The 70,130-nt window shown below is 43.9% G+C and overlaps 7 protein-coding genes across 9 annotated transcripts; 6 read left to right on the plus strand and 1 right to left on the minus strand.

Moving 5' to 3' along the window:
- The first annotated feature begins 1,774 nt into the window (after positions 1-1,774).
- Positions 1,775-15,491, plus strand: LOC128297393 (uncharacterized). The gene is made up of 6 exons (XM_053033023.1): positions 1,775-1,903; positions 1,976-2,553; positions 12,633-12,748; positions 12,826-13,840; positions 14,944-15,072; positions 15,155-15,491. Exons 2-6 carry the CDS (start codon positions 2,126-2,128, stop codon positions 15,489-15,491), a joined length of 2,025 nt encoding a protein of 674 aa, XP_052888983.1. The 5' UTR covers positions 1,775-1,903; positions 1,976-2,125.
- LOC128297392 (uncharacterized) lies at positions 8,586-10,718 on the plus strand. Its single transcript, XM_053033022.1, has one exon. The coding sequence runs from the start codon at positions 8,586-8,588 to the stop codon at positions 10,716-10,718; it is 2,133 nt and encodes a 710-aa protein (XP_052888982.1).
- Positions 15,492-18,459: 2,968 nt separating the features above from the next.
- Positions 18,460-20,328, plus strand: LOC128298473 (uncharacterized). Its single transcript, XM_053034224.1, has 3 exons — positions 18,460-18,840; positions 18,930-19,503; positions 19,793-20,328. The coding sequence occupies exons 1-3, from the start codon at positions 18,460-18,462 to the stop codon at positions 20,326-20,328; spliced, it is 1,491 nt and encodes a 496-aa protein (XP_052890184.1).
- A 12,730-nt stretch (positions 20,329-33,058) lies between these two features.
- LOC128296951 (sphingomyelin phosphodiesterase) lies at positions 33,059-36,759 on the plus strand. 2 transcript variants are annotated; one of them, XM_053032490.1, is made up of 5 exons: positions 33,059-33,149; positions 33,230-34,863; positions 34,922-35,106; positions 35,174-35,356; positions 36,127-36,759. In XM_053032490.1, exons 1-5 carry the CDS (start codon positions 33,086-33,088, stop codon positions 36,176-36,178), a joined length of 2,118 nt encoding a protein of 705 aa, XP_052888450.1. In that variant the 5' UTR covers positions 33,059-33,085; the 3' UTR covers positions 36,179-36,759. The 2 variants fall into 2 exon arrangements, with proteins under 2 accessions (XP_052888450.1, XP_052888449.1); XM_053032489.1 differs by lacking the exon at positions 36,127-36,759 and adding an exon at positions 35,686-36,034.
- Positions 36,760-37,062: 303 nt separating this feature from the next.
- On the plus strand, positions 37,063-39,208 carry LOC128296952 (maltase A3-like). The gene is made up of 4 exons (XM_053032491.1): positions 37,063-37,643; positions 37,704-38,270; positions 38,350-38,945; positions 39,014-39,208. The coding sequence occupies exons 1-4, from the start codon at positions 37,119-37,121 to the stop codon at positions 39,129-39,131; spliced, it is 1,806 nt and encodes a 601-aa protein (XP_052888451.1). The 5' UTR covers positions 37,063-37,118; the 3' UTR covers positions 39,132-39,208.
- A 517-nt stretch (positions 39,209-39,725) lies between these two features.
- On the plus strand, positions 39,726-46,815 carry LOC128296953 (lamin Dm0). Its single transcript, XM_053032492.1, has 6 exons — positions 39,726-40,454; positions 44,255-44,702; positions 44,785-45,240; positions 45,319-45,540; positions 45,614-45,715; positions 46,104-46,815. Exons 1-6 carry the CDS (start codon positions 40,021-40,023, stop codon positions 46,140-46,142), a joined length of 1,701 nt encoding a protein of 566 aa, XP_052888452.1. The 5' UTR covers positions 39,726-40,020; the 3' UTR covers positions 46,143-46,815.
- Positions 46,816-48,140: 1,325 nt separating this feature from the next.
- LOC128296954 (chitin deacetylase 1) lies at positions 48,141-55,922 on the minus strand. Of its 2 annotated transcripts, none has more exons than XM_053032494.1 (5): positions 55,659-55,922; positions 52,688-52,823; positions 51,253-51,365; positions 49,587-49,736; positions 48,141-49,498 (listed from the first exon to the last, which is right to left on the minus strand). In XM_053032494.1, the coding sequence occupies exons 1-5, from the start codon at positions 55,720-55,722 to the stop codon at positions 48,345-48,347; spliced, it is 1,617 nt and encodes a 538-aa protein (XP_052888454.1). In that variant the 5' UTR covers positions 55,723-55,922; the 3' UTR covers positions 48,141-48,344. The 2 variants fall into 2 exon arrangements, with proteins under 2 accessions (XP_052888454.1, XP_052888453.1); XM_053032493.1 differs by lacking the exon at positions 51,253-51,365 and adding an exon at positions 51,990-52,120.
- Positions 55,923-70,130: the final 14,208 nt, after the last annotated feature.

The raw sequence follows: 70,130 nt of genomic DNA on the forward strand, positions 1-70,130 counted from the left end.
AACATAAAGAATAAAATTGGACTTTTCCAATTTGTTGTTGGTTTTTACTGTACTGGTGTCCAATACTGTACAAAAACTAATTCTTACGGTTGTTGGATTATTATATTACCATGAACAAGAACAGTACATAATTATTTATATTGCTAACTTTCCAATTTATTTTTTCTTATTTATTCGTCTCGTTTTCACTCGGTTTCTGCGTACTAAAAAACGCAACTTAAACGTGTAAGATTGGCCTAAAAAATGTTACTGGTATTAACAACATTCTTAAATTATCGTATGGTATCATTTAGAAGGAGCAGGACTTTTTAGTTTGAGAAGTGCTGATTAGGAAAAAGAAGCTTTTTTTTGCGTATTCATACGCTGGTGTGTAATCGGCTCAGAATTTTGTTTGCGCCTTACATTAGGCAATCCGTATTACATAAGCATAGTGTTAGTGTTAGACTCATGACAGAAATGTAGTTTTAGTAGAGTGTAATGATGCATAAAACCAGTAAGAAACGAACAATTCATAGAAAATAAACGCCATCAGCAATAATCGAATCCTGAGCAAACTTAACAAAACTGAAGCTCTGAAATATTTGTGCTTATATCTCCAAATTTAGATAAATTTTAACTTTTTTCCACAAAAACTATGGAGTCCCGAATGATGGCTGAATCACTTTTTCGTTGTCCTTAATCTCTATTCTTTTATTTAATTCCACTCGCAATGACTGTATTTCAAGCATCAGCTCAAACAAAACCCAAAACAAAAAGATAACTTTCTGCTACAAATATGCCCCTGACAAGCGCATTCTGATTTGATTCCGATAATAGAACATGCCGTTTTTTTGTTTGTGGCCTCGACTGCACTTTACGAAGCATTCGTCACTCGGTGTAGTACTTGGGGCGAAAAATAATGCACATGCGAAATTACTTTGCCTGCGTTACCGGCCCCCATGAGTCACGCACCCGGTCTAAGCGTGCGTTCCGCGTATCACTAACGGGTTGCGAACGGGTATAATGTGGCGAAAATATAATGGCAGCTAACGTATGTATCTGCGGCACCCACAGTGTGATCTTAATAAACAAAACAGAAAAAAAACCTCCTCTCAACAGAGCCGCCTGCGTTGGCCTCGAATTCTAAGCAAAAATGTATTAACCAATTGTAGAAAGCAATGCACCCGAAAAGGGACCACTAATCGTCTAATCGTTGTTCGCGCTCATTCATAAATAATTTAGTCGCTAATTCATGCTCACCAGCACAAAACGGCACGTCCGCAAACGACACGAACCACGTATGTGTTACTTATTTTCCCATAAAGAAAAAAAATTTAAATACAACTCCCGTCCGTCGATTCAGTGTCACGATCGGGACAGAGGTGCTGGAGAAGTTATTCGAAGGGGAGAGTACAGTACTGCTTCCTAGGCAACTTACACCCATTAAGCAGTTCAAAATATGAGCCACTACTTGTCCGTGAGAGTGTGTCCCACTGTCTGTGGGACATTTTTCTCGGTAAATGTTAGCGGTCGTAGAATCCGCCTCCGTACGCACTTCACGGTTCGACGTGACCAGTGAGAAGGTCGGCATAGATCGGGGCGCTGTAAACTAATCTGGAAGAAAACCCCAAACACGGAAATTGTCGCGCTTCCAGAGGCGCACGGTGTAGAGTTCTTGTTTGGGCGCGGGGCCATACACATAAACCAAAACGTCGCGGTTCTAGCGCTCGCACCCGTCTACATGGCCTACTTGTTGTCGTGTCAAAAGATGTTAGCAAATGGCGTTAGGCGGAGATGCGAACTAGATCTTCCCAGGGTCGTATTTCAAAGCGTGTTTTGGTGGGGCGGGAAATCGCCACCCCGTGGGGGGGAGGTTCCGTTCGGGGACGTTGTTCTAGCATCGAACGCATCGACACGTTACCGGGTTCGTGATTTCGCTGCCAGACCACTGTCTATGCATCGAGATTCATATTTCACCGCTTGCTTCCATTTTCAGCACAACGGCCGGACGGCACACCTCCCAACCTGCCAGCCCGTTTTTTCGGCCATCTAGTCCGGCTAGTCTAGCATTCAGGCCGGCCCGCAACCAGGAAATAGTCGCAGCTAGGCGACGAAAAGGCCTAGGCGAGCGGACCAGCACACAAATATGTCAACCGGTGTCGTCTCGTTGGCCGTCGCCATCGCCGTCAGCATCGCGGTGCACGTGCTTCTGCTGACAGGTGCACTGGTGGGACCGGCGGACGGTGCGGTACGGGGTGCCGATCGGCACAGCTACGCTTCCGCCAGCAAGTCCACCATCGATCGGCAGGGGTTCGTACCGCCGGCATATAACGCTGCCGGCCACCGACGAGGTGCGAAGAATTATGCCTGTCTGCAGGATTTGACGCAGGCCATGGTTCCACCCGGTCCGGAACAGGCCACGGTACGATCGGGTGGCGACGAAACGGTGGTGCTGATGGAGGACCGTACCGTGGTAGTTGGCGAGGATGAGGCTGACGCTGATATTGACGATGACATTGATACTGGGAGCGGTAGAAACGTGTCCACTATCGGGTCTAGGTTCAACTTCCGAAGGTTAGTACTGAAGAGTGTTTTATGTGACATATTTATTGTAATGCTTTAAACTTAAATAATTGTTTCTATCATTAGAAATATTTATTTGTGATACTAATAGCGCAATAACTTCGTTATCACTTGTGATTAAAAATCTTTTGTTAAATACAAAAATGTTATATAATTAAATAGAAGCTTTATTAGCTTTTATGACGATCACTGCCAACAGTTGAAGTTATATTTTTACCATTAAACCCTATTTTACTTTTTTATATTTTTGATAGTCTTTTGATAAGTTAAATTTTAATTTAACTATTTAAGTTACTAATATTGGACACAAACAAATATTTCCATTTAGTGTTGTGATTAAATAAATGCTTTGAGAAGAGTTTCGAGTCGTTTGAACCTTTTGAGTGGAGCAACTCAAATCAGGAATCGACTCACAAAAGATTCATGAATCTTCAGGCGATTTGGTGAAACAAGCTCTTTGGGGGAAGTTTTGGAACAGAGATTCAGATTCCGTCATTCAGTTCAAAGATTCATTCAGATTCATGAATCAAAAATCAATCATTTCTCAACACTATACCGCATATTTGTATGTGTTGTGGTATGTTTATTCAAATATCCTTTTACGCAAAGTTTTTTTGTGAACATTTAATTAAATATCGTGTTTGTTTCTGTAAATTATCTTTAATCCTTCCATTTTAACGACCTCGCAACGAGGGTCATGTTTTTCACTTTCATTGAAATTGTTCATATGGACCAATTACATGGTGGGAGGAGGCGGAGTTCGCGGTCATCATTTGGGACCCGTATACCCACACAACCAGCCGAGGGCTTTATTTCACTGTAACGTGCTGTTTTTGTGAGTGTTCAGCCCCCCAAGTCAAAGGGCACGAACAAGAAATTCGTGTTTGACATGCTAATCGCCCATTAAGCCCCGAAGGCTCCCGTAGGTCCCGTTGGATGGGGTGGAAATGTGGTGCGATGGGGTTTGGATTTAGTTGCTTCGCATCAAGTTGAGAAGAAAAAAACCGGCAACAAAACCTCCACCAAATGTACGGTTGGCGCGACGCCGTTAAAGATGGTGGTATCCAATTATAATGCTTCCGGTATTGGGGAGCGTTTCTGTGTTTTTTTGCACACTGCCTCCACAGCCGAGCAGAACGAGCGCCAGTAGTAACACGAGTAAGTGTTATGGTACACACGAAGGGTTTGGTCTGTTTTTTTTTTATTTTTGGGGGCGATGGGTAACACAAGCCTTCCACAAATAGGGAATTGGGGTTGCTTTTAGTTCTGTACTGTTATTGCGATTATACAACATGGGAGACTCCATGATAGGGTCTCCGACTCACTAATGATAGGGTCTATTGCGGAAGCGAATGACATTTAAACCTGGTGCTTTTATCGCATTCAGACGTGGAGCAGGAAAAGATAGATTTATGTTTGACTGATACACAAAATGGGAAGAATTGCCAAACTAAAGTCAAACAAAAGGCATCGCATTCAAAAATGCAAAAGTGAAACCTTCCTTTGCTTAAACTCACCATTTGGTCGACGCGGTTTTTTTTTCAATCTTTGCGATTGATCGTGACCTATTGACGTGATTTCAGGCCGTATGATGTTTGCGATCAAAGAGATTCCGCCCGAAAAAAAGATTCCGCGTTATTACATTTAAATCGCCTTGTAAAACCGCAATAAACAATTCGATCGCAGCGCCAGCAATGCCAATTGATCGTGGTTTTGTGTCTCTTTGCTTGTAACGTTCAATGCAACTGAATGAAGCATCAATAGGGAAATGGAACGGAGGGCAGCAATTGCAACAATAATTTGCTTTCATGCAAACCTTCTACCGGTTTGCGTATGAAATTTAAAATTTAATTCTATTTAGAATATTATTGGTTTTTTTTCCTTGGACAAACTGATCCTTCCATCAGTTTTTATTATTATTGCTATTATTTATTTCGTACGCTTGTCTGCAAACAAACTTCACAAATAATTCTAATGATTAGTAAAAATTTATCTAAAGATAAAAAAAGAATAAAGTAGGAGTTACAGTTAAAACGGTAAAGACAAAAGATGGAAGTCAAACAAATGACACGAACATTCGAACAGTACCTTCGAATTTGTTGGATACGATCGATGTAAATTCATGCCGATGGAGACAACATTGCTGAGCGATACTCCAGTCGTGGCCTGTCCTTCGAACAAGGGGTGATAAAAGTCTCAGGCAATTCTTTTCATTACCTAGATTATTACTTCGGAATAAATGTATAGATGGAAACGATTAATCGTTCAATTTTGATAGAGTTATAAAATAGTTAATAAGTTTAATTTCTCAATCATGAACTCATGAGTCTAAAGAGATTGTTCATAAATAATCCTTATTAGTGTCCAGTAGTTATATGATGTTCTGATGGTTCAGTAGATATATTACTTAAATAAAAAAAAGATCGATCCTTTAGAAATAGAGCATTGCAGCAAAGGCCTTACAAATTTAGAAGTTCTACAAAATGTTTTGTTAATCGAAATCTTAGAGATATGAGATTGGTTTACTCAAAAATAACAGTTATATAAAATTAAGGTTGTATATCTATATTCTATTGTATCTTAACTTATTAATATATTAATGTCATAAAAGTAAAATCGAAAGGGTTTAACATACTTTTATAGATTATTCAAAAAAAAAACTTATTTTCAACTTGTTATATGGTATAACATTTCAGTCTCAGGGATTAGCTAGATATACTGAGGCTGCCATTTTATAAACAGAACAACATTACTAAGAACACTTTTTAAATTTTTCTAATTATTTATTTTTCTAAATTACATGCATCAAAATTTTTCTTGAAAATTTTCTAATTCTGACAGTACATCGAATGTCTATTTCATCATTATAATTCATACTGATTGGTCATGGTGATGGGGACTTATAACTTCGTAGTAATAAGCATAGTTAACTCATTTATTGTTAAACTTCGCACCAGCTAACACGCATTTTTCAAAAAACAATTTTATACTCGACCAAAACAACATTTCACTGCATCGTGATTGTCCCACAAACAGCAACATTGCACGGACTTATTAAAACCAATGTGTCACCTGTGTCTGGTGGTCAACCAATCCGAGCTAGCTTCGTCCACGTCCAGGCGGTCTTTATGAAGTGTCCCGTTTTCCGTGGGCAAACAGACAGTCGCAACTGGCAGCAAGAGTGTCCTGTAACATAACGCTGGCTGGCGTCCACATGCGAACTACGGGTAGTAAGCGTTGAAAGGGAGCAAAATAAATTATCTCTCTACGATTCTCGGTCCCATGCCTTGGAGCGCCTGTATTGTGGACAGTGGGGGGAGCGAGCGTTTTGTTGCAAGGCGACCAGCGTCAAGTTCCGGACAGTAATGATGGACTCCCCTTCTCGAACCGGACCTTTTGCGTCGGTCCCTGTCTGAAATAAACAAACATTCCACTGCAAAGTGGCAAAGGCGCCTGGAAGCGTCGACAACAAGGTTCGCACGGAAACGACGATGATGCAAGCGAAGTAAGGATTGAAGTGGGACTTCCTCACTATCGCTGTCTTTGCACCAGCTCCAACCGCCAAACAGAGGAAGACGCACCAGCGAAAGTAATCTGATACCCTCCCCTCCCATGTGTTGCTTCTTCCCTCTCGAGGGTTGACGGGAGTGACCCGAATCCGGGCGTTGAAGCGTATCGCCCAAATCGACAAACTGACATACCGCTTACTTGAAAGTAGTTCATTTATCTCCTGCTTTGAAGCATCCTACGCCCGGTACTCCCTTACCGAAGGGGCCGCTACGGGACAGTAATGCAATGTCCACACATCAATGCCCACACAGTTACTTAGAAGCCGGCACCGACACCGACGAAACGAAGTTGACATTCTTTTCTCCCGCTGCTCGGAAGGGCGGTCATTTTTGCAGAAAGAATCACCATCCGAACGGAGGACGCTTCCATCGTTTCCATTAAACGATCATTGTTCAACGGGTGAAAGCAACTGCTGTGACGCATCGGCCATGCCAGCCGGGCGCCATCCAGTGGCAGGATGCGCTTCCTTACTGCACCAGCGAACGGTGGGATCGGGTGCGGTATGGCGCGGGGGGATGATAAAATACACATCCCACCCAACACGGGTGCAGAAAGATCCCCCTCGGCTCGTAGGTTGAGCCGAGATGAAATGATGCTTCACTTGACAGCAACGTCAACAGAGACACAAAGTAAATGCACACACAAGTTGCAGTCGGAACGCATCAGACAACTCTTTGGGGGGGTCGGTAACAACCGGTTCGGGGTGCGCGTAGAGGTAGCTGACGCATCTTTAGAATATGCCAAGTAATGTTCCCCGCACAGTCCGGAAGAGTTGGTTATGGAAAGGATTCGTTTATCCAACCAAATCGATCAACCGATACGAATTGGTTGAATTAAGATATCCCAGCCCAGAGATCCCAGGGTTTTCGTTGAACTCTTGGGGAGAGTATAGAAAAGAGTCTAGGAATTATAACAGAAATAGCTTTTAAGTTTTTCTTGTTACATAACTACTTACTATCTATTTGTTTTGTTTAAACTATTTTCAATGTTGGTGCCGTGACCAGGATTACGATTAGAAATAAATTTTGCATGGGTATTGTGATCGATTGTAATTAATCCCATCACCCTTTTAACTGTCTTTTAATTGAAAATAAAATTTTGAATTTTGATTACATTGTTAATTAACTCAACTGTCAAAACAATTCACAAACTGCACCTCCGATGGCTTTATCCAATATGTGCCGATTGCCATTATTCAAGCGTGTCACCGCCTTCGGTAGAATTGGACACTTTGACGTCTATTAGCGTGCAGGGGAGTACGAGACGAGAAATTATCCGACTTCATTTGCACGGTGGCATGACAGAAATTAATTGCAATTACAATTACACGCCAACTGCGTTATACGTTTTTGGGATACGGGATTGATTTACCTTTTCCGTGGTGCCTACCAACCGTCCGTCTGACCTTCTGCGTACCATCTAGGGGGCGGTAGAGATGAAAATGTGGCAGTGGCTCGTCGTACGCAGTCACCAAGAGGGCGACAGCAGGTCTGGCCGCGTACGCGATCCTGCTTTGGTGCAATAATTAATGATCGGAGGATATCGGTACATGATGAAAGGCGCGATTACGCGAAGATGCCATTTGCATCAACATTTATGATTTGTCAGCGAGTGCGCGAGATGAATTTGCTGGGGCGCGAGATACATAGCGGTGCACTCGCACATTCTTGTATACTTTCAAATTCCCAAACACAGTTTTGAGCGGGCAAAAAGGGTTCCCCCTTGCAAAAATCCAAACCACCCTTGTTTAGCTCTCATCAGTACCGTGCGCGCACGCATACGTTTGCGCAAACGGGTGAGGCATTCCAATTTTGCGTATTATCTGCACCATTTGTGGCGCACCGCACCGATTTGGTGTGATTGGTGAGATGACTGCCCAGGGTATTGGGGTGGGTAGCACGACCAACCTCGTATAACATCCCCCTGGGGACACAATGTTTGATCGATTTTGATGCCGGGGGTTACCATTGGGTTCTGATAATGATGACCAAACAGATTTAACATTCCGGCGGTAGATTAAATATATTCCCAACAGGTAAGCCCCCGTAACTCGTCTTTAAACCCCTGTGGAAGTATTGTAAGCATGAAGTAGGTACTTAAATTGCACTGCGCGTGATTAGAGACATTTTTTCTGCATGATGAAGCTTATTATTTGAAAGCCATACAGCGGGTTGGTGGCTATCCTAATTAACTGGGCACGAGCGCACTACCAGAACTGCACCATTTCCTTAATAGGCGGGGTTTTTTTTTCATCTTCCACGGACCTCACCGATTGCCCTAATGCGGCATAATTATCCGAGGATGTGGATCCACCTGCATTCACGCAATCGTTTGATGGTGACGTGTCGGGTTTGAAGACCGCATCAAACGCGAAATGCCGCATCGGAACTGCGTTTGGAAGCGCGCGCTCCATCGAGAAGGAATAGTTCACCGCGAGTTGCCGTGGATTAAGGATGTTGGTGAAGTTATGTGTTCCACTTTTGGGGATACTACTGCTGCTGCTGCTGCTACCAGTTCCCCCCAGCATCGTGTACGTCACCGGCATCGTGTACGTGAGGATGAAGAACGAGCGCGGTCCAATGGCGGCACGGGCCGGCGTGCAGTGTATTGAGCTGCTGAGCCATACCTTCTTTCATGTGCGCGAATCAACGCAGATTGAAAACATCGTCATATTCTACCTGCGGAACTTGAGCTCCCCGGCAAGGGAGATCCTGCTCGGATACCTTCAACAGCACCATACCGGGTACGACACCCACGAGGGCGATGAGGAAGTGAATGGTTCTACAGGCGACACCACGACTCAATTTCAACTGAAGCTCATGTCAGACACCGCCTCGCCCGAGGACATCCGAAGGACACAGTTCATGGATCACAAACAGTTCGACTACTACGTCATTGTGATCGATAGCTTCGATGGGCTGCGTCAAGCGCTGGCCCGGATCAGCGCAACGGCCGCATTCAATCCGCGCGGCAAGTTTGTCGTGCTGTACAACAACCCGAACGATCGTGACTCCGACCGGCGGATGGCGAACCAGGCGCTCATGCTGCTGTTCGTCGACCATCATTCGGTAAACGTGCTGTTTGCGTTTGCGATCGATGCGGTGAGCTACCACGTGTATACCGGTGACCCATATCACGGTGCCACGGACTGTGGACAGATGAAGGCCCTCAAGGTGGCGACGATCGCGAACGGTACCTTCGCGAACCGCGTACTCTCGACGGCGATGATCAACATCCCGAAGGTACCGGCGCAGCTGGAAACCTGCACGTTTCTGCTATGCACGCGTGTCGCACCACCCTTCATCGATCTGGACTGTCGGCGGGGTCTCGAGCTGCAGATAATGGATTTGTTGCGCGAATCGATGAAGTTCAAGGTGAGCGTCTCGTGCAGCGAAATGGACCGCGGTGAGCTAATGCCCGATGGCAACTGGAGCGACCTGCTCGGGTTGATGCGGGCGGACGAGTGTGACATCATTGCCGGTGGTTTCAATCCCGACTTCGATGTGCACGATGAGTTCGGGTCGACGACGCTCTACCTGCAGGACTATCACACCTGGTTCGTGCCGGTGGCTGGTCGGGACGCTCGCTGGAAGCTGCTGCTGTACATCTTCGAGGTGCGCACCTGGGAGCTGTTTGCGTGCGTGCTGTTCATCTCGGGGCTGGTGTGGCGCTCGGTTGCCCACTTCCTGCCGGAGTGCGCCGCCCATCGGGAGCTGTCCATGTGTTTCCTCAACACCTGGTGCGTGTTTCTGTGCATCTCGGCAAACAATCGACCGGCCTGCAATGCGCTGCGGCTGTTTTTCATGGGCCTAACGCTGTACGCGCTCAATGTGACCACCATATACACTAGCATCCTGATAACGGTGCTCACCAATCCACCGCTCGCCTACCAGGTGGACACCATCGAGGAGATCCTGGCCGACGGTGTCCCTATCGGGGGAAGAGTTGACAGTGAGGACTGGTTTATAAACGACTTCGACGACGATCAGCTTGTTTCCGAGCGATACAACGCCTCGTCCGAGTTTCAGCCATCGCTCGCTAATCTACAGGCCGTGGTGGATGGCAAGCGATCCCTGCTGATGAGCCGGCTGTACGTGCGCAACACCAAGTACTACGGCTTAGTACACGGGCTGTCCACGGATGTGTTTGTGACGCAGATCGAGATGATCATGGAGAAAGGATTCCCGCTGTTGCCCAAGTTCAATCGCATCCTCTCCAATCTCATCGACATGGGCATCATGCAGAAGCTGTGGAAAGACTTCCTCTACAACGTCACGATACTGGACCGCATCAGGCGTAATCGAGAACTCAGCGAGGAGGATATCATAGCCGCATCGCCGGAGGTTGTGCTGACCTTGGACCATCTACAGAGTGCTTTTGCGCTGTACGGCATAGGGTTGTGTTTGTGTGTGGTGGTGTTTCTGCTGGAGTTGCTTTCGACAACGCGCTGGGTTTGTCAGCTACGGGGCATCGTGGAAAAGAAGTGGGACGAGATATTAGTACGCGTACAGCTGAAAGAGCGAACTGCAAGTGAAGTGGTTATAAAGCCGCGAAAGATGATCAAATTTAGGAAGACGCTTAAGTAGCAAATTATTAACAGGCAGTCTTGTGAGGTGAACTTACCATCAAAATGAAGTTGAGCGGAACAACTAATTGAAAACTAATTTGACGATTGAAAAAAATAAAATTCCATAAAGGTTGTAGCAGTTCTATTTTAAATACTAGGCAATTTATTTAGCCATTATAAAATCCTATTACTGCCGTTCAATCCATCTTTACAATTTGTACAAAAAATAACTGTTAACATCACTATTACACGAGGTTTTTTAACACTAGATTGCCCGGTCATTTTGACTGATACGCTTTATTTTCATCAAATTTAATTTTTGAGGTTAAAAAATTCTGCCCTTGTTAAAGTATAACTTTTAAGTATCTTTTGTTTAGAAAAAATTTCAATAAAAGTTTAAACTTATTCCAAATTTTTGAAACTGTTTAAGTAAGCATCAAGGGAAACATTTAAACCGCTTGGTCGTTCTAGTGTTCATAACACTGATCAACACACTACCCAATAATAAAACTAATTTATCATTGCAAAGGAAATATTACTGAATACTACTTACTACTATTACATACAGTCTTTTCTCGTGTTACGCGAATTATGCGTGCCAGAGAAGTACGCGTAACTCAAACTCCCTTTAAAATATCATTTATATTTTGTATTCAGGCAATGATTTCTTCTTTTAACGTTAGTAAATACATTAATAATTGATATTTTTACTTTTATTAAGTCAATTAAAGTTATTTTTAGCCAAAATAAATATTTATAATGTTATAATGTTCTAACGTAACGTATTTTTGGGAAAATTTAAATTTTAACAAATAAAAAAATCAATTCCAGTTACAAAGTTCCACGAACCTTCAAATTTTTTTAGTGTCGTGTAGCTTGGGAAATGATTGTACTTACTTGTTGTTACACCCATTTAGCATTCTTGGTCCGCGATAAGAGTCCGATAACAATTGATGCCTTTTTGTCAGACGTATCGAAGCAATCATTTCATCTCAATGGTTTTCCTGTATCTTAATTTAAGTCGACTAGTGACATTTTAATAAAATTCCTGTAAATTTAATTTTTTTTTTGAAGACAATACTGTCGACGTCTATAGACAAAGGGCTTGTCGAGTTCGGCCCTATAATTTCGCCCTCACACGCACGTCCATAAATGCTTCTGTCTCTATGTTCTCTCGAATGGCAGTTAGAGAATTTAGTCGTCTTTGAAAGAAGTCTCTGCGTAACGTCCTCTGCGTAGTCCTTGACTCTGCGTAACGTATTTGAGTGCATGGAAAATATGTAAATAAGTAAAACTTTTTTTATTTTCATACATCTATTTTCGAAAATATTGAACTGTTATGTTAATGTAAAATATAAAATCTTTCAGTAATAACCTATGAAGACCAATAAAGATAATTTAAAAACTCAAAACAACGGCGAGACGACCAAGATCCCACAGTAACGTTCTTTTTCCCCAAAAAAAGGGGTAAACAAAAACAACTCGCAAGCAAGAGGTGTTGAAACTCCTTCACCACAAGACGAATTGGCGCCAAGCCGGAAACAGGAACCGACGTAAATTTGCTTGTAAATTTACTACCGTTCCTGCCGCTCAAGTGGATCGAAGCGATGGGAAGCAAAAAGTAGCAAGAAGTGTAAAGGGCAACCGCACCGCTAGCTCGTAATCGGAAAAATTCGGAACCGTCAGCTATATAGACAAATAAAGTTGTCTATACGGGGCGATTATGGTATGATAAATCGTCTACCACGCGGGTCGTTTTCGGTGGCACACTCAACCACGCCGCAAACAGGCGTCCGAAAAGTGCACCATAAAAATGACAAATCACTGTAATTAAATCTGTATAAATTAAATAAACTACTTCCTTGACATCCGTGCCGAGAGTTCACGCGCCTGACGTTCGTCGCTGACGGTTTGTTTCGCTTCTACTTTACAGATACTCGTTCCGATTGCTGGAGACGAGTCCACTTTCCATCACTGTAACGTCCGGTTGCTCCAGTAAGGAAGACGCGGCCGAGGCTCCTAGATGGTGGGTGCAGTATGAGGGACGCTGTAAGTAATGGCTTCAAATAAGGACTGATTAACGTTGAATGCTCATCTCGGTATGTTTAATACTTCGTTTCATGTAGATATTGCAGCCCTGGCTAACGGAACCCAATTCTTTCGATCGTGCGTCCAGCGTGGTGTGTATCAGGTGATCGTTGAGCTAGCGGAAAGCCCTGTTTTCGATGGCTGTACCTACCGTCTCGGCTACAACCGTAAAGGGGCCGAAGATTTTCGTAGCTGGCCGTTTCGTAATCTGAGCGCACCGTCCCGTATAAAGGTACAGCAGCAGCGTCGTCGATACGTGGTGATGATCAAGTGGGAAAAGAGCAAGCTGGACATCCATGTGATGAACTATTGTCTCGCGGTTAGCACCGGTAGGCGACAGCGAACCCTGTGCCAGGCCTTGGGTAATTCCATCCATCGACCAACGTGCGATACGATCATCGTGAACGATTTCCTACACCGATTGGGACCGCGTGATGAGCGCAAGCTGGATGCGGACGCAGACACCACGATCGTATGTACCGGCACCCGGACCAAACAGCTCATCCGGGGCATGAAACCTAACGTGACGTACTACGTGGACGTGTTTGCGATACACTCCCAGCACAATAATCTTTCGTTCCTGTTGGGTTCAGCGCAGGTTCTGCTCAACCGTACCCGGCCGACGCAACTCCTTGAGGGCAAGGTTGTGGTCGGGAAGCTGTCCACGTTGGGTGGGATTTCGTTGTTCAATTTTAAGGTTCCCAAGCGTTCGCCAAACAATTTCTTCAAGCTGCACCTGACGCCATGCGGCGGTACGGTGAGCTTAGAGGTGCTGAAGAAAAAGCGTCGCATCATAGAACCGGTACGGGATGTGTACTATCCGCGCACGATTAAGGTGGAAAACGTCCGGCCGGGCGAGCGCTATCTGATACGCGTGCACGATGCCGACGATTCATCGCGCCTCAATCGGATACAGGTGGTCGTCAGCTCGAGGGATGACTTTCTCGATCTGCCACGGATGCCACACAACACGACCATACAAGAGGTGAGAGCACTGCGCAAGTGTCACTCTAGCACAATCGCATGGTTCCGATCACCCGACAAAGATGTAAGGTGAGTCAGGTGGTAATGGTTTGTCATATGGGCTCATTCAATTATTACGTAACGCAAAAATTGTCAATTTTCGACCCCCACCCCCCCTATTGTAACAAAACGTTACACTGGATGCAATCCCCCTCCATTAATTACGTAACATTTTGGTGACCCCAACCGCTTGTTTAAAAACAATGAAATTTTCTTGAGTAATCTATGTAATTTCATCGTATTTCGACAAATGCAAAAAGAAACAAACATACTGCCTAATAAATTGACTACTCACGCCAGGTTGACATGCTTGATCGTTGCTGATAATTTGAAGCGGTTTTAAAACCTACTTCATCTATACTATTCCATCAATATAATTGGTATCATTGGTATGTACCAAGTTAACTAAACCAAGATTGGATAGGTTCTGGATAAAGATATCAATTTCCGGAAGACGTTTCGTATACAGGTCTTAAACACCACAGATCCCAAACGAAGGATTCATTCGCTAATCGTCCATTTAAAAAGCTTAAGAAGCTCGATTGAGAGTTTACATTACATAGTACTATGGCGAATCGATTAAGAAAAATAATTCTTACGTAAATTATTTATCAGTATTATTCGTTTCTTATTTATCTAGTAACCTTTCCTTTGTGTAATTGTCTTCTGTTAATTCTCATCATTATTAATTCACTTTTTTGGCTAACTTTTTTGATAAAACATAGATATAAAGGATCTAAAAAAATGGCGAAAGTATAAATACATTTGTTGGTAAAGTAGATTTAGTGAATAATTTTCAGTTGAACGAAGCCGGTGGGTTGGTCACGTCACGAGAATGACACCGGACGACCCTATCCAAAAAGCCGTTTCAAGTCGTTCTCATGGACAGAGAAGGCTTGGTAGGCTCGAATTAAGATAGAGGGATGCCGTTGATGGGTCCACCAGACAGACCGGGATTATGGATTGGCTAACGACTAGACTATTTGACTAAGAGACTATGACTATAGACTCTTCAAGCTCAATATGCTATGTAACGCTAGTACTTACCTCCTCTCCCCCTATCAGCGTTACGTAATAATTGAATGAGCCCTATACTGAGTTTAGCTAACGTATGGCATGTGTTTACTCCACAGCTACTGTGTATATGTCTTCAAGCTCTCAAAGACACAGTACTACTTCAATAACGTAAAGATCCCGACGTACTGTGAGTTGGAAAACCGAGACGTCTGCAATCATCCCCAGTTCCACCACAGGCATTGTTTGTGAGTATACACTGCTTAGTATGCCTCTTAATCTTTGCTTGCTATAAAATGTTCTTCTGCTTTCTCCGCCCACTTACAGAAGCTACACCAAGGAGCACAATCTACTCTCGATGGACATTCCTAACCTACTGCCGGAGCATTACTACACCGTGTTTGTGACGGCTAACTCCACACCGAGTCGCAGCCTAGCCTACAAGTCGGTACGCATAAAGACGGCTATGAACTGCTTCGAGAGCAATCAGATCCTCTCGGCGGGATACCTCGGTAACGGGAAGGGAGCCCTGAAGGCCGCCGGGTTTCCAAAGATTGGTGGGCAAAAGCGACGAAATACGGCGACCGCCGCCAAGAACAGTCTGTCGGAGAGAGGCACATTAAAGCGAACGCGCAAACAACAGGCAACATCCGGCCGGAATGTCTGAATCTGGAGGATAGGACATTGTGGACATTGCAGATGCGCGTTGGAAGTTTGTAAATATATCTTCAATAACAACTTTATCTAACTCAACTCTGTTCGTACCAAAAAAAACGAAGCGAGTAAAGGAGAGATGAGTGCAGCAACAATACCTTACCGCGTACCGCGTCATATTCGCAACCTAAAACCCTTTATAAGGGTTTACTTCTTTAGAGTAGAATGGTGGGAGACGGACGGATCATACAGCTGAGCTGTAGCACGTTTTACATTCACGTTCTAAGATAGCTTGCAAATTGCATACAGGGAAAGATGAAAGGCATAACATTTGAAGCTTGCCAGCAGCTTGCCAATTAAGGTTAAGAATTTTCTATCATAGTGAGACGTAAATTTATAATAAACTTAAAAGGTTTTGAAGCTGTATGTAAGGCATCCCAAAACAGCACACTCTCAAATACGTTGCTTGACTGTGCATGTCAATCCAATCTGTATTTAAATATTAGCGTTAGAGTTAGGTCGAGCAGGAAACATTTTAGCTTTAACCGTCAGCATTAGAGGTTAAGACACGTTGGTTCTGCCTGCTATTATTCCACGTTTATGCTTTTCAAGCCATATTGATCCGCAGCGTGACTGTGGCGGAAAAAATAAACAGTTTGCTACAAAGCAAATCACCATGCCAACCATGATATGTTCGGGAAGGAGCTGTTTCCTTTTATTTTTGTCTGCGACAGGTGTGTAACGGACAAACAAAGCTAATTGATTATCGATAAGAGCTGCGGGGTGTTTTGCCGGATTTGTTTGCGTTGTGATTTGCAATCGGCATGGAAATACGCATCGCGGATTTAATTCCCTTGTTAATAGAGCCACCAAGCGTCTCCATGTACTTTTCGAGTGCATTCGTCGCACGGTGGTCTAGCTGCTACCGATGCAAACGGTGTCGTTGACATGGGGAAAATGATTAATGTACACAACCTTTACGATGGGCCCATTCATGACTGGTGGTGTAACGGTGCGTTTTTTTTCCTCTCTTGAGCAGCTTTCCCACGAGTTTCCTCCTCCTGCGTGTGCGACGTGTGCGATGTGTTATCACATTTCGTTGTTTGATTACGGAGGAGGAACACGGTCGTTGTACAATAGGATGATGCTACATGCTTGGTTGTTGTGTGATTGATACCATCGACCCGAGCGTCTGATAGCAAAAGGCACAGTGATTAAAGGTGAAATATGCTGATGGACACAATAAAATTAATTAAATTATCCTTACAATAATTGGCCTACATTACATTAACGAAAGAAATATAGGTTTTTGACAAAAAAGTAATTATTCCTCGTTCAAATCTCGAATGTGTAAAGACTCTCATGGTTATTTTAAGATGTAAACAGGTAGAGATTGCAGCTTTTCGATCATATCAGGTAATTCTTGTACGCCTTGGCCTCCTCATTCGCCATCCTCTTCTTCAGTGTCTTTGCTATTTTTGATTCTTAGCACTGCTCCAGTCACTTTTATTTTTGCTAATGTATCTGATCATTTTTACTAATATTTGATCATGACTAGGATAAGATAAGAATAATGTCTTATCTGTCCAATTGAAACTTCTAAAGTTCATCTTGTTCACACGATTTTGGATATCTTGAATATTAAGAATTAGAGATGTTTCTTGTGATGTAGTTGTTGCACCCTATTTGTAAATTTGTTTTGGTTTTTCTCTCCTCAAGGAAATTCACATTTTTAATTCTGACCTGTAAGAAAATAACAAGAATTTTATTTCAAAACTCTTTCAGGTTGTAGTACAACATCCCAGAGAACATCTTCATTTTTTGTTCAATAATTCAATACTTTCATTTAGTCTTAGAGTTACATCCAAGAAAAGTACTTAACAGTCCTCTACTCAATCCTCCTTCACATGTTATAATGTTTCACATTTCGCTGTTTCAACAATTGCTTCATGTCTACGAGTTTAAATGTCCTTTTTCAATAACATGTGTATTGACTTTCTAATTTTTAAGCATCTTGAATTCGGGTCCATGTAAAATTTCTACTTCTCTAATCGTTTTTGTTTCATTAAGTTAGAAGACCTTTTGGGAAGTTTTGGGATAACGTGCTCTAAGAAGCTATTCTTTATTGTTTATTCTTTTGACACTGACATCAGTGCCCTCTCAATCCTGCTCATTATTTACCTATCTTTTTCGGATTATCTCTTCTAAGTTTACGGATCATTCGAAAGAATTTTGAGCTTAGAAACACCCATTGCTTATTTTCTTTGTTTAAATATAATATTTTAGTTTTATGACTAATTTCTACATTAAAAGTTTTCTGCAATAAAGGATCTGCATGAAACTTTTGCTTCCACGTCAAATGTTTGTGCGAATAAATATGAAAACACGCATTTTCCACGCACGACAGTCCTACTGTTCCTAGCCTGAAGGTATGTAATTCATTGTTCCTGTAATTTTTTTTTTCCACTCGTCAGATAGGAAAATTCATTATCAGTCAGTAGCACCACGATTACGAGGTTGTTACAGCGTTAGCATAACCGATATGATAAGCGAAAGCGAAACGCATTTTCCTTATAAACCGAACGATTCACAGCACGCCTATATTTTCCTTCCGTGACAGTGTCTCCAGTCGGGCGCGATTTGCTGGACCGACCGTTTCGGTCGCATTTCTTTTGAGATACATTTTCCCTTCATTTTGTTTTTTCTCTTGCTGAATGTGTGAAATCCAATTCCTTACTTTATTTGTTTGTCACAGCAAAAACACGTGTTCTGTGGAAAACTCGTGGGGCAGCCGTGCGTTGGAGAGCGTGTGCTTTGGTGCTTGATTTATGCGCCTGTCGTGTCGGTCGTTTCCATCGCGTAGAACCATTCAAAATTTTAATTCAATCTCCGCCGACTCGTGTGGAAGCCATTTTTGTTGTGGGGAAAAGTGTCACCGTCACCACAAGCAAGGAGTTGGAGAAAAATACACCCTCAACAGTATGGCCGGTGCGGAAGTGAGTGAAACCGTGCTTCGCTGGATTACGGCCCTGAACTGGAGTGCGGAAGTTGGTGCCGACCTGTTGATAGGTGGGATGGCGACGAATCGCGAACAGAGCGGAATGACGATGATAGGCTACTGGGAGCGATCGCTAAAGAATCTTTCGACGGAGCAACGAACCGTCTTTACCGTGTTTTCGATCATGGTGATGGTGATGGCCATATTCGGCAACATCGTCACCATCATCACGAACGTGAGGCGTGAACAGCGGCATCTGCTGCGCGTCTGCATGCTGTCGCTCGCCTTTTCCGACATTGCTTTCGTGACCGTCACCTCGGTCGTGTATCTTTCGCAGTTCAACACCGACTTCAACTCCCTCTGGGTAGGCAATGGGCAAGAACTTTCACCTTCCTGGTGAGGAGTAGAACAATTTAGGAAACAGGACTGACTGTTTTCCACTCTCTTCTTCAGACGCTCGGTGAGATGATGTGCACATTTTCCCCATTCGTGCAGACAATGGCGGTGCTGGTGAACAGCATCACGCTGGTAGCGAACGCACTCGATCGGTACATGGCCGTGCGCAGTCTGGTGAAGGGCGTCTGGGAACCGAACGGATGGTTCTGCATCACGTGTGGCGTTCTGATCTGGGGACTTGCGGCAGGAATTTCCAGCCCAATGCTCACCTTGTACGAGATGTTCGATATCGTGGTGCTGACGACGGACGCTCAGCAGTCGCACGAGATCATCAGTGGGTACTATATGGCGACAATCTGCGCTACGGATAAGAGCAAGAATAGCTACTACTTTGTGATCGTATTCGTGGTCATCTTTCTGCCACTGCTCGGAGCGTTCTGCTGGTTGAACGGGGTAATTGCGAGAGCGTTCTGGATACGCAGGAACCCAATCGGCGGGGCTCCGAAAGGATCTCCGAAAAAGTGTTCTTCCAGCACGTCCTGCGAGAGTAGTAACGACAAAAAGACTCTTACGACGAATGTAACCACATCACATCCGATTGTCGACCGTCGTACACCGGCATCGGTGTTTAGTAAGTTTCACACCACGATTTAGCTAAGATCTAATACAGGAGATGGACTATTATTGGACACTTCGTCTATATTGTATTATTCTACAAATGCCTAAGATAGCTCCTTAGTTATCAATGTAAACTCCTGCAGATGTTTGTTCATTGTTTGCTTGCATGTTTTTAAAGATTTTGGGGATTTCCAAGGGGTTTTAGGATCTCCAGGAACTCCTTCAAATTATGTCCAAAAACTTCTCCTCCTTGGAATCTTAACACGCAATGCGAACTTCAACAAACCTCCTATACTTAACAGCTTCCAACTGCACCTGTCCACACCACAACACAACGGCTATCGTTGGAGAGCAAACAACGCAGAGTGATAGCCCGGGGTCACCTTCAGCACAGCGCCCTACCCAAGGACACCAAACTGAAGCCATTTCGAACCGTCGCCGCCGGCAGATACACATGTTCAAAGCGATCGTCGTGCTGATGCTGGTGTTTTTCGTGTGTCGCCTTCCCATGTGGGTGTTCCTGCTGATCAAGATGATGGGCGATGCCGACACGAGTGCCTACTGGAATCTGCACTACTCCTTCGGCATCCTGGCGATGGTAAACGCGGTCCTGAATCCACTCATGTACACCTTCCTCACCGAAACGATCCGCTTCACACTGTTCGTGAAAGCACATTGCGTGCGTGCGTGTGTGCAACCGTGCAAGAATGTTGCGCAACGTGGGAGGAGTGGTGGAGGGGGGGATTACGAATTTAGGAAAAACCGTGACATGAAGGAACGGGATTGCAATGGTAGTGAGCATGAGGAACATCATGCAGGAATCTATATGGGGGACTAAATGTAGTAAAATTACACGCATAATACATCACATCTGACAAAAAAACGATTTTACCTTCGTTTAAAAATTATTAGAAAAGTAATAATAAATATTAAACTAAAGTCCATGAAACAAATATTTCTTACTAAACTCTAATATAAATCAAACGAAGTAGTTATTATTGTTACTTTTCAATCCAGCTTCCAAACAAAACATTCTCTAACGATCGCGACATGCTTGTTACACCCTCAAGCGATCACTCTCTCACGCATCAAAGAGCGCAAAGTTGATGGCTTATTCTCTTTTACTCACTTTCTCACCTGCACTGTGCGTGCAAGGTTCGCGCACGCATTACATGCTCTCATCTGGAGCATGAGTCGCTCCAACCGCGATCCCCAATGGATCAACGCTTGATCAAAACCAGTAGTGTCAAACTTTGTTAACAAGCATGGGTTGTGTATTATTTTTTTTTCACGATCGCGATCGTTTTTTTTTCACAAAGTTTTAAATAAAAAAATCATTAGCTTACATTAAGGTTAGATTACTCCAAAAGTAATCATTAAATCCATTTCATTCCATCCAGCTGAGTTCTTTCTACTTTGGCGTTAGGTCAAAATCTGAATTAATATGAATATGAATATTAATATGAATATGAATTAATTAATACAGCAATAGGAGTTTTCACGACATACGTAGCCATAGTTAGCGTACCACAAGTGTGTGTTTTTACAAGTTTGAAGAAGATAATAAATATAAACATTTGTTTGTAGAGTGAATAGAATTGTCATACTGGTAAAAAATGCTTCTTTTTTAATGAACAATAAAGAATGTACATCGAATATCGATAATGGCATTAAACCATTATTTTGTTTCCTTCTTGCGCCTATTTTCCTGAACAGATGTTGCAAAAAGCATTTAAAAATTATAGAATAGTATTAGAACAGTATTTTGCGTTGCTTAAAGAACAGCAACAGGACCATGCACACTTTGCGGGCTATAAAATACCATTTAGTACATTTACAAGTAATGCGTGGTGCAATATTACCAAGACTTCAAATTCTTTGTTTAAAAAGTAGTACAAAAATTGTAAATGGCTTTATTTTTACAATTTTTTTAACTCGCTTCTGTACGGTTTGGGCAGCAAGCACTTTCTAAACATTTTCCAAATAGTTATTGCCAATATTTATTGTCTTTTCACTCTTATAGAATCATATTCTCTTTTCCATATCCATGCGTCTGGCATTACCGGGTAACAAATACCTTTTATATGCGACAAACAACTATTTTATTCGAAAACTTTAATATTCTGTTGTTTTGCAAGTTAAAACTTCAAATTTGTAACGTGGTTGCCGACATTTTTCATGCGTTTTATTAAATCGTAAAGAATTCAGAATTTCATTAATTCATGAAGTATTATTAATTTATGGTTTTTTGTACGGAAACCCACTTTGTTGGCAGTTAGCTTTGAATGGTGTTTCATGTTATATGAACTAATATTAGTGTTTTTTGAGTATCTTTTTCGAATTTTTCATAAACATGTTGTCGTAAATTTGTGTACAGGCTTTGCTTTAACAGCCGATTTTGTGTACGCATATTTTTAAAAACGATCTCTCAGGCAAAGATCAAGTTTGACAACGCTGAATGGGAGTTTGCTCTCCCGCTCTTACCTACGCACCAGCAGTTCTCTCGCCTCATCTCGCAGGGACACCGGCGGTAGTGCCCCAGCCAACCAGCCATCCAGCGGCATCGGATTCATTTCGTTACTGGCCGCGCGTTCCGACAGACATAAACAAGCGCGTTTCGTTCCGGCTCCTCCCGCACCGTTCCGGCCTTACTTACCCTCGCTCCTGAAGCTGCCCCCCACAACAGCTGCCGAGTTGTTTGCCGTTCGCTGGTCACCTCCGTTATCCGTTGGCGCCATTTGCCCCATCGGCGGTGGGGAAGTGGGCGCCGGGCGTAAAAGAATCTGGGAGCTGGGGAGGTTCAGGAGTGGTATTCGAATTTCGGATCACGACTCGGATTCCGGGTGGGCAGAAGGAGCAGGGTTTGGGAAGGAAAGCACCAGGCCTGTGGCGTTCCCTCCCAACCACGTCCGTGCCAGGGTGCAAGTGTGTCGCAGAGTGTGTACGGTGCCGCGTACCAAGCAGCGATCGTTAATGCGAGTGTGTGCGGCGATTCATCGAAAAAAGACCGCCGAGATAGCTGAGGAAACCATAATCCAATCGAAGAAAAGTAAGTGTTGAGTGTTGCAAGCTAATGTGGTTGTGAATCTTCGTGTGTGTGGTTGTGTACGGGCTGCTGATATTTGCATATAGGGTAATCCAAGTTTCGGAAACAGTTTCGACGAGTACGTGGTGGTTCTGGTGCGGCCTGAACACCGAATTGTGTTAAGTGAGATTGGATTGTTAGCTACAGGCATTAAAATTGTGGAATCAAAAAGGAAATCGATTGGGCAAACGAATAACCTGCACAAGGTGTACTTCACGGTGCATCGTGTATCATTGAGGATCAAACTCGTACGAAACGGATCGGAAACCCAACGGTGTATAAATGGGGCTGGGGGAAGAGCTAACAAAAACAACAACAACAACAACCGTTTCGAGGTGATCCTCGACTCATCAGCACCCACTCGAGTGGAAATGGTTTATGGTTGGTGTTTCGGGAGAAAATCAACCACTCATCAACCACACCACCGACTCTTCGCACGGAATGGATCCGTAAAAGAAAACGCATCTTTTTGACCTACAAATTCGGAACCGATCGCAGATGGTTGGGAAACAGTTGTGGAAATGGTGAAAAGTTAAACTGGAAAGAACTGAGCGAAGTTACGTTGCAGGCAGGAAGAAACCAATCTAAAACCAGGTGACACAGTAAGCGTACAAGAGTGACAGTGAAAAACCCCAGGGAACTGCATTGTGTTGGTTTGTTTGGAAATTGTTTTGATGAAGCGAGTCGCAAAGCATAGTTTCGATTTGTTACTAAAACTAAATCTTATTGCGTGCATTGTGTGTGTTTGTGTGTGTATGTGTATTGTTGGTATTGCCTTCTTCGACATCCCGTCCCGACATCCCACACAGTCTTACCGGGGCAAGAGCGTGAAAATTGTGAAAGAGAAAATACTTCTTCCAGTCCAGGCATTTGGCTGGCGGAGGCCATTTCTTACCACTGCTTATGACCACCACCCTCCACACCTGGGTGTGAAGGGAAGGATGGCGGTCTCGTGGTGGGAGAAACGGGAAGGGGACGGAGTAGGTCCGTGGGTTAGCTTTCGTTTGTTTACTTTCACTTTAGTGACGATGCAGAGCAAACCGCACGGTTTGTCCGGTGCTGTGCGGGCTCTCGGCGGGTGCGCAAAACATATTTTCGTGCCAAACGATCATCACAACAGCGCCGTATCGTGCACGGGAGGGGGGCACGAATTGTGGCAGTGAGCGTAGGGGCAGTGGAAAGCATCAATATCAATAATCCAATCTCATTTCGATCGGTTTTTCGTTGCGCCCTGTTAATATATTTAAATTAAGCCCCCTTTTGCGCGAAACGAAACACTTTGCGAGCGAACCGGGCGTGCAACCGACCGATCAATGCACCCGTGCGCCCCGGTGCATCGGCATCCGATGCACCCCGCGAGATATATCCAAGCTCCCCGCCTCCCCGAGGCTGCGCTGTTCGTGTTGCTAGATTATCTGCATTTTGGAGAGAATGTTCCATCCATCTGGACACGAACTGGAGCACAGATGGAATTGCTCGTGCGTGAGAGGCAAGGTGCGGGCCTGGTTTTTCTTTATTGTTATTGTGCGGTAACGGATGGGCCGTGCATAATTCTCACCGTCCCGCCCCGTATCAAAACACATGCGTGGGGTCGCCGACGACACAATGCGTCTCGCTCGCGCGTCGAGATCGTTGCTTAACCTAAGCCAAGCTCATCGCACCATGCAGCCGCCGGCTTCATTCGACGCCCAAACACGCTGACATAATGGCGGAAAACGGCACAGCAAAGCAACGAAACAAATATTGTCAGCCGAACTTGAAATGGACCGGTGGTGGTTTTATTCACCTAAATGTATTGCAAACACCGATGGTTCGCTTATATAAAGGCACGATCGCGAAAAAAAAGACTCAAATTGGCTCAACTGTCCGGGGCGGTTGGGGCGCGTTGGACGGTGAGGAGAGCATTAATTTAGCAAACGAGGTTCGTCGCCTGTTGCTGCTGCATGTTACGTTAGATTTATAGACGAAGTTGAGATAGAAAAAAAATCGCCATTTCGATTTAACTCACGATGCTTTGGATGGAAGCATGTAATTATTTACACTGTATTTAAACAAACTTTAGTGTATAAATGGAATTTTGATATTGCCTCTTTTATGTTGTGAATTGTGAAATTCTAATTATACACATAAAAGTTTGTTAAAAGGTTCGTTTTGAGATTTTTTAATGGAAAAATGTACTTCACATGCTGAACGGTACCAATTCCACATTTTAAATAAAAAATAGAAAGTTGAAAAAACACAATTGTTGAGGTTTTGAGGTTAGAACTGAACAATGGATGAACTGGACTGGATGTTTAGGACCCATTGGTGTTTTGTCAACATCTAGCGAAATCTAAAAACTTAAAACCATTTTGAAAGAAGATACTCTAATAAAGTACTGATCTCAGCGTATTTTAAAACATTAAATTTATGCCAAACCGGCTAAGATTTGTTAAATTTATAATGAAGAATGATACGGGTTTGTTGGGTACTATTTTGTTTTAGAATTCTAGGAATGAAAATCTGGCTCGATTCGTCAGAAATTCCATTAGAAATCCATTGGAGGCAAGGGAACATGAAATTAAAGATCGGAAATAATCTTACTTGTTGTGTACCTGTTTCAGGGGTCCTAGTAAAACTAGTGTTGGGTGAATTTGAAACTCTATTTCTAAGATTCATGAATCCTGAAAGATGAATGATTTCGCTTAAGGCCTGAAGAGACTTGATCCGCCACTGCTCTGAGGATGCATGCTTCTTTTAGAAGTCGATTCTGGATTTAAATGACTCCTCACATAATATTCATACCAATGACTCTTTTCAAAAGATTTATTAAGCAAAACGCTTGTCCATATACTACTCACAGAGAGTAAAATAATACATTTCAACACATAATATTATCCTTAAGGGATATCGTAAAGCCATAGTAGAAAACATAATTTTAAATAATTGAAGCTGCATCGGTTCTGTTGGTGGAAGTACTAATCAACTATTTCTTACCAACATGAACACTGACAACTGTTTTACAAAATCTCTTGCGGAATTCCAGTCAAATAAGCGTTTTCAGCAAGTTCAAGATTCTGATAACTCTGTCATGGTCGCACTCCGTCACATGGTATTGATAAACGCTAGCCTTACGATGTGACCCGACACTTGCTTTGCTATTTTACCCAGTAATCAAATAGCTTCGAAGAATAGATAATGAAAATGTATATATAAGTGAAGGTTTCTCGACGTTATCTCACTAGAAATACAATTCAGGAGGCGAATCTTGTGTGCTTTCCGAGAACTTTATAACATTTCTCTCAGAATGTTGTTATTTCTACTTTATTTGATTATCGATAATTAAAGTGCTAACAATAATTCTGGTGAGCCCATTTTATATCAGATATTACGTTATAAGTCATACGTCCAGTAGAATATGGGGTTTTACAAAAGATAACATTGACTGAGCCAATCAATAAGTATACGACCGAATTAAAATTGATCAATTTTTGTTATTGAATATTTGGCTATTATTTTACAAAAAACCTAGACAAGGAAAATGAAAGATGAAATCACTGATTATTTTAAAGAGCTTTTGAATGCTTTTAGTAATGTAATCTAATTAGTTCATATTCTTTGGAGATGATAACCTCAATTATTAATACATATTTCGGCGCTTGTCAGCGTATTTAATCCATCCTTTGTTTAATTATTGACAGTATTAATTCTGTTATAAAACAATTTCCGCTCCCAACAATATGGTTCGAAGTCGGTTTTGTAACTTAGTTTGAAGTACGATTTGTCTGTAGCAATCAAGCTGTAAATTAATTGCCCCACTTATTTTCTGTTGTCCAAATGAACTTCCGCTCGTGTCCATGATTCGTCAAAAATCGGGCCTTTCATGTGGTGCCATTTAGAGTCAAACTTTTTTTTTGTGTTACTCTTAATTGACCTTCGAGCCGTACGATGCGTATAAAACGCGGTTTGATGATGTTTTTTTTATTTACCTTTTCACACAAAATTATGCCAACAAAACAAAGCAAAAGGCCACTATTGTGAGGCGTAAATTTGATCATATTAGCCAACAAAAAACTCCGTTATACTCGATCTCACAGCGCAGTTCTTGGTGAAAAAGGTTTCAAACTACTAATTCAAGGCGCAATATACGGCGGAAATAATACAAATTACACCCGCCACGAGATCAACACTTACCGGAAGTGCACAATTGACGATAAGATGCATCTCCTCACTTGCTTACGGAGAAAATATTACGCTGCTGTGAAGCCATCAACCCAACGCGGCGCGGCGACACGATCGCTTGGCGCGTTGTTATTGCGAACCGTATTGTGATGCTGTGCTTATCGCGGTGAAAACAAAAATAAAAGTGCGCAAAAATAGCATATCGCTCATCGTTCAAGGAATTTTTCGAGCAGCGGCACATCATGTGGCAAACAAAACTCAACCACCGAAGCACACGCTGAACCATCTCTGGTGGTAACCGATGAAGTTCCGGTCCGATTCCTTCCCCGATTGGGCGGCTTGTGTTGGAGGGAGCGCTTTTATAACACTGTTTGAGGCTGTGCTGTAAGGGTGAAAAGAAATTTTGAAGCGAAATGACTCATCCTTTCACTGGGGGAAGAATGTGTCTGCTACCACCCGCACGATCGGCGACATCATGCGAACCGTTTAGTTTAATTTATTTTCCAATTAACTATTGTCCCTTTTAACTCGAAGGCTCGTCTCGCGGAAGTTTTCCTCTTTTTATGCTGCTTTCTAGGTTGTTTATCCCCCTTTCACGTTCCCTGTTGTATCGGGTGGATAATTGGGGCCTCCGGTGAGCGGAAGAAGCTCACTAACCCGATTGTTCACGGTATGAATCCGGGCCGAATTATACTCACCTCAAGCAAACGAAATGCGCCAGGGGTTTCCTGCGATCGTTGCTTCTTTTAACTCACCATTCGCTTACGTTTTTTCCCCCTTGTTTTGTTTTATTCCAGATATGGCTACAACCAGATAAAACGGCACCCCGCAAGCACTGGGCAAGCGTGTGCGCGAGAGCAGAGATTACCGAGCGACCGTAAATTGGATTACACTTTATTTGTTTTACGTCCCGAGATTTTCATCTCCTCCGGAACGTCCAGTGCGTTAGGTAAGGTCAATGTCAGTGCTAGCGCGTACCCGTGAGGAAGGACCCGGGATGGCTGAGACGTGAATTAGGCGTGGAACACGCGTCTTTGGTGTTGTCGGCATCTTGGAACCGAGATTTAGGTCATGATTAGCCGGAAACTTTCCCTTTTAATCGGTTCAATGGGTTTTGCTGTTGCGCGGCCGTCGGGGCGTATCGTTAGGGACCGAAGGGCATGGCCTTTGGAACCAGTACCGGTACTAAAATACAGCCCGTCACTGCTAGGACGGAAGGTCAAGGAACTTTAGTGTGTCAACTGAGTGGTTTGTTCACGGTGCTGAAGAGAAATTAGGATCGCTTGACAGGAGAATGTGGCCAGAGTTTCTTTTAACTGAATTTGATCGTGGTGTGCTGCAGACATTTTCAACGGTAATTGCAGCTCGGGAAAATGATGAAGTATACAAAATCTGGCAAATCGAAAAAAATTGAGGACAACAAAAAAACGTTCATAAACAATCGGCTATTTCACTTTCACGCTCCGGTTGGGAACAAATGGGTTTCGAAAGGAAAAGTGACCTCTCAACGTCAACTCTCGGACGGGGGAAGAACGTTAACAATTGCCTAACTCCATGTGCCAATAGATGGGTAAAAAGCGAGCCCCACTAGTGAAAGTTGATCTGGACAACAATTCAAAACACCACTCGGCAATACCCGGCTCGGGGCAAGTCTGCTGACGGTTTCGTCGAATTTGGATTGCGTCAATCAAGTCGGGCGTCTAGGATCTCGTCCCCACAGCCCAGACAAGGCAAGGTCGTTAATTTTGGGAACCGCTAATCGGTTTACCTTTACACACCCAGCCGGATGCGTTACTTTCCAATCTGCCAGGATCAGTTGTCGTTTCGCATCTCATCATCGCGGGTGCTAACGATCGATCGGTTATCGATCGATAAGCAGGATAATTCAAAATTCTTCAACATGATTTCACTTTTCATACAATTCGGTTGTGGATTTTGGGTGAAAAGCGCAACATACAAAGAGGTGTGAAATCGTTTATTGCTGGTGAGAAAGATGAGTAATAGTATTTCAGGTGAAACAGAAGAATGTGACAGTTCAATGCATGATCGACTTGGAGATTAACATGTGCTAGGTGATCTGAGTCTGGTCTGGTCTTATTAGTAAAGTAGTACACGCAGAATAACTAATGTTTCGAACACTCTAGTATGTTTCTAGTACGCACTTAGCAACGATCATCTAAGGTTGATAATGATCGTGTAATAATGATTTTTGCATTATAGCATGATCGCCATTGTTGGTGCAACTTGAAATAGTATTCTTTTTATTGCATTAAAACCGCAACTTCATAATAAAAACACAAAAAAGCACTTATTGTAGCTATTTTTGTCTGCCAAATCGATTTCCTCAGATTTGGCAATTTTTTGGAGTTAAAAAATTCCTTCCTCGTCCGCTGTCTTATATTTATCGAGTCCCCTTTTTCCAGCCATTCACGTATATTCTCGGATCGAAGGGTTTCGCCGCTCGATATAGCGCCCATAGAGGGCTGCTCGAAGCTAGCTATCACAATCGAATCGCCCGTTGAATAATCTTCAGCATGTGTCATCTGACCAAAGTTTCTGACAAAACTGGTCTAGAGTAAAATACAGAAGGACTACAGCAAATAATGAAACAAACCGGACCTGTGCTGGATACGGGGGAGTTCCCAGGATCTCCAGGGTCTTCTGCAATTCGGAGTCAATCAAGCGTATTCACCACAATTTAGCAATTCGAACCTGGCCTGCTAGAAATATTATTCCTCCATAATATTCCGCAAACCCAAATGAGTTGATATTTAGTGATCCAGAGTTCCCACCTAGCTGTTATTTGTTATTGAATTTTCTTTTTTGTTTATTATGCGAGAATGTGGTGAATTCTTCTATGCCATGCGAGGCTCCACTCGATCGCCCCTATTTAGAGGCTCATCTCATAGTACTCTATGCTGGCTCTCAAATTCTAGAAGTTACAATGGCGTACTACACACGCAACTTTAAATCGTAGTTAATGGCTCAGCAGGCCAAAGAAACAGCTTCAAGGATGTTGAACTTATCCCTTGTTCACGGTTGCAGTAGTTGTCAATTTCCACATGATTATCTCTAATTTGAACGTTTGCCCACATGCTGGAGAAGCCATTCTTACACTCCTAGTGAAAAGAATAATGGTACCGATCGTAGCTCGTCCAACTCGTAATTCGTCTCACTACCAATTCACTACCACCTTGGACCAGTACTCGTGTACGCGATCGCTAATCGGTTCCGCACGCTTGTCAACGTACGTCGCGTAATCGTATGCGGCGAACCTTGTACGAAGTAATCCTCGCCCCATAAAAGAAAAGGCATGGGTTCCATTGTGCTGTTTAAAAATAACATAATTTTCCATGCGTCCCATCCTCCATCGATGAACTGAACTGTCGGGAATGCAGCACACACATCGTTTGTAATCACCCCGGCCAACCTAAACCAGCCCACACAGCAGAGTGCAGGGACTGCAGCCGAACTATGGCTAATCGGTGTACCGTTTTGGTTTCGTTCGCCTGGCAAAAAGGCAGCCGTTAAAACCATCTACCGATATGATAATAGGGGCCCCGGCTTGTGCAATCTTTCAATTCACGCGTGCCCGGCGGCGACTCGCGCACTCCCGAAACGCACGAACGTCTCATCGTGCGGTCTGTGCGTAGTAGCGATCCGTGACAGAAATATTATTGTTTTTGCTGCTCGTACTTAAGGTTGATTAAAATAATTGCAGCACTCTCTGCAGCAGGTCCAAGGAAAGCTACCCGAACGCGGATCGGTGTGCTTACGGAGGGCAGACGAGCAGGGTGAATATGAAGTAGTATGGTTTATGCGCCTCCATCACCCTTTTAACGCGACCCGTGCGTTTTTGCCCGTGCGAGCGGTGCGATAAAATTGTAAATTGAAAACAAAACAGCAGTGTTTCTCCGATGATTTATGCATGGCATTAAACTTGACATCTCATGTTTGAAGATCGTTCGCTGTTTGTGCTTAACAAAAAATACGAGGCAGTGTATCGAATTTTTGAGACGTCATTTTCACCACGCTCTCAGGCCGGCTCAAGTCCGACATGCGACTAGGTCAATAATGCCGGAGCAGTGTACACACATGGGGGGGGGGGGTTCAAGATGGACACCGTAGTGTGTCACCGCCATCCAGCATGGCGTGCCGTGGAAGTTTCGGGTGATGGCAGGCAAATTTCACCCTCTACGAAACACCTCTTTTGTGGAGGGGAAGCAAAAAAGTAAAACCACTCTTACCGCATCCATTATTCATGCATTTCTCTTTTTGCATGCGCGCTAAACCGGGCCGAAAGGCGCGAGAAATATGCCTACGAGAAAGTACACGCTCGGTTGAGTCGACCCCACAAAATGCGGGGTACAGCTTACGTGAGGCCAACACGTTGGGGTTTTGTGTGCTGATGATGATGATGATCCATCGCTTCGATGGTGTTTCTCCGGAACGTAACTCCTTCATTCTTTCTTCGTTTTTTTTAGTTTTCGACAACCATCCCGGTACCGGGATGGCCAGGGAATGGTGAACTAAAGATGCAAACATTAAAATCGCATCATTAAACTGGCTGGCGCAGTAGAGGCGAAAGCATTGGGGGGATGCCCCGTGAGCCCCGAGTGTGACCCACATTTCGGCAATCGAAACTGATCGGACGGACAGACAGATTCGCGCGAGACCGAGTGTGTGAGTTCCGACAACAAAAAAACGGGTTTCTTTCATCACACACCGTTGCGTGGAGAAGGCGAAGAAAATGGCAAGTTTGCTAAAGGCCTGTTTCCAACAGATAGGCTCTTCAAGGCTCTTTTCGGAAGCATCACACCGTAGATTCTTCAGCTGAAACAATGGAATGATATGGTGTTGTGACTGTTTCCAACAGAGATGCTTACTTTATGTTGACTTACCAGCTTTTGCACATTGTTTGTCCAGCTCTGGAATGGCGGTTGTCCTCTGGCGATATTCTGAGACAGGCGATCATTCATTGTTCGTCCACCTCGGAACGGATATCATTTCTTTGTTGTTGCCACCATCGTCAACATGAGAAAATCATTGCAGCGTCCGCTGCATGAGTCAGACAATAGTAAACAATGTGCTGAAAGTTCTCATTGAGACTTCCCCATTTACTCGTATGTTGCTTTGTTCGTGCGTGTGTTGGGGAAGAGCAGATCGGGGACAGACCTAATAACAAGCGAACAGAAACGCCACATACCGAGCGTATGACATATTTCGCTTGCCATTACTCCCGCTATGCAACTTTACGTTACGCAAGATGGCCGTACGGACGGGCATCAGAGTACACGACACTACACGATCCGAAGAAACCAGTGCTACCAGTCCGGCAAGTGCTGAACTATTTAGCTATCTCCCACCTAGAATGGAGATCAACTAGCAACTAGGTTACAACCGGTGGAAAATAAAACTTTCCCGAAGCCTACATAACGCATTAACGGTAGTGCAGCGATACGCGGATGCATCGATCTTTCAATGCACGTAGAAAGTAACCGTATCATCAAACAGGAAACAGGAAAGGCCTCTCGCAACAGCGTTGACATGAATATTTATCAAACATCAACGGCCATTTTTCATCTTGCTCCAGCTTGCCGGATGTGGGATTATCGAACCCTGTCCACAAACACGCACGTGTTACGTCAAACGGGATGAGATTGTAAACAACTCTGTGGCCAGATTACAGCTGTTTGCCCTCGGGAATGCATTGGGGAAGTGTAATGTGTTATGATTCACCTGACATGTTGTGTAAAAGTATACCACCGACAGGCATCCGTGTTGCGATGGGCATTTAGCTAGTGATCTTTCCGTATTCCAACACGTTGGGAGCATCAACATACGAGAAATCGTGTGAAGTTGCTGTGAGAGACGTACAGTGCCGCACTGATAAGGTCGGATGTTTATTTAGATATTGATTTGTCACAACGCGTACTAAGCACGAGATTATTCAAATGCCGGCCATATCTCATAACAGTATGGCATTCCACGTACAAAGACTCGGGGGCTATTCCTGCAGTTCGCAAATCGTCTTTGTGCTGGCGAACACAGCACGCTCGTTCCGTGTGCTCAGTGTGAAGAAAGCAACTCTCGAGAACGTATTGCCACTTGCATCAATAACGAACTGGTGTTCAGTTCTGCTAACAAGCCTACAACTCGTAGCACGTAGCGCCCGCTCATTATATTGGCAAAGCGCCCTTGAAGTCGACCGGTCGACGACTCGCAACGTTGCTAACTCGATTGCAAACCGTCCTTTTGGGACGGAAATTGAAAGTGAAACTGATTGCGTCGGTAACGACTGCGCCTCTCTTATTTGTAGATCCCAACGAAGTACCAAGCCAGCTGCGAGATGAGTCAATACTATTTCCCGATCGTGTTCGTTGTTCTGCTGGAGATGCTACGTCTCGCACAATGTAAGCCATCTATTGCCATCTAAAGAGTTCGTCACGGCAGTACATTCTGATTTCCCGTATGTTTCATTCGTCCTTATTAGCGCATCCCTTCCTGTTCAACCCCGGAAGCCAACAGCGTGCGCAGGTGGAGTGGAAAACACCGGAGGACAACTGGACGGCCGAAGCAGCACCAAGAAGCATTTATCCGTTGTTGCAAAATCAGTACAACAAACATCAACTTCCACCGACAAACCGGTACGAGATGATCGAGGGTGACGAGGACGAGCAGCTGCTGAGGCGGATGAACGAGGCGCGACAGAATGCAACCGCGCGCACGCTGTTTTACTCCACCAAGGAGGAATCCCATCTGCCGCCCCTGTTGACGAAGACGATCAAGTATTTCAACTTGCAACAGGTCGCGTTCGAGCTGGAAACGAGCGTCATGTCGCAGGTATCCTGCACTGCTTGCAAAGCTGGTGCGGGTTTGCTGCAGCACTACATTCGCGCCGGCAAGAGCAAAGAGGAGATCATCAAGATGATCTACCAGTACTGTGTGAACCTGAAGATTCAGTCGGCGCGCGTTTGTGAAGGCGTTAGCCAACTGTTCGGTGTGGAGGTGATTTACGTGCTGAAGCGTATCACGATCGGGCCGGACGAGATATGTAGCTTCATCATCGGAGATGCGTGTGGCGACATTTACAACCCGTATCACGAGTGGGAGGTCGAGTTCCCTCCAGTTTCGAAACCGGATCCGCGTGAATTGGGCCTGCCGAAGGAGGCCGCTCCAGTGTTCAAAGTGTTGCACCTGTCGGATACGCATTTCGATCCGTACTATGCCGAAGGTTCTAACGCGGACTGTAACGAACCGCTGTGCTGTCGGTTGACGAACGGACGTCCGACGACTCCGAATGGGGCCGCAGGAAAGTGGGGCGATTATCGGAAGTGTGACACACCTCAGCGGACGGTGGATCACATGCTGAACCACATCGCTGACACGCACTCCGACATCGATTTCATCATCTGGACGGGGGATCTTCCGCCGCACGATGTGTGGAATCAAACGAAGGAGGAGAACTTGAAGGTACTGAAGGAGACCGTCAAGCAGATGACGGAGAAGTTCCCTGGTATTCCGATCTTTCCGGCACTGGGCAACCATGAGAGTGCACCGGTCAACAGCTTTCCGCCACCGTACGTCCAGCAGGTGGACAGTTCGATTGCCTGGCTGTACGACGAGCTCGATGTGCAGTGGAGACGCTGGCTTCCGGCGAGTGTGTCGCATACGGTTCGACGTGGAGCGTTCTACTCGGTGCTCGTACGTCCCGGCTATCGGATCATCTCACTCAACATGAACTACTGCAACAACAAGAACTGGTGGTTGCTGCTCAACTCCACGGACCCTGCGACCGAACTGCAGTGGTTTATCTACGAGCTGCAGAGCGCCGAATTTGCGGGTGAAAAGGTGCACGTGATCGGCCACATTCCGCCGGGTCACTCCGACTGTCTGAAGGTGTGGAGTCGTAACTACTACAAGATTGTGTCGCGCTTCGAGAGTACCATCACGGCGCAGTTCTTCGGCCACACGCACTTTGATGAGTTTGAAGTGTTCTACGATCCGCACGATCTGAGCCGCGCGACCAGCATCGCGTACATTGGACCATCGGTGACGCCGTACAATGACCTGAATCCGGGTTATCGGATCTACTACATCGACGGTGATCATGATGAAACTACGCGGGTAAGAATACAGACCATTTGTCGTGGCTCGTTACTGATTGATCTGTCCGATCTTGCAGCTAGTCGTAGATCATGAATCGTGGATTATGAATCTGAAGGAGGCAAACCTCTACGATTATCCGATCTGGTATAAGCTGTACTCGACCCGGGCAGCCTACGGCATGAAGGGTCTGAGGCCCGCCGACTGGGATCAGTTGATCAACAACATGACCGACAGCAAAGAGCTGTTCGATCTGTACTACAAGTAAGTGGTGGTGGTTTATGAGGTTTTCCTTACAATATTTACCGACCGACGCTCTTTACGTACACAGGCACTACTGGAAAAACTCGCCGGTCAAACCGGAGTGCGATTACGAATGCCGCAAGCGCATTCTGTGCGATGCCAAGAGCGGGCGATCACACGATCGCAAGTACTTCTGCGAGGTCGTGGAAGCGAAAATCGACGAGAGCAACAAGGGCTGGAAAGATTGGATCTTCAGCTCGATTAGCTCTTCGTACGTACTCTACAAAAAATTGTTCTAGCTACTTGGCACTGCAGGGTGCTATCGGCCGTCCCCAAGCGTGCTATACCCGAAACGCATGAACGCTTAAACATATCCGTACACACACGCACTGCCATCTCACACTGTACAGCTATTGGGAGTGATGGTGGTGGTTTTATTGTGATGTCGCCCGCTTACAAGCTAACAGCTCTCCACACGCTAATCTAACTCATTTGCCTACTTTTTACGCGTACTAGTCTTTGGGAGGAAAGTTTGGGTCATAGTTCATTCCAAGTGTTATCTCTGTCGCTTTCCCTATCTTCCTGACTTCCATTTTGCAGCGGCTCCGTATCTGAAGGTGACCATGCCTCGGTAGCGAACGCACATCATGACCAAGAGGTGGCGGAAGCGTACGAACGGAACAGACGGCTGCCCAGTGTGGAACGGGCTGCCGGGTGATCGGGTACTGACGCTTTTGGGTTATATGTGTCGCCATTAATACAATTGCGGTGAATTTTAATCACTGTATTTTAGCTTATAACTTACCCGTACAGTTGTATGTTTAAGTGTGTGTTCCCTGAGGGATGTAAATAAAATAAATGTTACACAGCATTTTCAAAGCAATGAAGTATTTACAATTTTAACAAAAGCCTATTTACAGCACCAGGTGGTAGAATATGTTGAAGGAAAAGTGAATGGTACAACACAATATATTACATCCCAATTGTTGCACACAAATTGACTGCTGGACGGTGAATTTACATGTTTTTTCTGCTCAACAGCATATCCTACGCTATTCACGGTATAACGAGAATTTTCTGGCGAAAACGATGACCAGCTGCAGGCAGCAGTGATGGCGGTAGATGAAAGTGCTGATCCACATCCGCTTAGATAGATGGTTCCTCCCGGGAGCGCACATCTGTGGAGCTAAATTCCTAATGAGATATCCCCATGGTTCAACCAACGTTAACATGATCGGATGAGTGATCGTGAGGTGTTTCGTGATACACGATTTCTTGGAGCAAGGGTCAAGCAAGGCCTTCAATTTAGAGTGAAACACAGCAAGTGTACGGTAGGTTTGTGATAAAAAGCGAATTATTGCTGCAGTGGTACAATCCAATTGTACACCAAACGAACGAGTTAGACGGTCTACCGTGACCAGTGAAGCCGACAGCGATTGAATCGAACTGAACCGGAAACTGTTAAAACCGGACGGTCGCCGGTTGATGGAACAACAGACTTTTTCATTTAGGAAAACACAGGTACTCGACTATTAGGTAGACGCGGTGCGTAAGCGAACGGTAACTTAAATAGGACATATTAGAAAAAGGCCCTGCAGTAGCGTCATTAAATAGCATTAGAAAAAAAAGAATCCGTCTGTAAATAAGATTAATGCAATCTCACCAAAATAAATTATTTCCAATAGTAGCCGTTCTTTTCTATTCGTTATTTAATAGTTGCTCAATGTCTCAACGGCTAAGGAGAATAGCACAGAGGGTGCATCTTTATCTGGGCGTCTCCGCTTATCTAGTACATGTTCAAGGTACTTTAGTAAATGGTGGTTAATGTGTGTAGTTTTTGTACACTTCATTGCAGTTCAAGCTATTTCCATCACCACCACCTATCAATATCCACCCAAGAACCACCTATCAATATTATCTTATCGGGTGTCGCTTGATTTGATCAATTAATCCTACTCTCTTCCCGGATGGAACTGACCCGGTAGCAAAACTCTATAAAACGGCAACCATTAGAACTTGGCCGTCACAAGTAAATGAAGATGGGCACTCTAAAGCTCTTTTCGATTGTGTGTACTATTGTTCTGACTGTGTCTACGGTGAAATGTTTGGATCTAACCGAACCGACAACCCGCGATTGGTGGCAAAAGGCGGGCTTCTATCAAATATACCCTCGCTCTTTTATGGACAGTGATGGCGATGGAGTGGGCGATTTGAACGGTATTGTATCGAAGTTGCCATACCTGAAGTCCATAGGCGTGAAGGCATTTTGGCTCTCACCGATCTACAAATCACCGATGGTGGACTTTGGCTACGATATATCCGATTTTCGGGACATTCATGAGGAGTTCGGGACAATGGCCGATTTTGATCGGTTAGTGGAGCAAGCGCATGATCTCGGCCTGAAAGTAATTATGGACTTTGTGCCGAATCATTCGAGCAATCTGCACGATTGGTTCAACAAATCGGAAAACCTAGTATCAGGCTACGAGGATTACTACGTATGGCATGATGGCAAAACAAATCCGGCAGGCGGCAGGAACTTGCCGCCAAATAACTGGGTAAGCAGACCATAGTAAACGAAGTCGTAGCTGGCAGCTTTCTAATCGTATGCTTGATAGATTCAAGCATTCCGTGGCAGTGCATGGGAGTGGAGTGATAAGCGACAGCAGTACTATCTACATCAGTTCACCGTCGAACAACCCGATCTTAACTACCGCAATCCGAAAGTGGTGGAAGAAATGAAGGAGGTGTTACTATTCTGGCTAGGCAAAGGAGTGGATGGATTTCGCATCGATGCCGTTCCGACACTTTACGAAGATACGCAGCTGCGTGATGAACCACCAAGCGGTGTGGTAGATGATCCGGAGGATACCAACTATCTGCTGCACATATACACTCAGGATCTACCGGAAACTGTAGAGATGGTGTACGAGTGGAGAGAACTGATCGATAACTATCATGAACAGCATGGCGGGGAGACTAGGGTCATTATGACGGAGGCGTACTCATCGTTGGATGTGATAAAGACCTACTATGCGAGCAGCACCGGACGAATAGGATCACATATGCCATTTAATTTTAGGCTGATCACCGAAGTGAACAAGGATTCGACCGCTTCCGATTACGTGAAGGTGGTGCAGGATTGGATGAGCATATTACCTGCTGGTCAGGTACCGAACTGGGTGGTAAGTTGATGTTCTGATGTTTTGAATTGAACATTTTATTTTCAAATTAAGCTTCTACTCATTGACGACACGTTCTCAGATGGGAAACCATGACCGGCCGCGAGTTGGTACCCGGCTTGGGGAGGAACGTATTGACGCACTGAACATGATCCTGCTCAGTCTTTCTGGTGCGAGTGTTACGTATCAGGGTGAAGAAATTGGCATGACCGATGGGTATGTCTCCTGGGAGGATACTGTCGATCCGAGTGCCTGCAATGCGGGAAAGGACCTGTACGAGGAAAAGTCACGCGATCCATGCCGCACACCGTTCCAGTGGGACAATACATCGATGGCAGGGTTTACCACCGGTTCCAAGACATGGTTACCGGTCGGTGCTCGGTACAAGGAGGTGAACGTGTACATAGAAGAGCAGGCCGAAAAGAGTCACCTCAAGGTGTACCGATCAATGATGGGTCTGAGAAAGTCGCGAACCTTTCAGTTTGGTACGGTGAAAGCGATCGCATTGAAGGATTCGGTGTTGGCGATTGTACGGGAACTGCCAAACTTCAGCACTTACATTACGCTTGCCAATCTTGGCAGTCAGCTTGAGGTGATCAATGCCGTAGCACTGGCCGATTCTCTACCGGACAAGCTGTATTTTGATGTAGTTAGTGTCGAATCGCATAACATTCGAGGGTAAGTTTGGAACTGTGCGCGATCCGTTAGTCTAGAAGCACATGGTGATCATACTATTCTTTTCACAGAGGATCTGTAGCGACAAAGGATATTGTTTTGCTGCCGAACGAGGCGTTTGTGTTGAAAGCACACGTTGGACCGGTAGAAAGAGTGTACTCATCGATTTGCGATAGTTGGTTTGGATAAAGAAAGGAATGAATACGAGAGACAATAACTAGCGCATTTTGTTTTCGAGTTGCAAAAAATATTATGAACAATAAAAAACCACCTTGAAATAAGTTCTTGTTGTTGAAAGAATAGTTGAATACATACCTGACTTTTGTTGTGTTTAGCAAACGTTGTTTACAATTAGGAAAAAATGGGATAAACGATTTGCATCAACCGATTTGAAGGGAAATGTCACCTCTGACGGTTAAATTTGAATTCGCTATAACAGACGCTATAATGAAATTTCAAATTTATAGCAGGTCATCGGACCGGAACGATAGTTCCGAGACAGCTTGCTGCTAGTTGTGTAGTTAATCTAAATTAACCTGTTTTGCACTATGTTTGTTCGAAATAGCTTTGAAATAAATATTCTTTATTTGTTTCATTGGTTTCCATAGGCCAGAAAGGTTTGGTTGTTTAAAATTATGAACAGGAATCTCTGCATCGCTTCAATCGCTTATGTCAAACTGCGAAATGACATTCCATTATGGCCGCCGCTGTTTGCGATGGTATAACCTGTGAGCGGTAAAAGTGACGCCATCTTCCTGGCAATTCTTTTCGTGTTTCGGTGGAGTGAAAGAGTGTTCGCGGAATTTGTGGCCGGCCATACGAATTAACGAATTAATCGGAAAATCAACATATAAATATCGAACCCTACACCGTTTGATGCGTGTGCGTGTGTGTGCGTGAATGCCGATCTGTTTCCTGTTTTATTCTGTGTCGAAATTCCGTGCCAGCCGTGCGTGTTTGGGGCGAGCGAGTGTGGAAAGTGTAGAAGAAAAGCTAGAGCAGCGAGCGCGTGTTTGTTGCTAGCAGGGTTGGAAGTTTAACGCACAATCGTTCGGTGCTACTGTACTTGAAAGTGAAAATGTCGCAGAGAACAAAGCGTTCCGGTGCCTCGACGCCGGTCCCGGTGACGGCTAGCACCCCGGTACAGCAGAGCGGAAGCGCTGCGATGGGTGCGTCAGGGACGCAGCATCACAGCGGCTCCCGTCCGTCGAGCCCGCTCAGCCCTACGCGCCATTCCCGCCTGCAGGAAAAGGCCACCCTGCAATACCTCAATGACCGGCTGGCCGCATACATGGACCGGATGCGTATGCTGGAGCAGGAAAACTCGCGCCTCACTATGGAGGTGCGCACTTCGCAGGACACATCCACCCGCGAAGTTTCCAACATCAAATCGATGTACGAACACGAATTGTCCGACGCTCGCAAGCTGTTGGACGAAACGTCACGCGAGAAGGCCAGGATGGAGATCGACGGAAAGCGAATTCTCGAAGAAAATGAGGAACTGAAAAAGCGGTAAGGCAGGTGGAAACATTGACGGGAAATTGCCCATCGGGTTGGGCTTGCCTTTCTCTCTGTTTTTCCGTTGCACCCACAGCGCTAGCAGCTCGAATTGTTGCCAACTGCAGGCAAGCAGTTGTCTCCCGCCGAGCGTGGATGTGCTCGAAAGCGAAGGAAAAAAACCTTGGGCGTGTGTGTGGGATTATTAAGCTATTTAATATGGATGACGTCATCGATTTATGTGAAGCTCAAACCAGAGAAAACACACAAATAATGAATTCGGAATGTCTTTTGCGAACATTCGCTTCGATATTTCTAGTTTCGTTTTGTTTACGAGGCAACATAAGGCACCGATGCAAGGGTCTACCTTTTCACTGTTTCGAAATCTATTTTCGATGGACAAATCGTAGCAGTCGGATAGCGCCCAGATTATCGCGTTCTGCGAAGTGTCCATGACGACCAGCGAATTATAAACACATTACGTCATTGTGTATGAAGTCATGCATCATTGAACCGCACATAAAATGTGACGTCGTTCAAGGTTTTTTCGGACCTGGAAACACTTTGGATCTGTAAATGTGCCCGTCCAGTAGTGACGTAATTTTTTGGAGTGAATGAATGGATATCTAAAATTTAAGATGACATCAGTTCAAATTCTTCCCCGCTAATGCATTTTTTTTCCTTCGCAGTTGACATACAATCGGGCCGGAGTGGAAAAAGCCGGTTGTTTGACAAGCGAGAAACACTACCAACACATAACACACATCCTTTACCAATACAGCCGATCGGCAATGGTTGTGTCGAAAAGCATCTCACCCTACGCACTGGAAGCAAACGTTTCAAACATATTTGTCGTTTCGCATGCGGGTGGCATTGGCATTGAACAATAGAAGTTCTCCGTCGTTTTTATAATCTCACGAGTCGTGTTGTAAACAAGCACGTCCATTTTGTAAACAATTGGATAAAGGACAGATAAAATTGTGTCGCTCACTAGTTTGATAATGTTTACTTTTTACGCAACAAGTTATGTTTTATGCGACAGATACCATAACAGAGAACTCAACAGTGTGTTCCTTTTGAGTTAAAACATTATTTGTAATACGTTTATGGTACGGTAGTAGTTGTAGCGTACTGTTCGCTCGAAAGCAGTTTACGATTTTACGATTTCCGTTCTGTTTATTCATCCCCATTTCCCTACGGTTTGGTTATTGTTTCAAGAGGACGGGAGGCGATGCTGGTTCTTGTATGGCTTACCGTTAGGCTGCGTCCAACCGTCCAAGATGACGCTTAATTCCCACATCTTTCAATTTAAATTCGTTGCGATGGTCTTCTTCACCGCTAGCATGTTGAATAGTGCGACAGGAGAAAAGAAAAAAGGATAGAAAATAAATCATCGACACGCACACGGAGTCGCCGCAGTAGTAGGCTTTGACTCCATAGCGTCACGAGTGTAGCTTAACCTTGTCTTTCGGCTATGCTCGAAAGTTATTCAGGCATTTTTGGGTAGGTTTCATCGCTCGGGATGGAAAATCAAATATTGACTCTCTAAATGTAAATCTTCAGTCACTGCTGCGCGCATTCCGCGTCCACGGTGCGCCTGTGATGCGCAGCGACGACCCAACTCGTCGCTAGTTTGATCGCTTCAGGTCTCGCGAACGAATAACAGAATAAGCGGTGAAAAAAATAACCCGATAGGGGGAAAGCGTGCGTCCATGGCTGTGCGTCCCCTAGCCGTGTATGCGTGTGTATAGGTGCGCGGGCGCGAAACGCATGGCATGACATCATCCTCTCTGCGTACGATCAAAGCTTACGCTCCTACACGGGGACTGGAACCGAGAGTCTCGTGAAAGCGGGGGTAAAGCGAACGAACGGGAGAAAGACAATAAACGACTGGAAGCGGGCAAAACAATCCGTGTAGGGTCAGAGGGCGGCCCAACCCGTGGAAAACGTTTAGGGAAATGCATTTTTCACATTGAAAGGGGGAGGAATCATCGATGCAACACGGCACACACGTGTGTATGTGTGTTGGTGAGGGTTGTTTGTAACTTCCAAGTCAGCGAGCGAGGGCATAGCGTAGGAGTTCCATCCTGTTTCCCGAGAGACCCCGCGGAAACTTGTTCTTGTAGTTGGTGAAAGAGGAATAAATTAGAAGCATTGCTCCTCTTACTGCATTTCTCGCTTGTAAATAACGATAAGCATGAATTACAAGTACAATCGATTTTCACCGCCAGACTTGGGTCAAGCCCCTGATGAGTCCTTCCTCACCATCGCATGCTCTGCAGTTTTCTTGTGCTAATGGAGCATTTCCTGATGTACTTAAAATAAACCACCAATGGAACGAAAGTCGAAAGTCGGACTTGTAATCACTGGCCGGTGCATGCATCGTTTGTAGTTTGTTAGTTATTGGTGGGACAACGTTCGCTAAGGGATTTTAATTTTCCACTCTTCAATTCAGGGGGGTCATCGTTACCCCACCAAGCGCATCTTAATCAAAATCTCTTTGGTTTGTAAAGAATCCGGGAGGTTCACAACGATATGCACATGTTTAATTTACGGGCAAAGCAGATAGGGGAAAATGAAAAATGCCCACCCGAACGTATCATCACGCACGCACACTGCGCCTTCCGTCCGGGGCCGCGGTATGTGATTCTGGTGAGAACTAACTGCTATATTTAGTCATAGGTTTGCTCGCGTATGTCTGTGCGTTAAGCTAAAACTATGATCATCACGCTTATCTTGCCACATGTCCCGCGTAAGTCAAACGCGCAAAGTGTAAAAGGCACACGATCGTTTAATGATACAAACCACGTGTGTGTATGATGGTTGGAGCAACACATTCCCTTTCCTTCTCTCTCTCTTTCTCTCTGTGTCTTTTTCGTTTTATAAACTATAAGAATATGCGTAAAGAATGCGCCTTGGAGTTGTTGGGAGTTTCCTTTGGACGCGAATTCTCGCTAGACATCTTTTAATGATCTTTCTACAGCATTAGTAATGGCATTTCCATGACAAAGCATTACGAACACGCAGCAAAAGGAATGCGAAAGAGAGGGCGTGCACGTGCTCGGAATATGGAAAATGGCTCCATCCGAAGAAGGGATCGCTGTAGAAGGAATAATTGGTTCATTGATGAATCATATGAATGTTCTTTTGGTACATTTAACACTTTCATGGGTAAGATTGGGAACACTGTACCATTAAATTTGTTGAAAGGTGAAGAATGTTTGTCTATGAATGTATACGACGCATTACATTTGATTTTTATTATTATATAACTTAACAATACGGCATCAATCAATTATTGATGTACAGACGATAGTGAATGATAGAACGATCAAATCACAAACAAAAGCAAATCATAAAAAAAAACTGCTTCTTTGGATGTACGATCGTAGTCGATCTAGACTATGTATGGTTTGAATTCGCGATGGGCACAATGATTCAGAATGAATGATTTTAATCTTACTAGCGAATGAGTTAATTCAAAACCTACAAGAAGAGTCCTTTTACGATTTAATTCATACTAAGCGATTTGATTTGATTTAACTCTTGAGTGAGTGATCTGACGATTTGATTCTTCGAGATGACTCTTGATATATCCCAGTAGTTTATTGTTCAGTAGCAGTATAATTAAATTACATATTATTTAATGTTCATTGTAATGGTGATTAAAAGTAGCAAATTTATTGCAAAGGATTTGTTCTTCAATTTAAAAACATTGATGTATATTAAATTACTTAAGAGATATATAATTAATGAATCAATTGTGCTAATACTTTTGCGGTGTATACTTTTCTTTCACATTTTCACGAATAAAGCTTGGACCGAAAAATGAAGGAAGCCGCTGAAGCCGAACGTAACTTACGTGCACAGGAAGCGCGCGCAAACGAATTGGCCAATAAATACCACACGCTCGTCACGGACCATAAGAAGGCAAAGGATGACCAGAAGGAGTTGGAAAAGGAGCTGGCCAAGCTTAAAAAGCAGCTCGAAGCACTGCGCAAGAATCTTGAGGATGAAACCCTGACACGGGTCGAGCTGGAGAATACCGTCCAAACACTGCGCGAGGAGCTGACCTTCAAGGACCAGGTCCACTTGCAGGAAATATCCGAGACGAAGACCCGTCGTCAGGTGGAGATTAGCGAAATTGATGGCGTGCTGTCGGAGCAGTACGAGGCGAAGCTGCAACAAGCGCTGCAGGATCTGCGCAGTCAATACGACGATCAGCTACGCATGAACCGTGAGGAAATTTCCGATCTTTACGAGGTAAGCGGCGCATTGCTAACGAATGGATGGTGAATGAAGGTTTTCCTTAATTTACGATGAATTCTGACATTTTTTTTTGTAGGCTCGCCTGCGCGATTTAGAGCAACAGATGAACCACGAACGGTTGCGCCACGCCGACGAAAAGGCCAAGATGATGGAGGAGGTAGAGCGCCTCCGGAAGGAAATGTCCATGCAGCTCCAGGAGTATCAAGATCTTATGGACATTAAGGTCTCGCTGGACATGGAGCTTGCTGCATACGATAAACTGCTCAGCTCGGAGGAGGACCGTCTTAAGATCACGCCGGGCAATGCATCCTTCTTCTCGCAATCCGGTCTGTCGAGCAGCATGTCCCGTACCGGTATGCTTCGCCGCACACCTAATCGTGCTGCCGCAAAGCGCAAGCGTACGGTGTTGGAAGAATCCGATGAACGCAGTGTGTCGGACTTCTCCGTCACGTCGTCCGCCAAAGGTGACATGGAGATTGTCGAGGTTGATCCGGAGGGAAAATACGTAAAACTACGTAATAAATCCTCCAAGGTAAATGATCGGCGCATTTTGTGGTACAAAGCATAATTCGTGTTGTTTAATGTCATTTAAATTTCTTTCAATCGACAGGAAGTACAAGTCGGTGGATGGTCCCTCGTTCGGAAGGTGGGCAGTAATGAGACCGTCTTTAAGTTCCATCGTTCACTCAAGGTAGACGGTGGCGCTTTTGTGACCGTTTGGTCGTCCGATTTGGGCAAGGATCACGAACCACCGTCGACGATTGTAATGAAGGGTCAGAAATGGTTTGCCGGAGACAACATGACGACCCATCTGATGAACGGTGATGGAGAGGTAGGAATACAGTGGGAATTTTGAAACGTAGCATTGGAATTAAACTGTTTCGTCCAAATTGTTGTCTTTGCAGGAGGTTGCTGCTTCTGAGCGTGTAAAGCGGATGATTTCGACTTCTGCCTCGCGTCACCGCGAATATCTCGGTGGTTATGGAGAAGAGCTCCACCATCAGCAGGTGAGAAACATAATATTTTTATTATTTCAAACTTTATTGTTGCTACAAACAAATGTTTTGGAAAATTGTTGGAACACTTAAAAAATCGGGGAGCAGGACCACCTAGCACGAGATTAACCAGCAAGAAAAACATTTGTTTTAAAACATTTACTTAGCCCAGCTGATCGATACGTTTGTTAGACAAATATCTAATCTATAATAAATAGGGTCACTCAGCTTGTGAATTTGTATAGAAAGAGTTAGCAGCGGGTTTGCTTTCACATGTCAACAAAATGCTTACCAAATTATTATTTGAAGATATAATAGACCCGAATAGTGATAAATAGTTTGAATTCCTAACAAAATGGCAATGATGGTAATTTGTATTTTTGTTCGTTTTTTCTTCCAGGGTGAACCCAGAGGCGATGAAAAATGTCGGATCATGTAATTTGTTTGTAAGCGATTAATTTAAATGTCGCCACCGGCGACGTCGATTTGGAGATGGCAAAATATTAATAATTATTGACACACACAACAAATTTATATAGATAGGTATTCGTTTTGTTTACGTCCTACAAATCGAACGCAGGAATGTCCGCAGCACACAATCCACCACACGTTGGGTAAGGGATGAAGAAATTATTACTTATCACGCTCGTTTAATGTTTTTCTTTTACTTTTAATTCTTTGAATCGAAATTTTCTACAAAACTCAAAAACATACACAGACACATTCACGTACCCTGTATGCAAAGTGCGTGTTGCGAGATGTTTTACTATAACGTTTAGTAAACATCCGCTGGACACAGACTCATGCATGAAACACTGCGTGTGCTACGGGATATTATATGTAAAATATTACCAAACATAGAACTACGTATCGTGCGTGTGCAAATTATATCATGTCATCTTTTTTTTTAATTATTTCAATATTTGAATATAACAAAAAATATGAATTATTAACTTTCGCGTTAATGAAGTAATGTTGTGGTTGGCAACGATCAAACAAAACAAACAGTGGAAAAAATGTCGAGCAAAAAATACAAAAAAAAACTGAAAAGCAAAGCACACACAGTAAATGAGAGGCCTTTTGTTGCGAAAATCTTAATAACAAAAAACAAATCCACTAACCTAGTAACATTTAGAGGAAAAGGAACGTTAAAGCAACGAGGTGTGTACTATAAGCGTGTAAGAGAAATGAGCGAAGAACGAAATCAATAATTATACATGCTATAGGTTCTTCTAACTTTCACGAACAACGATTATTTTCTTATCCTTTTTTTTCTAACATTTACAATCAACTACGGTTTTTAGCTGAGTTCGGTTCGTCTGCATGTATCGATGTCAATTTTAACCGCTCGGTAGGCTGGCTAGCCATGCAATGTTTGAGTTAGATTTATTTCCTCGAATCAAGGCAAAGCCATGTTGTATTAATTTCATTACTTTGATTTGATTTAATTTATTTGTTTTTTTTCTGTCCACCTTTTGTGCTGCTAGAACTGCCTTAGATTTTGCCATGAATATTTTTTTGTTAATTAATAGAGACAAAAGTAAACAAATGTGTAATGGAAGGTATGGAAGGTTTTAAGAGAATTTTGCATACACAGTAAACCAATCAATCAATCTGTATTTCGCTTGGTTTGTCCAGAGTCGATTCGAGGAATGTATATGAGTGCTATTACGGCAGGGCATCTTCCAAGCAAACAGTACATTAAATAAGCGCCGAAAAGGAAAACAAAACACGAATATGAACTCGATCGCGTCTCATTGTGGAGAGGATTTATAATAAATGCATTTCAGATAGTCCCGTAGCGTCTGAAACGTGGTAAGGAGTCAATGTACGTCTCACATCATATCGTTTAAATCTCACAACTGCAGGAAAGAACGCGAACGTTTATGTTGTATTCATTTTATTGTTTTTTTTTCGAATATTTTTAAATACATAATTCTCGTTACGATGCCGTAGGTTTTTTTTTGGTATTGGCAATTTTGTGCGTGTCCACACACCGTCACCACGACCAATTCAAAAGAGGGAAACGCGTTCCCGAACAGCACGTGCGCGAAGAATAGATTATTTTTTGTTTTGTAATATTTTATTATAAAACAGTTACCGTAAAATTACTCTTTACTCTTCTGTGCGTGCGGAATGTAAACGCTTCCTAGCCGAACTTGCACACCAGCACACTCCGAAGTACAACATGCTAACCGTTGTTTCTCTCCTGACGAAGTGAAGAGAAGATAGATCATACCGGTGAAAATGGGGATGATCTACCGTGGAACCACTCTCTGCTCGCCCGTACGCGATGTGGCGAGAACAAACGAAATATCACGATGTGTTTAGGGACGAAAAATGTGTAGTTGAAGGAAAGTTGAACGAAGGTGTCCGAAGTAGGTACCGGGAAGATAACAGTAGTGGGTAGTTTTAGCCAAGTGAAAAAGTTAAAGTCGTCTTTAAAGAGTGGAAAAATGGCGCCAACCGCACCAACTAGAGATGAGGAAACTTTGTGCGGCAATGAGATACAAGGGATCATTATTTACAACAGTTTGGTTCCCTGTGGGGGAAAAAACGCGATTTTCTCCCGAAGGGCAATGGAAAACAACTAGTGGGTTTGAAGGACCTCCACTGCCTCCTCCATCGCTTGCGCGGGGGTTTACTTCTTGGAGAAACCGTCACCGGTGGGATCAAGAATCCATGGATAGTTGTTCGGGCACTCCATGCACGTGAAGAGTCGCAGCGTCTCACCGGGCAGCTCGCGGGTGGTCAGCGGGCAGGCGTTCGGCAGCGAGCAGTAAGGTTGCCCCTTAACGTCGCACTTTTCCTTCCACTCCTGGAAGTCGCGGAGCGCGTTCAGTTCGGTCGGGTTCTGCATCCACTGGATGACCTGCAGCATCGTGACGAAGAACACATCGTTGCGGCCAAGCATCTCCTCGATGAACTTGATCAGCTCCTCGCGGTACTCCTTCTTCGACTTGAGCCAGGACGCGTGGAAGTGGAGACCGAGCGGCGCACGGTTGCTGTTGTAGTGGCGGTTGAAGTTGTGCCGCAGCAGCCGTCCGAACTGTTCGCCGGACTGGATGTTCGAGCACGAGTCCACCATGTGACAACCCGGCAGCGATTCATCGAACGTCGGATCGTCACGCCGGTCCAGCTCGTTCATCACCATCTCCCACACCGGATGCGAACGGGACGGGCAGTTGTGTGCGTTACCGTTGCACTTGTGCGGCATGCGGAAGTACAGCGTGTACGGCCAGATGGGCACGCGGCCCAGCGAAGCGGTGATCGACGCATCGTACACGAAGAACTGGTCGGCCATCATCTCGAACTGCTTGTTACCGCCGACGCGCAGATAGGGCGCCCGCACGCCAATGATCGAACCATCGGTAATGTTTGCGAAGCGTTCCACGATCAACCGTGCACCGGCCATCTCCGCCAGCCAGTCGTCGTACGTGCCCTGCGTCCAGTAGTTCGGGTCGTCCTTGTGCGTGAGCGAGAAGACGGAAATTTCGTGTCCCTTGCGGTGCAGATCCTGCACGGCCGAGTAGTTCGTGTACTTGTGCGACACGAAGTACGTACCGCGGATCTGGCAACCGTTCGGGTTCTGACGCTGCCCGTTGAAGATGTCCTCGTACAGGTCGATGTTGTCCACGTTGACCGCACCGTTGAACGTGATCGTGATCATCTGCGGCACCTGCTGCGGTTCAATGTTGCCGGGTATGCGGGTACCGTCGGCCGAGCAGAAACAATCCGGCAGCACACACTGCGTCGTGTCACAGTCCGGGGCACGGTTCGGGTCAAGTTCAACGGCTGTGCGGAAGTAGTGGGTTAAGACACGTTGTTAAGAATGGCGCTTAAGAGAGGAGCTGAATGTGCATCTTCGGAACCGAATACTTACTACACGCATTTTCATCCGATTCGTCCTTGCAGTCGGGCTTGCCGTTACAGAACAGCTCCTTGTCGATACATTCACCGTTGCCGCAAGACAGCTTACCCTCCGGACAGATCGGTTCGTCCGTCTTTAGGATTGGTAGAACCTTACGTGGCTCTGATAAGGGAATGAACAACAGAACACAGTTGTAGTGCAATAGTGAAACTCGCGCAATCTGTTTTCGTTTTGCATTAGTTTAGAGATTAGTTTACAACGTTAATTACCACAACCATTTTGGGTGTTTTAGAAAAAAAAAAACAATAACGCAGGATTGGTTAGTTTGAAGTGTAGTTTGAAAGAGGTTTGAAAAGAGTTGTGTGAAAGCTCTGAGAGTGATGATTGAATTGTATTATAGACTCAGGTGTGTAGCATCATACGGTGTGTGATTCTAAAAGTGTGCTGGTTTGCGTGCTGTATGTACACTACTCTTCACCACACGATGCCTTAAATCACATCGTTTTGTAGCTGTGCCTAGAGTGTATTTGCTCGTTCCGTAACAAGCTCGTGAAAAGTTGTGTTTGTACAAAAAAAAAAAAAAAAACAAAGAGAGTATCGACGAAACTTGCAGTTGTGCAAGATATCTACTTTGCCCGCTATAAGTTTTACCATTGCCTTTTTTTCTGCTGGTCGTGTGTCGTGTCTCGTTTTGTTAAATCAATCACAATGACCAATGAACGTTATTTTTACAGGTTGGAATTAGACACACAGCTAGATGGAATGTTTTCGTAAAGTAACAGCAAGGAAATTATAGCTAAATGAAACGAATATTTTTTATAGTAAGCAAAACATTTTTGAAACGATATAAAGTTAGCAAACTTTCACTTTTTAAAACTTATATTAATTAAATGATACTTTTTGAGAGGAAAAACCAATCGAAAAAGCGTGAGCTCCTTTGTGGCAGAATAATTAGATGCTATAATTTTATGCCATAAAAACTGATATGTATGCGGATGAGTATACTTTCAGGGGTTTTTCTCTTGGTTGTGTGTTGTTTGTACTGAGTGGATGCTGATTTTTAAAGTAAAGTTCTACATAGTGCCCATCACCATATTCAAACAACAGTAAACGCACGAAATGAGTTTGTTAGTAGCTGTAAGTGTGCTTGTGTCTTATCGTCTGTATATCTAGCGTGTGTTTTGGCGGGTTTTTTATTGGTCGGAGTGTACTGAAGCGATAATTCACCGTCATTCAGCAACGTCACGACGGCATTTACAATCTTCCCTGTGCACTGTGGACTACAGCAAATGCTCTGCCCTGTCTGATCCTATCTGTATCCAAAACCAAAAATGTATGTCTCTCTTTTTCCCTCTCTCTTCCTCTCTCGCTCTGTGGTAGTGTCGTGTGTATACCGATGCTACGAACCCTTATCGCTAGTGTGCGCTCGTCCTACTCGGTGTGCCTTCTCTTTGCGTGACTAGCCTCTAGTGCATCTAGCAGTATGTACAAGCAGAACGCTACGCTCCACTCTGTGCACGGTGTGCCCTCCTAGCTGTTGCATCCCTGCCCACCTCTCCAGGTGTAAGGTATGTCCCGTAAACAAGCAAGCAACGCCTTGCATCTTTCTGTACAACCCACAAGCGCCCCGGGGAGTTGTGACCGCGCAGGGCCTGGGTGTGGTTCCAAGGACACTTACTCTCTTTCTTATCACACGTGGTGACCTTTGCTTTCCAATCGCAAGTCTGTTTTTCAATGTCGAACGCCAATCCGGACGGGCAAGTGATTTGCTTCAGTCCAGACCGTGTACACCTGATGCGCATGCATTTTGTTGGACGGGATTGGTTTTAAGGGCATGATGGTTGGACCAGGATGTTTAGGGAAGGGGGGCCCAACGGGGTGGCAGGATGCAGGGGATACATTCGGTTATTGACATTCAGTGGTGGTAGGTTGCATTTCGCGGTGAGTTACACGTTGGCGAATTCGGGGTTGTCCGTCAGGATGAGATGAAAGTAAGGATGAAGGGGGGAAGGAAGGGGAAGGGGAGGAAGTTTGTGGTAACAGGAAGCCACACACACACAAACACACACGCAGGTGAGAAAACGCAACGGGAGAAACACGGAGGGGATGGGGCGTAGGAAAAATCCGTGAAAAACATGGGTTGAATGAGAAAAAGGTGGTCATTTGGGGGGAGGGGGGGGGGGGGGGGGAGTAGGTTCAGTTCGTGCAGCGGGAAGAGAAAATCATAAGAAAGACAAAAGAAGAAAGAAAGAACACAGTTTAGTCGAGATGATAACACAAATAACCGGGGGTTCCGAACCGAACCGGGGTGCGTGCGTGTGTGTGTTTGGGGTGGATGTGTATGTTCACTCCCCCACACACACTAACACACACACACACACACGCTCATGTTGGCCGGTGTCCCCGGGGACTTACTTCCTATCAGGTCGCACGTTTTCACGTTCGTTTTCCAATCGCACGTTTGGCGCAACACGTCAAAGTACAGCCCGGTCGGGCAACGAACTTTGGCGAGCCGCGTGATGCCATTTTCGCCCGCATCGTCGCACCTATGCTTCGTCGGGAAGGGTTTTTTTTTAATCGGAAAGGGAGGGGTAAAATCACAACGGGAAAATGCGATAAGTACCGATTTTTGTCAGCGGTAAGGCGGACGGAAAGGTTAGTTTTTTTAAATCCCACACATAGTACGCACACCCGGAACCTGGGAATGCCAGAGTTCCAGCTAGAAATGGGAATGGTGCGCGCGGAACGCACGCGGAAGAACCGATCACGAAGCACCGATGCCGCCGGTGAAGTCATCCACGAGGGGACCATGCTTTCTAATGGCGGGTGATACTGTTGCGAGTGACAGCTGTCATGCGTGACAGCTGTATTAAGTCATTTCCGCCATGTTTGTTTTTTTTTAACTTCGCTTGATGTTTTATAGAGCAAAGAAAGCTTGAAAGAAGCCTGTGAGAATAGTGACTTTTAAAGCCACAACTCATTGCAAACACTCGCTTGCGGCTTTGGCGAGCAAGAGTAACGGTAACTCTTCAGAAGAGGGGTTTTTTTTTGCTGTATTCGAATGCGACATCGTTTTTTTGTTCGCTCTTTGACGAGCTTGTCGAGAGCCTTACCTCACTACTTCGCGGCAGTCACCGTCCGTGCTCAGGCGGAAGTATTCATCGCCCGGCCGGTCCTTGCACAGTTCCTCCACATTGATCGAGTCCGGATCGAGGTCCTCGTCTTGGCGCTTTACGCGAGCTTCGGCCGCTGTTGGAATATTGGAAAAGAAAAAAATGTGTGAAAAAGCTACAGCTACAAAGAGAAAGGGTACGCAGCAAGATAAAGAGCAAAGAGCAGGGGGAAATCGAACCAAACAAGCCGGCAACGACCAAGCAAATAAGGAGTGACGGCGATGAGGAGTTCCTCATCATGGTTAGGCAATCGCTATAAAGACACGGACACAGTGCAATTGGCCGTGTGGCGTAACATCCGGCCGTGGACATATAAAAGCGGCACACTACCGGTGTGAAAGTTTCCGTTGACAGGTGGACCGATCCAAGATGGCCTCCGGCGTATTATCACATCGGATCGGATCATCACCGAGTCCGAGGGGGGGAGGGTGTTGATGAAAGTGAAATTTATTGCTATTATCGTTGCCTGAGCCGAACCCTTGCTGTTGTAATTTGTTATCGTAAATAGTCACCGGGATCAGTAAGTTCGAATACAATTTCAGAATACGATTTAATTGCATGATTTATTGCAGAATATGATTTATTTTATGATTGCAACTTGAAGCTATGTTTGTGTAGAACTTATACAACATATCTTAATTAAACATCTGCATATCTTAATATTACTTCACGGATTTTACATATTCTCGAGCCTAAAGCAAGAGGCACGCACGACGTGAATGGGTATTTGTATCCGTTCAGCATCGACTTCACAAAGAACCAAATTAAAAGTCGATAGAATTCAAATCCGAGGAGCTGGGAGTTCTCAAAGTTTTGTCTAAAACGTCGCTTAAATCGTTCAAAATCTAGGTTTAGACCAAATTCCCATAAATCCTGGTGATTTGTCCTGCTGGAACACGTAGTGCTCATGTCCGCAGAGGTTTTGAAGACTGAAGTCAATAATCTGCACCTAAATTAGGCGCAGCTTTTCAAAGAATACCTAGGGAATTGACCACTTTTGATGATTGTGTCACAAATCACCATGGACGATGCCTTTGGGAAGCGTGGGATGTTCAAAAATGATGTCCCATGTTAAAGAATATCGCTGGTCATCCTGGACATCATGCGGACATCAAAGTTTCTCGTCGGAATAAATTGAATTTTCCATCCTCGTACCAAAACGAGGAAAATTTCGACTCAACGAGTCTTTGTGCAGTTCCCTCTGACAAGTGATATGTATTCCAACTGATTGATTGCGCTGTCACACGTCTGTGGAAGAAGGCAACGCGGGTCACGTTGGGTCTTTATAATCCGGAGCTATGCTCTCAAAGGTGATTCTATCGCGAAAGCTAGGTTTTTAGAACATGCTTTCGGGTCATGAACAGGACATGTCAAGGTAGATCACAATCTGTGTGCGTTGAAGCCCACTGCTACTGCTGCTGCTGCTGCTATTAAATCCGAGCCTATCTCAGCTTCCATCAGACGCTACCGGGTACCGTCTGGCACGGTTTTGTGCCATCTGTTTGTGCGATCTTTCGCGTAATTAATGAGGTAAGCAAACGTTTAGTGTCTTGCGTGTTTGTGCCGCTGTTGAAACCGGCTAAGATTCTCGCCCCGCCGCAGCTCTCTCAGTTGTGATGATCATTAATCACAAGAGCGCATCTCTCGTGGATGTGGAGGTCCCGTTTTTGCCCGAGAGAGACCTCAATTTTTAGAACCTAACGTTTTTGGGGTACGAGACATTCAAAGACGCGCCTATTCAAGGTCAAGGTCAACCGCCTAAGAACAACTTCGGGAAGCTCGGTTAAAACTTTTCGGGTTCGAACCGCTATTTCCCGACGACCAGACGAGACGCAGCAAAGGAATGGAAGTAAAAAAATCGCGCACCTCTTCTAGTGACAGTGGTATTTTTTTTTTATCGAACTCGATCGTACGCGTACGGTTGCGTAAGGGCATCCATTTTGTGGTTTAATCTTTAACCGAGACGCACACAGCGATACACGTGGCGACGGTTGGTACACACGGATCCCGCCAGTGTGTTATGTAAATGTGTCCGCTTTCCCGTCCCGGCACGGGCAGATTGATTGCGCAGGCGATGCCGGGGAGGCGAAAGCGAACTAAAGCCACTCGCACGGACGGTCGACGAAGAACCAGTTCTTCGTGCCAATACCATATTACCAGCGCGCCCGGCTTTATGGGTGCTGCTGCCTGGTACTCGTATGCAATTGATGAATGTTTGCGCTGGAGTGGGACACGACCGATGAACTGCACATTGAACAATATGCGAGATATGGCGTTTGGCTGGAGGTGGTTTTTTGCACTGCAACTAGAAAGGAGTTACCGTGCTGCACCGATCGTGCGGTGACGGTACCGGTGTTGGCATGAAAAAAGGGAAATGGGAGAATGGAGCCAAGCGTGGCGGGCTTCAGGGTGGCGAAGTAAATTGGCCTCCATTGGACCCCGTAAGGCATGACGGAAAAGAAAAAAAATAGAAATGCCACCTCTTGCTCCTGATGGTAGGCAATTTGCAACCGTGGTGCAATTCCAAATCAACTGCAATGGCGCTCTATGAGTGCGTTTGCAAGGAAGGTTAAGCTGTGGTGGTTAAGTTTAACACTTCTCCATTGATTGTAAAACAAGAAAAAAAATGCATTGGACACTTTTGTACTCGGAAATGTTCACAAATCCACACGAGAGGAAAAGAGGTGATCGTGCCGTATGTTACAGACCGTTTCGTTCATTTGTAATTCACCGTTCACCAAAATGCCATTTCCGGTTCCGGTTCTTCATACTGGCCACCATTTTGTTTCGGTTTTCCTTGACGATAGATTTATTTTATTCGTTGTGTTTGAACAGTTTCCCTTACCCCGAGGTGGTCGGGAATCTTTTGCTTGCGCTCTTAGACTGTTGTGTGTAATTTGATTTCGCTTACCGATCGTCACCACTAAACACAGCAAACCGAACAGTTTGAACACTCTGGCCATGCTGGTAGCCATTGAATATACACCACGCTTTTATTTGCCGCCTCCGGAGTACGGACACACCGGGCACACACTCTGCAAACACCACTACGCCTCGATTCACCGGAATCTGGACACCCGGGTGTGGCTTCTCCTGGCTTTTCCTGGGCAGCCTGGTACTGCTGCTGCTGCTACTGCTGCTGCTGCGTTTGCGCGTACTGCTACGCACACGTCGGTTCGTGGACAGGGCGCGCGCACTAAAACCGTCCTTTCCCGCAACCGGCTACTACTTATATAGAGGCTCTCGCTCGTCACGCCGAACCCTCGCCGAACTGTTACGCGACCCGCCGGGTGGATGCACACCGGACCGTGGGTGTGGAGGGGCCGCATGCGGTGGAGTTGTGTCTCGCGCTTCTCCGGGCAAAAATCTCTGTTCTCGCCGGTCGCTCAGTCACTCAGACCCCGGCTGGAATGGGTGGGGGTTGCACGGTGCGGGAGTTTTGCGTACTGTGAGGGTGTAAAACATTTCCACTTCCACGTGCCGTCCGCGAGCCGATCGGTACCGGATCGGTTTGGAAGGGATGAACGGTGGAATCTGGGAGAGTGAAGCCACTCGGAAAGCTTTGAGTGACCGGGTGAGCGAGCGAGCGTGCGTTGCGATTCTGCAAGCTTACGGCTGGTGCGGACAGTTGTTTGCTTTGTTTTCACGCTTTTAATTTTGTTTACATTACTGAACATTAGTTTCGGGCGGTTGCAGTAGTAAATTGAATTATAGTGGATGCAAAATGTTGGAATTTAATAATTTTTAAACTTTAATCCGCTTTTAATTAACCCATAATTTCCCAGCGTATGAAATTTCATTCGCAACATCCTCTTATTGAAAAGAGCTTTATTTATTAAAATGAAGTGTCCATGCTTGTTTTTAATAGCATTCGTTGATAATTATAACTCCAGAGTGCCTTAAGTTCCACGAAAAATAGATGTATTTCAATGATGGTACTTTATGGTGTATTTTGTAGTGCGCAAAGTTCGAAACAACGAGTCCATAAATCGGAAGATCATCCAAAATTAAAAACAGGATTTAAACGGATTTTACATTTTTTTAAATTAAATTTAAATTTTACAAAGCGATTATAAACAACTGAAGCAATATATTTTTCCAATCAAAATGTTATGGAAATAACGAAAGCGTACAAATATTAATACGGAAAATCTCTTTCTTCTTTCTTTCTTATCTCTCTGATCACCTATTTCGTGTATTATTAATTTGTTATGCTATAGTAATGAAATATTAGTAAAATTGATATTCATCATATGCAATTATTCATATAGAAACTGTTCAATTGTTCCCATTTTTCAAAGCAAGCGCAACTTTTAATTATTTAAATCGTTCTTCTTGTATTCCATTATAATATTTTTTTTTCTTAAAAAGCTGTCAAATTTCAAGTTGACTGTTAATAAAATGTTATTCTATTGGTATCGTTATTATTATTTTGATTTATTCACTGTTTTCATTTCATTTGTTGGTAAATATTGTTTAGTTTATGTATTATTAGATCTTAATTATGTTTTAAGTTTATTTCGAACTAATGATTTATCACATCTCATTCTATCTATGCATAAGTCGGTAATATTCATTATTTCATTACTGATAAATGAGTTCTATTGTGTACCGAACCTTCGTCTCACAACAATTGATTATGATTGATTGATTATTGATAACTGAATCATTAAATGTTTGTCTTTAGATACTTACGAATCACTAGGGAGATACATTTTAATGATAAGATTAAGTGCTGTTGTAGAAACTTTTAATTTATGACAGAATGACAATGAATTTGCTCGTCTAACAAAGTGTTAAACCATTGAATAACGCTTCAAACGAATGTTTAAAATACTTGTAACAAACATAACACTAACAGTTTACACAAACAACTTCTTTGTCAAGTTTTATGATCTTTCTTTTGCGTTCTTCGTTGGAACAACGCTTCACCGACACAACAGTGGTAGGTGCACTGGTGTACAGCGGTCCAAGTTGAGTTGCATGAGAGTAATCGGTACATAACTCTTGCAGCATTTCGTAGTTGAGTGACGCATGGTTTGTACACAGGGTAGGGGCAAAAAAAAGCTTTGCCCCAAGGGTGAGTGCACTCGGGTGAATAACAAATTCGATCGTCGAAATTCTGTCCGTTTCCACTCTGGACGTAGAAAGGAAGAATATATAAAAAAAAGCTTAAGTTTAGGGTAACCACCGGCCGTTACCAAAAAAAAGTTTACAGAATCGCCCATTGCTTTAACGTTATGGTTTTAATGGTTTTAACAGAGTGGAAGTTTTGCCAATTTAGACGGGAAATCCCAACAGAAACTGAAAGTTTAATAAACTGCAATAAATTGAAGTGTGAGTAGAATAGTAATCGGGCAAAACGGCACCAGCGAAGGGTATTAAAGTAACGGCTTGTGTTTGTGTGGAATGTAGCACCACCGGCAAAGGTGACGAAGATTGCATAATCACCAACAGCTTCTTGCTTTGTGTATTTGTTTTCGAACGAGTTTTGACTTCTGCAAAATCATTACTCACATCCGGGAGGATGTTTTGTTTTTTTTTTTAAGAGAATGGATTGACAGAGGAAGAGCAAATCACTCACGCGACAGGATGGTGCCCCAGTACGGGGAGTTGTTTTTGACTGCCACGTATCAATAACTTGTTTCCCGTCCAAGCAAGCTGTGTTGGGACGTAAATAGCACCCTTTGGTAGATTATTTTACAAAACCATCAGCGGATAAGTTTATTCTCACCATGCTGATCGGTGGAAATGGACGATAGTTTATAATATTTTAATAAATGATTGTGTACATGGCTATCGATCGCTTCTCAGTGGATCGAAGTCCGTTCACATTTGGAACGGGGACGTGTGCTGTTTTTTTTTCTCCACAACCTCTCTCACCCACCTCACACCGATCGAACGTGTCGCGAAACCACGGCACGCATTCGTGAGTGTAAAATGCAGATGCGTATTGCTAAAAATATTAACACGAGGCAGCATCCCAACCATTTTAGCAACCGGTCTACGTGCAACTGTCGATTGGACGACGGGGTGAGCAGACTGGGGGCGTGAAAGGTGCAGACAGGATGGACAATTTTGGGTAAACGGTTCAATTTGAGGTCATTTTGGGGGCAGCACTGCCTGTTTGCTGGTAGCTGAACTTTGCTTTGGTCGTTGCTTTGCTGTGCCCCGGCTGATGTCATCTCAAGTTGTCTTTGCTTTTGCCTTTCTGCCCTCATTTTAGTGAGTAAGATGCGAAATTTGTGATGCTGCTGCTTGCGTTTGCGGATTGGGGTATGTTTTTTTTGTTGCTGTGTGGGGCCAATATGCTAATCCAGTTCATTGCCAAAGTTTTGAGGTAAATATGACGATGTTTATCGCCATTGCATATACGAAACGTGCGTGAATCAATTCAAGGTTTCTGTTTAATTAGATTCAATTTAGATTGAATTCGAAATAATGAACATTTGCATTATGAAGATTAATCATCGATTTCATCGCATTATGCAATTTTTCGATAAAGTTTGGTTAATTTTATTCTCTCATACTAAAACCATTTCAATTGAGACGATGAAATAAGTTTTAATAACAAAAGACTTAAACGGTGGTAAGCGACGAACCCCAATTAAATTAATTCATATATCGACACTTTGTACAATTGCACCACTGCGTTGCTCCGTTTGTGTTGGAATGCAGAATGGCATGCCATTTCTTCATAACTTTCTTCCTTTTCATCCTTTTCTTTCCACCCCTCCGGCGCACCAGCCACCAACCCGGCATGATTAAATCGTGATTATTCGAATCACGATTTCCCATTACATAAACGACGGTCTCGCATCCTGTTCGATCCGAGATCGGTCACCAGATCGATTTGATCGCGACGATGCACCTCACGAGCCACTGATCCGGATCGGGCCGGTCGAAAAGGGAGTGAAAAAAAATACAGTGTCCGAAAGATAGTGTCTTGCACTCGCCGGTCACCTCTCCGGATGCTGAGACAAACCGACAATCGCGCCTGCGATCGATTGATAGGAAGTTTGGCATCCCCTCCCTCCCTCTCGATGCGGACTGATGCGATGAGAAAATCTGATTTGCATCGTGTGGGTAGCAATTAATACCGTATTGAGTAACCCGACCATCCGTGGCGTGCCATGACCACGGTACCACTTCCTGACCGACCGGCCTTTCGCTTCCACCTGTCCCCGCACCGACCCACAACGGTAACACACTTCCCTTTCGGTTGCGTTTCCCATCATGCCCGCCTGTCGGTGATTGCGTAAGGCCGGCGTTTGGACCGGTCGGGCTTATCAATGCACGTCTGCGCGTATTGTGTGTGTGCAGTATTGCGTGCGTTGCCTTCGGGGTGCGAGTGATAAAAAGGCAACGAACAACAGCCAGGCCAGGGCGCAGGAAAGCTGTGCGGCTATGCGTTTCTACCACGGCCTGGCAGGTGGCCACTTATTTTCTTAATTCTTCTATTTTCTTACCATTTCTCCCGCTCGCGCGCGAGATGGTGCGCGCGCTGGTGGCTGGCGAATGGGTGGAATGGGCTTTTGTGCAGGCAGGTAATTGAAATGCTAGCTTTTAGCATATCAATTTGGTTGGGTTTTAATTGCAAACATCCATCTTGCATAAATGCACGCCCAATCAATGCATAATGGCGTTTCAACCGTTGGCTGCAGCATCGCTGCCAGGTCTGTATGCTCACGTACGTACCTCATTAGTTCGTGTATTAGGTATTTGCAGTTTTCATTGATTGTTGATGCGGTTGTGGATGAACAACCTCCAACTTGTTTAAAACTGCAACATACACTACAGATCACCATTTTAAAATTGGATTCAATTCATGGTTTAAAATAATTCTACAAATTTGGAGGTCCCTCAAGATATGTGTTTCCGTTAAATATGTGGACTATTATTTTAAATGTCATTCGGATCCCGACTTATGTCTGGATGCACATTTACAGCATATTAATCGGGCAGAGACAAAAGTGTGTGGCTCGGAGTCCATGATGTAGACCATTTTCTATGGCAGTGCGTGGAATTCGAAACCGCAAGACTCTCTTTGACGAGTCGTGAACATTGGCAGAATCCCGGATACATCTGTACGAGATATTTTGGCTTGTAGGGACATGGAGTTAATGAGATTTATCTTCCGTTTCGTCAAGGACAACGGTCTACTCCTTTGAATCCCATCACAGTAGTCCCTTGTATCCCTTGTATCCCACATTAGGCCGATGAGGGAACAGCCGCCTTCGAGGACAACTCGAAAGCCACAAAAAAGGGAGGCAGACTTACGGGGGGAATTCTTGTAGTCCGTCCAAACCATTTTGTGTCCGTTTTGTTTCAGTCCCGTGAACGATCCGTCGAACACATTGGAACACTCGGAGGTTGCTCCAGTGAAGAGCGACGCAATCGCACATCAGCCACAACACAAATAGCATAATAGCTCACAATAGCTCCCCAACCACAACAACAACTACAGCAATAGCACCGGACCAAAACCATCCCATAAAACAATAGGACACATACAACTAACAACCATTGCAACCGAGTATGCCCGGGATAAGGTAATTTGCAAGGAGGAAACGCTTTGTAGGATTTGTACAAAAAAAAACAAACTCAACACAACGTTGTTGATAATAGGGCAAAAGACGTCATATTGGATGAAATAAATAAATAAAGTTATATTATAGTAAATATTAGTTATATTAGTTATATAAAATGAGAAGAAATTTTGGTGATCCTCCATGCAATCATTTTCTGTGTGTTAGTAAGATGGATATTAGAACACAATTCAATAGTGTCTTGTCTGTACTCAGAACGATGGGGAAATAGGGAATAGAGTCAATTAATTGTAAGTTTACTAGACATGAGATTTAGCGCTTATCTAGGAGAGACCTCATTAGAGAGACAGTGGAGTCATTGGAAAACACGTGAAGGCTTTACAACAACTTGCTGGCTTTATTTCTCGCAGGCGCACTCTCTGGAACTAACGATGTCCTGAAGTTGCTTCAACTCTAACATGCTTCCTCCGCTTATGTCGACAACCAAAAAGTACTTTTCGGGTTGACCTGGCTGGTGTCATTCTCATTACGTGACTACCCCAAAAATCCTTCTGAGTATCTTCCTCTCGAACGTGGCTAGAAGGGTATCGTCAGTTTTAGAAAAAGTCTATGTCTCAAAAGTCGTATGTGAGTACTGGAACTATATCAGTTGTATATAATCCCAGTTTATAATAACCGGTAGGCTGTCAGCACCCTAGGGCGTATCTCATGTTGTTGTTGGTGCTGATCTTTAACCTAAGATAGGTGAAATTTTGGTTGACTTCGATCTGTACGACCGTCCTGCATTAGTTAGGATTGGTTAGCCAAAGTCTTACTTTTACGACATTTAATCGACATTCAGGAAACGACTACATTATGCATATTAAAGCATTTTCTGAATATTATTTGCTAGTGACTCCTTGGTAAACCGATTCATGACATAAGTACATTAAATTAAAAATAAAATGTATTCTTGTACTGGACAAATTTTTTAACTCTTGTTTCTTTGACTGTACTTGGTTTAAATGTGCTTAAATGGATTTTCATGTTTGAGGACGTATATCAAATAGACAGATCTAAAAATAGTCAAGGTGAGTACCTGTTGGGTATCGAATATATTTTCTTTCCAAAATAGATACATCTTTTAATGGTCCTGTCGTGTGAGCATATCAGTTGTTATGTGACACCTATGTGACAATGTTGTTCAAGTTCTTCGCATATTATTTTGGAACAGCGTGGTCATTCTAGTGATAATATTGTCTGCTTTGCTTTTACCTGAAAGAAACTTTAAATGATTTGAATAGTCGCATTTTAAAACATTGCAAGACATTAATTAATGATTGACATTGTAAAAATTTGCAATAGAAGTTATCCATCACACCATGGCTGTAATAGTCTGCTCCTCAGTCTCTCGGCAGGCAATTGGCACACAACGAATAATTGCAACACTGCAGACATGCTAAAAAGACTTAGACCAAAACATGGCCGGCCTCGCCTAGTTTGCAACACACTTTTTGGAAGTTGCGTTTTTGTCCCTCCTGCACCCTGCCTGTGTGTGTGTGTGTGTGTATCTGTTGTAGTATTGTGAGGTTTTTTGCAGTGAATTAACATGTGATCAGCGTGGCACTCGATCGTACCTCCCCAGCAGATATTTTTTTAACGCACTTTGGGCAGAGTTTTACGGTTATCTCGTGTTGATGGCTGTGCTTTACTCGCACGGTAGCAACTCGTCCTCTTTCCTCGATGTATCTATTTATGGTTTATCGTTGTTCGATGTTTTTTTCACCAATTCGAACGGCTGATCGTCGCTTTATGCGTGCTGTTGGTATTTTTTTTATTATTGCTTCGCACTGATAACGGCTCTTAATGTATGCATATCGGATGATTCATGAAATTTATTCAAGAATTTCGTAAATGATGAAATAGAAAACGGCAGCAAAAATACCAACCACCGTCCCTCGTTGCTTACCTGAAGCCGGTAGCATCCCGACGGCGGCGGCAATCACGCGTGAAATCGCGTTGAAAAGTCGTCCGTCTTTTTGGCTTCCCGCCATTCCGGGCGTACGTCCATTCGGTTCGGGCCAGCGCCAGCGGCCAGCAAAATAAAGATCAAGGCCAACAACTGGAGCACGGGCGAGCGGAGCTTTTTTATGGTTTTTTTTTTGGATGACGAGGGATGGGGAATGAGATGCGAAGTGTTGTAGGAAACAGGAAGCGCAGGGAACGCAGGATTGCATAAAGGATCCCAAGGACGTACGGATTCCTTGCCTAACGTTTAATGTTGTGTGGATCTTTTCGTATGGAAACGTTCGCAACCGGGGTTGACTACTTTCGAGCCGGGTGAGCCGGTATTGCAGCCGTTTTCAAGACACGCATCATACGCAGTGGAACTCCACAGCCTGGTTCCAGCTATAACCAGAACTGTAAATAACCTTGATTGTTTTACCATTATTGTGAGAAGGTCACCCAGAGCGGGGTGGAAATTCCTCGCGTTAAGCGTATCACTTTCAGTTTAATATATGCGCCACGTGATCGCCATCATCATCCCGCCAATCAATACCGGTAATCCTTGATCCGGTGGCTATGTCATCATTTGTCATCGCGAAAATCCTTGAGGGCTTTCGGGATTTTCACCGGTATCATGCTGTTCTTTAAATTTCCCACCCTTAAAGAGGGTGCAAAGAGCAAATGATTCATGCAGAATAGCACAACCACTCCAACCGTTGGCTGAGAGTTCGATGCGCTGCCGGCATTTGGCACGCACGAGGAGGATGCTTACGGTTTGCGCAGAATTTCATTCTAAAACCAAATCGATGCCAAGGCTTTCCACTCTGGCAGCGAAATGAAACCAGCATTCAGCAGCCCCAGTGATGACGGCGGCGACAACGACGACGACGACGGCTACGCCAACGATTGCTGCCTTGCACAATGAGTTTGTGCATGAGTTTGCTGCATAAATGGTGACCAGAAATTCCACTGAGTCAGAACCTTTTCTGAAGTTTGGGTTGTCTTGAGTCGCTGTGGCATGTCGCTCTGAGCACATGGGATTTTCCTAAAATTATAGTTTCCATAATGAATGATCAAGGAAAAATAAGTGATTGTGCGTCTTAATTTCATATTAATTAATCTCATTTTTTCGTTATATGAAAAACTCTCATTGAAAATGTTGCAAGAACGTCAAAAATCTTGCCATTTAAATACAAAATTTGTCACCAAGTTGTTCCAAATCGTTCTTACATTAAAAATATATATTTTGTCAAAGCTTATACAACTCTTAATAAAAAAGCAACATCTTAAATTGTTATAATTTATAAAATTTAGCTTTTACTTAAGTTAATACATTTTGGTGCGTAATATAAGCCCTATAAACGGCAATGGAAAAAGCTCACATTGGTTAATGATAAATTCGGTTAATTTACTTTGACTTAAAAAAAAAACTCATTCTTGTGCTATCAGTTTGATTGACGATCTTTAACCGCGTATTGTCAGAAAAGGGATTGTAAAGTTGTTTCACCGATGCCATCCATCATCATCGACCTGTTGTCATCGGTACGAGAGCTTGATAGGTCCCAATTTCCAATGAGCTCGGTCGAATGAAAAGACGTCGCCCTCCCCGAGAGGGTGTTGGCAGGCTCGAAAGTTGGCAGTTTGCGGCGACGGCCTGTGGTTATTGTCCTCCGTTCATGCACCTTTTTGGCCGAAAGCGCGCCGAAGAAGTCGTTCGCTTTGGGGACGTGTGTGTGTGTCTGGGTCTGTGTGTATTTTTTATTACTATATGCCCGTTTGTGTGGTGTCGCGGGTGAACGTGAAAATGTAAAATAATAAATAACTTTCCCTTTTCTTTCGCCTGGTTCTCTGGTTCAGGCTTCTGCATCGATAATTTCACCGCGACCACCGATGAGAAAGCCCGTTGCGGTCTCGCAAAGCACCTCGCACCTCGCGAAGGTCCTCGGCGGATGGGATGCAGGATGGGAAAAGAAAGGTTTCGCGCTTGTTCGGTTTTCGACACGGGGGAGTAGACGGAGGATCGATCATTTGTCATAAGTTTGTGCTACTGGATACAGAAACGGCTGTTGTTGGTAGGGTAAATGCTACCGGATGTTTAAAATCTGTAGCTCTTGGTAGCTGAGCTAACTATTTCAGATGGAAGAATCGCTATCGCAATCTACTTTATTATTTTTTAACTGAGATGAGAGTGAAGTAATCTTTATCGTATCGTAGTGACATTAATGTTATATATTTTATTGCTGCTGCATCACCATTTTACGAATAAAAACAGTATGTTTTCATTCAATTCTGCATTATTTCCAACGTTTTAAATGATTGATTTCGTTGGGGCAGGGTAAATGTGAATGAACTCTAGCCAAAGCCGAAACACACTTCCACACATGCACAGAAGCGGGGCATAGCAGCAACGAAATACCCATCATCGTTTTCTTTCTCTTCCGCCGTTGCGCTTAAGCTGAGAAACAATTTAGCATTTGCGTCACGTGCATTCGAACGATGCAAACGGCACGCAGTAAGCGTAGAAGAAAACGCGCGGCGGTTGGAGAAGGAAATGAAACCAGAAATATACAAAAGACTTCAATGCACGGTGCGACACTGCAAGCGACGAACCCTTCCCGGGACAGCGCATACAGAAAGTTTTCAATCATGCATTCTGAACACGTTCTTAGCATCAATCGACGAAGCATTGTCGTGAAACTGGACGCAACCGACAAAAAAAACACCGTTCGCTACTCTGTGTGTGTTTGTGTGGCTTGAGTTCTAGTGATTCGTGTTTCGAAATTTATAAAGAAAATGCTCCTTCTGCTCATAAATCATGCTTTCATTTTGTTTGTGTGGAAAATACACAACAAAATATTGTTTCTGTTTGTTACCTCTTGATAAACCTTTGATTGGATAAAATGGAGGATTCTTTATTTCGTCACGTCGTAAGCGGGACAATGTAATCCATCACCTTTTAAGGCTGAGAGTTTGGGTAGTAGTGCAGCGACAGCAAATCATCCGTGCGATCGTGGGCAGGAACCGTCAACCGTTAAATATTGTGTGACACATTCCAGGTGGGTTTTGATTGAAGTTCGGTGCCCGTCGATTGTTTCGTACCGTTTCGTCAGCCAAAAAAGGGAACCTTCCAACAGTCAGCCTCCCCTATTCCTCGCAATCGCTCTTCTCCCTCTCTGTGTTGCTCGCCCCATAAACCTCATCTTGTTGATCGATCTATTGCAAAGAGAGTAGTAAATTGAGAAAGATGAAGACATTTTTTAAAGCAAAAGAAACAAAGCATTGGTTGATCGAAGTAAGCAAAAACACAAACTAAACGCACATTCTCAAAAAAAAAAAATCAACCATATGATTAACCTATTTCGTATGGCCATGAAATAAGTTACGGTCGGTGTGAAGCCGATGCGTGTTTATACAATTTTGCCTTTTCTTTTGTACACTGGGGTAGTGTTGCTAAATGTTATTATCACACAGTCATGCAGACGGTTGCACATAGGAGCACAATGTTGGGAGGGAACCCATCCACACGTCGAGCAAAGACATGAAACAATTTTTGCTCGAAAGAAGCCAGAAGGAAGACGAACTAATTCAGACAAACCAGTCGAATTGGAAGCAAAGGTTGTTTTAATTGATTCCAACGAACCAAAGGAGTAGCAATAAAGTAGCACTATCAGAGAGAATAGTGATTGAAAAATTTGCTCTTGATTTCTTATCGCTTTTTAACACATTTCAAGAAAAACAATCGCAAAATGTTATTATTGTCAAGCGAGAAAAGAAATTATGTTTAAATTTACTACAATAATATATGAAATATATACAAGTTATTAATAATGAAATAAAAAAGGATTTAATAATATAATAATCAAATAATACAGAAGTATTGTAACTAATGCTGCTCTGCTATTTATCGTCTCTCGTCTAATTTTTAAATGTTATTTTCTACCAAAAAGGAACAAACCCAGTTGCAGTTAAATCAGATAAAAGTGAAGTTTCATTCAAAAAATATCTTATTTTTTAATTTACTCACAATGGGACGAGCGTAGCCACTTGTCTAAAAACTGTTACGATTGAAGTTCACTTGCTTTATTTTATAGAGAATTTTTTCGATTTTTTTTTCACATTTCTGCTCACATATCGCAGTCGACCAGTTTTTAAAATAGTCTATAATTACACCATTATAGACGAGGGGGATAAACGAGAATAAAAAAATCATAGTTATGATGACAGATACGTATAGAATCTATAGAGAAACAATGAAGTAGCAAAAAACAGCATTACAAATTCGTATAAATCTGCTATTTCGGGTGATAAGTAGACGTCTGTTAAGCCCACTAATTTAAAATGACACAACATGATCAATCATTCCATTTTGACTGGGTAGGTAAAATTTCGCCAGAAAGTATAATTCCTGGACAAACATATTGGAACGAAACGAAGATGGTTGGAAGAATATTATTCTCAATACTTCAACTCAATGCTAATAGGAATTATGGTGACCCGAACATTGCGTAAACTATTTATTTTTATTTGCCTTTGGCTGCCTTTAATTTGCCTACTATTGCGAAAATCAGAAATATTTGGCTATTCTTGGCATTATGGGGCTATTCTTATTTCGCTCAAAGCTCGAAAAGGGGAGCTCTATATATCAGATCGATGAGTGAATTTATGGACGTGTAGAAAAAATGATCATAATTTGACTGTACTGTACTACTCTCTATTAAATAGCGACGAATCCGTTATTCCTACACGCTATGATGAAAAGCATGCCCACTAGAAAGTGGCGGCGCGAATGGAAACGGTATAAACAGCAACACTTCACACAGACGGAAGGCAGTATATTTTGGCAAATGTCAAGGAAATGGTGGACTCTTGAGTGTTGGCCGAAGGTGAAGAGACACGCCGAAGTGTTGGTGTACGGAGAGCTCCAAAAAAAATTTCGGAGTGCAATCCATCCATCCGTTCGAGGACGTTGGACGCCGCCGCGGGTGTCCGTTGCAGTTTGCGTTCGTTCGTTGCCTACCTCGGGCTGGCATGGAGGGAGAGTGGATTTAATTTTACGATGCACCGTACGGTCGTGAGTGGGTCTAAAAATATCCAAGAAGGAAGCATCCGACAATACGGCCGGACGGTGTTACGATCATGGCCGCAAATAAAAAAAAAAGTTAACAACACACTATGCGAATGTGGCCCTCGAGCTATGAAGTTTTTGCATGCTCATTATTTGCGAGTGATCTTGTTACACCTTCGCTGACCGGCACTATGGGGAAAATTTATCGCACAGTAAAGAAAAGTATTTTTATTTTATGTTGTTCCGTGATACGCTTAGATTTTTTTATATGGTATAATATTGCTTTAAGAACATTATTTTAAACACATTTTAATACTGTTTGCGATCCACAATGGCCCATTTTATTACTGTTCTGCTGTGAAGCTAAGTGAACGGTCTAAAATATAGTGATTGTAAGAAATGTCTTTCTAATACTTCAGTTCGAAAATTTTCTTCAACTTTTTAATAAAATTGTTAGAAACCCGTTTAAAATATAATGTGTAGTATTGAGTATATTATTGAGACTATTCAGTAAGTCAAGTGGATAGTTAAAGTTGGCGATTTTAATTAGTATCGTTTAGCAGGTGCTACAATTCGGTCTTGATATCTTGTTATTCTAACAATACGGCCTTGCAATAAAATCAAACCATTAGAAAATATTACAAATTTGCTTAAATATTAAGTTTGGAGACGTCTGCCCTAGATCGCTGACGGTCGAGAGTCGTCGTCAGCCGATCGGATACCGCGGCCCATTTGGTGGATGCATCAATACATTTTTGGCCTACCACACCTCTTCTGTCCATGTGGACGACCTAAGCGGAGTTTCCGTGCTGGGTCGTCCCGTGTCATTCTAATGACATGACTAGGAAACCGGCGCCTCTCAAGTCTAACAAGCTTTATGTCTGTGAGCTCCTCATACAGCTCTTATAGTTCCAAAACTACTTATGATCACCTCTTTCTCGAACGCGACTAAAAGGGAGTTTTAGACAGAGTCCATGTGTCTCAAGTAGTATATAAGAGCCTTGAAGTAATCTGAAATCTGACACAGCGGCGGATCAAACGGTAGGTGGAGTAGGCGGTCGTCTAGGGTCTCGCCGTGTTGGTTGCCCCAAAAAATTTGTGCCGATTGTGCGATTTTTGAAAATTTTACAACAAAGTTAATTTATAGCAAAAAAAATTAATTTACAAGGTAGAAAATTGATCAAAAATATCTTCCTTGGTTATATAAAACATTTGTTTCTATGTGATAAATTAAATGCAAAGAAGAATATCGACTTTGTGACTTTAAAGTATAAACGAAATTGCACCAGGACCAGGAAACTAATTTTCCCGTTGGTCGAGAAAAATTTCTTCGAAAACTACCTGTTTCCGAATGTATAATACCAGGAGAGCATCCACGGAAGAAGTAGCACCTAGTACAGCAATTTTGGTCGAAAACCGCCGAAAGGTATGCAATGTTTAAACACTAACTTTCCCGTTGGTCGTGAAAAATTTCTTCGAAAACTACCAGTTTCCGAATTTAAAGTACCAGGAGAGCATGCGCGGAAGAGGTAGCTCCTGGTACTGCGCCGTAAGGTATGCAATGTTTATACACTAACATTGCAACCAACTTGCAACGCAATGCGCCGTAAGGTATGCAATGTTTATACACTAACCTTGCAACCAACTTGCAATGCAAGTTTGGTGCATGCAAGAAACTTGCAGCAAGATGGCGCCCAAGTTTGCATGCAAGTTTGTTTGCAAGTTCTTGTATGCAAGTTCTTGTATGCAAGTTCTTGTATGCAAGAACTTGCATACAAGAACT

Source organism: Anopheles moucheti, chromosome 2 (genome assembly GCF_943734755.1).
Source record: "Anopheles moucheti chromosome 2, idAnoMoucSN_F20_07, whole genome shotgun sequence".
In the NCBI taxonomy this organism is placed as follows: domain Eukaryota; kingdom Metazoa; phylum Arthropoda; class Insecta; order Diptera; family Culicidae; genus Anopheles; species Anopheles moucheti.

Bases quoted from the DNA above. Each gene is read 5' to 3' on its own strand.
- LOC128296953 (XM_053032492.1), top strand. From the start codon at position 40,021: ATGTCGCAGAGAACAAAGCGTTCCGGTGCCTCGACGCCGGTCCCGGTG. The intron at 40,455-44,254 runs GTAAGGCAGGTG...TCACGAATAAAG, and splicing joins AATGAGGAACTGAAAAAGCG to CTTGGACCGAAAAATGAAGG. The intron at 45,541-45,613 runs GTAGGAATACAG...TTGTCTTTGCAG, and splicing joins TGATGAACGGTGATGGAGAG to GAGGTTGCTGCTTCTGAGCG.
- LOC128297392 (XM_053033022.1), top strand. From the start codon at position 8,586: ATGTTGGTGAAGTTATGTGTTCCACTTTTGGGGATACTACTGCTGCTG.
- LOC128296954 (XM_053032493.1), bottom strand. From the start codon at position 55,722: ATGGCTACCAGCATGGCCAGAGTGTTCAAACTGTTCGGTTTGCTGTGT. The intron at 49,737-51,989 runs GTAAGTCCCCGG...TTCCCTTATCAG, and splicing joins AACGTGCGACCTGATAGGAA to AGCCACGTAAGGTTCTACCA. The intron at 49,499-49,586 runs GTAAGTATTCGG...ACTTCCGCACAG, and splicing joins ATCGGATGAAAATGCGTGTA to CCGTTGAACTTGACCCGAAC.
- LOC128298473 (XM_053034224.1), top strand. From the start codon at position 18,460: ATGGCCGGTGCGGAAGTGAGTGAAACCGTGCTTCGCTGGATTACGGCC. The intron at 18,841-18,929 runs GTAGGCAATGGG...TCTCTTCTTCAG, and splicing joins CCGACTTCAACTCCCTCTGG to ACGCTCGGTGAGATGATGTG. The intron at 19,504-19,792 runs GTAAGTTTCACA...TATACTTAACAG, and splicing joins TACACCGGCATCGGTGTTTA to CTTCCAACTGCACCTGTCCA.
- LOC128297393 (XM_053033023.1), top strand. From the start codon at position 2,126: ATGTCAACCGGTGTCGTCTCGTTGGCCGTCGCCATCGCCGTCAGCATC. The intron at 2,554-12,632 runs GTTAGTACTGAA...TCTACTTTACAG, and splicing joins TCTAGGTTCAACTTCCGAAG to ATACTCGTTCCGATTGCTGG. The intron at 13,841-14,943 runs GTGAGTCAGGTG...TTTACTCCACAG, and splicing joins TCACCCGACAAAGATGTAAG to CTACTGTGTATATGTCTTCA.
- LOC128296951 (XM_053032489.1), top strand. From the start codon at position 33,086: ATGAGTCAATACTATTTCCCGATCGTGTTCGTTGTTCTGCTGGAGATG. The intron at 34,864-34,921 runs GTAAGAATACAG...CCGATCTTGCAG, and splicing joins ATCATGATGAAACTACGCGG to CTAGTCGTAGATCATGAATC. The intron at 35,107-35,173 runs GTAAGTGGTGGT...TTACGTACACAG, and splicing joins CTGTTCGATCTGTACTACAA to GCACTACTGGAAAAACTCGC.
- LOC128296952 (XM_053032491.1), top strand. From the start codon at position 37,119: ATGAAGATGGGCACTCTAAAGCTCTTTTCGATTGTGTGTACTATTGTT. The intron at 38,271-38,349 runs GTAAGTTGATGT...ACACGTTCTCAG, and splicing joins GTCAGGTACCGAACTGGGTG to ATGGGAAACCATGACCGGCC. The intron at 38,946-39,013 runs GTAAGTTTGGAA...TTCTTTTCACAG, and splicing joins GAATCGCATAACATTCGAGG to AGGATCTGTAGCGACAAAGG.